General features: G+C 44.9%; 1 protein-coding gene across 3 annotated transcripts; it reads left to right on the top strand.

Moving 5' to 3' along the window:
• Positions 1-9,920: 9,920 nt before the first annotated feature.
• Positions 9,921-19,621, top strand: CCNE1 (cyclin E1). 3 transcript variants are annotated; one of them, XM_068992937.1, is made up of 11 exons: positions 9,921-9,940; positions 10,048-10,135; positions 10,365-10,433; positions 14,168-14,319; positions 14,439-14,574; positions 17,374-17,520; positions 18,066-18,161; positions 18,585-18,719; positions 18,828-18,939; positions 19,033-19,190; positions 19,499-19,621. In XM_068992937.1, the coding sequence occupies exons 1-11, from the start codon at positions 9,921-9,923 to the stop codon at positions 19,619-19,621; spliced, it is 1,236 nt and encodes a 411-aa protein (XP_068849038.1). The 3 variants fall into 3 exon arrangements, with proteins under 3 accessions (XP_068849038.1, XP_068849039.1, XP_068849040.1); XM_068992938.1 differs by lacking the exon at positions 18,585-18,719; XM_068992939.1 differs by lacking the exon at positions 17,374-17,520.
• The last annotated feature ends 52,175 nt before the right edge of the window (positions 19,622-71,796 follow it).

Raw genomic sequence — 71,796 nt, forward strand, 5'->3', positions numbered from 1 at the left:
GTCAATCTCAGCGTCACGAGAAGGGATCGCAGGGCACTATGGGCCTCCAGGGTGATGGCACAGGAAGCCCATGGCATCACCTACAGATGTGAATTTCAGCGGGTTACTTCCACCCTCAGGAAGCACAGGGAAGAGAGGAACATGAAAGATGGCTCCATGGAGAAGCAAACAGACAAAACCAGAACATGGAATGATCCTGCAGGAGGCTGACCTGGCTTCTGAGGCAAACGTGGAAAAGGAGGAGCTAGCTGCTCTGGAGAAAAGAGAGCAAAGGGCACCGGAACCAGATGCGGTGTGTGGATCCTGTTTAGGTTGCGATCCACACCAATGGTTCAAAGACATATTTGAGATAACTGGGAAACTTGATTTTAGACTGAGTACTGAATGACACCAAGAATCATTTTGCTATGTCTGTCACTGGCATTTTGGTTATGTAAGAAAATATCCATATTTTTCAAAGATGCATACTCAAGCATGTAAAACAGAAATGACATAATGTTTCAAATATGCCTTAAAAGACTTGAGGAAAAAAAAAAAAAGCTGCAGGCTTAAAGAAGCAAATATGACAAAGTCTTCTTTTTTTTTTTTTGGTGGGGGCTGTGTTGGCTCTTCCCGGCAGCACGCAGGCTTCTCTTGTTTGGCAGTGCCCTGGCTCTCGAGCGTGTGAGCTCAGCAGCTGCAGCGTGCAGCTTCCGTGGTTGTGGCACTTGGGCTCTGGAGTTGCGGTGCACAGGCTTAGCTGGTCTGTGGCTTGTGGGATATTAGTTCCCTGACCAGGGATCAAACCTGAATCGCCTGCATTGGAAGGTGGATTCTTAACCACTGGACCACCAGGGAAGTCCCAACAAAATCTTAATTGTTAAATCTATAGACCAAGCTTATGAGAGTTCATTGCACTATTATCTCTCTACTTGTGTGTACGTATGAAATTTTTGTAATTAAAAAGAAAAAAAAAAAGGTGCTGAGAGAAAACTGGAGACATTGAGAAAGAAAATACGTGTACTAGGAATTTCCTGACAGGCTAGTGGTTAGGACTGGGCACTTTCACTGCAGGGGCCAGGGATCAATCCCTGGTTGGGGAACTAAGATCCCACAAGCCACACAGCATGGCCCCAAATTTTTTTTAATTAAAAAAATTGAAAATATCTGTCCTGCAATGAAGACAACTGAATTTTGGTGGTGTTAACTAAGCAAGGCCTCCTTGAGGAGGGGATGTTGAAGGAGAAGGAGACTGCCACTGACAGACAGTGGGGAGTGGGTGGAGAACAGGGGCAAACACACCAAAGGAATTGAGCTCTTGGCATAGCAGAGAAAGGCTGTGAGCCTGCCAGGCTGGGGCAGAGGCAGAGCTGGGAAGAGGGCCCAGGGTCCCAGGATGAGAGGGCAGAGGCAGGAGGTGAGTTAGGCAGGTCCCTGTGCTGCGGCAATCACTGGGAAGCTGACAAATGGTTTTCAAAAGAGGCATGTTTGATCAAGTTTATGGAAGTGAATTTGAGAAGACTAGCCATTCTATGCAAGAGGCAGTGATGATGGGAACGTAGTTCAGGAGACATTGCACCTATCCAGGAAGCAGACAGAGGCCTCCCTCCAGCATGGGGTAGAGAAGTAGATGAATTGGAGATATCTGGGGGGCAGAGAGCTATTGGCCTTGGCTGATGCATGCAGTACAGAGGATGAGAGAAAAGGGAAAAATTGAGGCTGAATACCAGGTCTGTGGCTTAAGCAACTGAATGAATGGTGGCACCACTGGAGGGCCTTTGAGGCAGGGAAGAGATAACCAGAGTTCACTTCTGGGCACCTTACACTGAGAGGCTGAGAGACTGACGCGTGCAGTGGTCCAGGGGGCTGGGCAGAGGTATGAGCTGGATGTATGAAGACAGCCCAGGGAGAGAGAACAACCACATCGCCTGAGAAGAGGAGCAAAGGCGGAGAGGAAGAGCACCAGGGAAAGAGGACGGACACCAGGAGGGGGCAGTGGAGTTCTCGGGGGAGGGCAGTGAGCTATCACAGCGACACTTACAAGAGGGCTGAGCCACGGAGCCTGGAAAGTGCCCTCTGGAGTTGGCAAGAGGGAGGGTGTTGGAGACCTTGTCAAAGAAGGTTTTGGTGACTCCACTTTGTGCCCCTTCCCCTCCCTGAGCTGGAGCAGGCCCCCCCTGCTGCCAGATGTGTCCCTCCCTGCATTTTTCTTACTGCTCTGTGGTGACGGGTGGGCTGCTTGTCTCCTCCACTGGGCGTGAGCGTCTTGAGAACAGGACACTTGTTCAACCTTCACGCTCCTAAGACAGAATTCATCCCTGAGATCAGTCAGCGGACACTTAAAGAGACAACAGCAAGATCACGGATTCCTCCCTTGGCCAGCATCATGAAGGACGTGAAAGCAGGGAGTTTGATCAACTAACTGTCCCAGACACTGGAACCAAGTTCATAGATCTCCCCACCAAAACTGACCAGAGAGAACCCAAGGGGGCTTCTTGTGGAAGCCAGGGGACAGAGCCTGCGGAGCGCTCGCCCACATAGCACCCCACTACAACCTCATGTCCACCCTTTCTTCTCCTCTTGGCCAGAGGAGGAAGTTGAGGCAGCAGGAAGTGAAGTGCTTTCCCAAGATCATGCTGAGCTAGGAACCCTGCAGCTGGGACCCGTGTCTCCTCAGCACAGGTTCACAACAGCCCGCAGCAGCTCAGGGCCTCATGGAAGGACACACAGACACCCACACTAGAGAGAGGCTGCCCTCTGCACACCTTCTTAAACTTCTGACTTATCCCTTTTCTTCCTCTGACCACAGTTTTGCATATTGATTTGAAATAATACCACGTCACAGGGTGAGTGAGTCGCTCTCTTTTCAATTCTTCACATGTTCTGATCAATCCAGGAGAAAGTCCCAGTTTGAAAGAGATGGCTTTGACATCTCTCTAATGTCTACTCAACTCCTCTAAAAGATGTGGTAAAATACACATAACAATTAACCACCATAACCATTTTTAAATGTCTAATTCGGTGGCATTAATTACATTCACAATATTGTGTAACCATCACCACAAATCATCCTCATAACTTTTGAATCTTGCAGAACTGAAACTCTGCACCCATTAAATAATAACTTCCATTCCCACTCCCCAGCCCTGGCAAACGCCCTCTTCGTTTCTGCCACTATGAATTTGCCTACCCTACTACCTGGTATAAATGGAATCATACCGTCATCTCCTGTTTTAAACAGAAAGAGACCAGGCCTCAGGCTCGTGGCCTGTCTCACATTGTCCTGTCTGCGGTTATCAACTCTTTGAAGCTTCCCTTCTCTTTGTGGCTGGTGATGTTGGTTTTTCATTTAGGATAGGGACAGTAGATTTCCCTTTTTAAATAAACAAATTTAAGTGGGAAAAATAATTCAGTGAAATGTTGAAGGTAGAGAGGCTCTCAGACAGAGAAGAGAGGGTGGGAGCGTGGGAGGTGGGGAAGCCCCAGCCTTGACTGTGGAGTCTACTTGTGCCTAGCCCTCTGTGACCCTGATACAAGCCCCATGTAGGCTTCAGCAAAGGAATGTGGCCCCCATTCCACGCACCAGGGCTCTTCAGCTTCCTATCACCATCTGGAAAAGGCTCTCTGTACCTCTCACCTTTGCCCCCTATACATTCATCCATGCACTTATTTGGTCAGCAAACCTGGCTGTCCAGACTCTGGGCTGGTCTCTGGGGAATGCTGGTCTGGGTTCCTCCCAGTCTACCCCCTCCTCAATGCCTTCTTCCTTCTCTCCTTCTTGTTTATTTAATCCTGACCTCTCTCATCCAAGACCCTGCTATGCAAGCTCTGGTTCAGCTCTGAATTCCCAGCAGGGTCTCAAGGTCAGACAAGTAGGAAGCCAAGGTTGATACCGAAAGGAGTAGAGACACAGGATGAAGCTGCCCCACCCAAAGAGGTTAGCAGACTGCTGTTGCCCTGCACAGACATGGGCCCAACTTTGCCAAATCATCCTGTTGCTCAACAAGTCGGAAATCCTCATGTGTACAAGGATTCAAGCTTTTGCTAATGCTCTGTAGACCAGGAGCATCAGCTTGTACCCTCTATCTGATCATGTTAGAAGTGAGTCTTGCTCAGGTAGAGTTCACTCGCCTCCAGAAGGTGTAAGGTGCTCTTGGGAGCTCCTGGAGGCCAGAGTCAAGCCAGTCCACCCCAAACCAACCTGCACTTGGGGGTTCTGAGGTTGCCAGGCTGATTAATAAGCAGAGTTCTATGTGACTGGTGGCAGCAAGTAATGAAGGAGGTTGCCATGGAAGTCAGGATTCTGGGGGAACTGAGACCATAGCCAGCCCTGGCACCACCAGAGCCACATGCCAGCCAGCCAGCCATGCCACTGTAGATTTACGGACCTTATAGAGAAGGGCCTGAATGAGTCCAGGAGACCACCAGAGGCTCTTTGATGGGCACAAATGACACCCGTAACTCTCTCGGCAGCAAGTTATGAGAAATCCAAACCCTACTGTCTAAATAAACATGAAAATAATTGGCTCCAGAATCCGGAAAATTCCTAGTAATCTGGTCTTGGGCTTGATTAGATCCAGCAGCTCAACAAATCACAAGGCTGCCTCCCCTCACCTCTGGCTCTGCTTCCCTGCAAACCTCCCCCTTCCCCCCCAAAGGACCTCCCTCAAAGGAAGGTCGCCTTGAGTGGCAAGATGGCCTCCTAGTTCCAGACCTCTTCCCATCAGCTTAGCAACTCCAGAGGATTTTCATTGGCCCAGATTGGGTCACGTGCCTACTCCTGACCCAATCACATAGTCAAGAATGCGGGGTTCTGATTGGCCAAGTCCCCCTCCCCCATTAAGTTCAAGAGCCTGGTGCTGTAAGGAAAATGTGAGTCCCTGACCAAAAGAGAGATTCCAGGGCTTCCTCTCTCCAAGCTCCTGCTCTGTATCTTGCAGCTGTGACTGCTTTCAGAAAACCCAAGATGAGACGATTTAACTGAAAGCTGGGAATATGGTGGTCAGACACAGAACAAAGCTCTCTTGTGTCTTAGCCCATACTAAGGGGGTTGCTTGTTGCTGCATAACTGCCCCTCCTCCCCACAAAACCTGGTCACACACTCCCACTCTGTGAAATGTCTTCAAATTAGTCTCTGTTCCTTGCAACTCTGAGCTTAGGACAGACTCCATAAATGTCAGCTGCCATCATTGTTTTATCGTACACTGAGTTTAAAGGTAAATTTTAGTTTTCACTGGAGTTTTTTAATTAACCAGAACTTCTGTCTAAAGGGTTGACTGGATTTGCTTTCCAGTGTAAGAGAGGGTTAGGCCAGGGCTGGGCCATCCATTGGTTTGCTAGTCTCCCCCCTTGAAATCCACCACAATGTGAGCCTGTTCTGAACAATAAGCAAATCTTGGGGAGCATAACTGGGCCCGGGGCTCTGACTGACCTGGCAGGCCTGTGCAGATAGGTCCCCAGGGCTACAAGAGGACAGGAGCCAAGCCTCTGAGGCCTTCCCACACTCAGTTCCCTGGCACTGAATCCTGCTCATCCTGCCTGCCCCCCACCCCACAGCCCACACCAGTGCAGCCAGTCTGACCCTCTTTCCTCTGGTTTTCCTGTGTGTAGGACCCTCCCACCACCAGCAACCGCCCCCCTCCCCGCCCCACCCCCCACACACACCTTTGGCTCAGCCAGGCAGCCACAGTTGTCCAGCTCTGCCTGAAAGCAAAGCCTGGGCCAGCTCTTCTCCTAGTCACAGCCCACGCCTTCCTCAATCTACCCTCTGCAGCGCTCTTTAACTTTTGTGTGTACCTTTAAGGAGCTGGTAAAAGTTATGTGCCAGCTGCCCAGGAAAGTGGACTTGATGGGTTGGCACTGTCAGTAGGCAGTTTCCTGGTATCCTGAAGGCTGTCTGTGGGCCCTGGATTAAGGAATCCTATCTGGGAAGAACTTGGCCCTTGCAACCTCTGCGGGCTTCCTTCTTAATGCTTGCATACTGGTTCCTTAACCTCTACCATCATCAGGGCCTAAACCACATATGAAGCTAAGCCAATGCCCCAAATTTCTTTATGAATAATAATGATAGTTGTTACATAATGAACATTTACTATATGTTAGATACTATGGCAAATCCATTATACATATTAATACATTTATTCCTCACAGGTTGGGATAATTAAAATCACACCCATTTTACAGATGATGAGGTAGCAAGAGGTTAAGGAAATTTCCCACAGTCTCATGGCAGAAGGAAGGTGCTGTCCTCCCTACACAGCAGCTGTTTTGTCACCTCTAGTGTAATCCTTAGTCTCCCTCAAGGCTGTCAGTGTTTGGACACAAAATGAAACGGACTCAAAGAGCCAAAGGTGAACTGCTCCAGACAAGTGACCATTGGTGACTTCTGAAGACTCCAAGTCTTTGTGCAGGCAGTTTCTGCTGCCTTAGACATATCTTTTATATTGTTCCTGCTGAATTCATTCATCTTTCTGGCCTTGATGCTGCTTCCTCCAAGCAGCTGTGTCCAGGAGTAGATTGAACGCCCTTGCTCCCAACTCGACATGAAATCGTAGCCCCCAGAATTTTCCCATCCAAGTTCTCATCACTCTGTACTGCAACAGCCAGTCTACATGACTGCCTCCTTTTCAGACTGGAAGCTCCCAGTGGCCAAAGAGTATTAAAGTCTTACGTTACTGTTTTTTCAATTATTAAAAAAAAATCAACCATTTTATTTTTTAATGAAGTATTGCATACACTCAGTAAAGTGCACAAATAACAAATATATAGCTCATTGAACTTTTATTTAGGAACATAGCCATGTAACCACTGCTTAGATCAAGATATAAAACATGTGTACAGTAGTACCTAGGACCCCCACCCCAGAGGGGTCTGATTGCTGCCACCATAGTTTTTGTCTTTTCTTTTTTTTTAATAAAATTTTAAATTGTATTTATTTTTGGCTGTGGTAGGTCTTCATTGGTGCTTGTAGGCTTTCTTTAGTTATGGTGCACTGGCTTAGTTGCTCCACAGCTTGTGGGATCTTAGTTTCCCGACCAGGGGCTAAACCCATGTCCCCTGCACTGGCAGGCAGATTATTAACTACTGGGCCACCAGGGAAGTCCTGGTGGTATTCTTTGCTGATAGGAGTATAAATTACTACAATCACTAAGGAAAACTGTCTTGTCTATCATTGTTAACAACTTTCATTTATTGGGTATTTACTGTGTGCCAGACACAGTACTCAGCAATTCATCTGCATTATTTCACTTAATCCTTACAGTGACCCTAAGAAGTAGATAGTGCCATATGTGAAATAAGACAATCATGGTATCAATGTCATAGGATTATTGAGAAGTTTAGTTGAGGTAACACTTTGAAGTATTTAAGACAAAGCTGTTATTTTTGAAATGTTTGTGATATCCGTTATTGTTACTACCTTTGGGCTTCCCTGGTGGCTCATACAGTAAAGCGTCAGCCTGCAATGCGGGAGACCTGGGTTCGATTCCTGGGTCAGGAAGATCCCCTGGAGAAGGAAATGGCAATCCACTCCAGCACTCTTGCCTGGAAAATCCCATCGACGGAGGAGCCTGATAGGCTACAGTCCATGGGGTCGCAAAGAGTTGGACACGACTGAGCGACTTCACTTAAGGGCACAAGTCTGGGAATTTAGGAGCCTGGGTTCCATGCCTACCTAAGCCAATCTGAGGAAGACATTTCAGCAGTCTTGACCTCAGAGTCCCTGGAAGGTCAAGAATCTGCTAGCAGGGACCTCTGAGGATGACACAAACCGTGTCCTCCAGTAAGAGCCAGGCTCTAACTTCAAAAAGACAGTCATGGAGGGAGGAGACTCAAGACTGAGACTGTAAATCAAGAAGGGCCTTGAGAGTGTTTAGGAGCCCTGTGCTATATGTCTTTTCTAGAAGTTTAGTACAGTAGGTACTTTCAAGTGATGATAGTTCAATACTTGTCTCCTTAGCCTGTAAAATCCACAAGGGCTTGGTCACCATGTGTTTCAAGCATTCCTTCACAAGTAAGATTGAAGTGCCTCCCTTCCTCCAGGCACTATGCCAAGAGCTGGGGGATACAGCAGTGAACAAGACAGACAAGGCAGGGAGAAGAGAACCTAACACGGACAAGAGACATATGGCAGCAAGTGCTGTGCAGGAGCCACAGCAGGGCAATGTGGTGGAGAGGAACTCCTGGGGAAGACCTGGAAATTCTCAGGAAAGATGTAGCTGGAAGGGGCCGGAGCTAGGGACAACAAAATCCAAGGTCCCAAGATAAGAAGGGACCGAGGATGGCCAGAGGAGCTCTGATGGGAGGCAGTTGAAGGAAAGTCTGAGAGGGGGTATGGGTAGGTCCACGTGGAGTTCTGTAGGGCATGGAGTGTGGCTTTGATGCTTAAGGTAAAGAGGGCCGCATGGAATCCCAGCATCAAAGAGGTCTTCCGATGCTCAGGGGAAAATCTGTGGCGAAAGGCACACATGGAAGGTAAGGTGCTAGACTATTAGCTGAATGAACACACGCACTCATGGACAGATGGATGGACGCACGTCCAGGAGTAACAGCTGTTCCACAGGCGGCCCCCGATCTGGCGGCCTGAGGCCCTGGTTCTAGGTTCTGTGACCATGCGCTGTGACCTTGGGCACATCCCACCCTGACTCAGGGCCCGGAAACCTGCGTCTCGGGGGCGGGGGAGACGTGCAAGGAGAGACAGTGCACGCGCGCTGCAGGCCTACGGACGTCAGGTCTAGTGGCCCGACCCCTCAGTCGGGGACCGAAGCCTCGCCGCCCGCCGTGTTTACATTCCACCAGCGCCGGCCACGCGGCTTTTTGCCGCTCCAGCGCCGCTCGGCTCCGCCCCCAGAGCCCCGCGACCCGCCCCTCCGCCGCACTCCCGCCAGACCTCCCCCGCGTCCCGGCCTGCGCAGCCCCGCCCCACCGCGCGCGCCGGCCGGCCCCCGCGTCCCGCCCCGCGCGGGCTCCGCAGCTCGGGCGGTGCAGGCCCCGCCACGGCCCCAGGGCCCCTCCCCTCCGGCGCGCAGGCCCTGTCACTTAGCCCCGCCCCGCGCTGGCCCCGCCCCGGGCGGGCCTGAGCGCCTGGGCGGGCCTGCGCCGCGCAGGGCGGTCCTGAGGGCGGTGGCTGGGCGGGGCCGGGCCCTCTGGCTGCCGCTGAGGGGCTCCGAGCCGGCCGGGGCGGAGCGGAGGGTGGCGGGAGGGCGCGAGGGCGGTCCGGGGGCCGGTTCCGCGCGCTGGGATTTTTAAATGTCCCGCTCTTAGCCGGGCGCAGGAGCAGCCGGCTCGGCCGCCAGCGCGGTGTAGGGGGCAGGCGCGGATCCCGCCACCGCCGCGCGCTCGGCCCGCCGCCGTCTCCCGCCTCCTGGCTTCCCGCTCGCCTCTGCCTCCTGCCTCCAGCCTCGGCTCGTGCCGCCTGCCTGCCTGCCTGCCGCGGAGACGGCTTCGGGTGAGGACCCTGCCTCGGGCTGCCGGACTGCGCGGCGGGCGAGAACTCCTGGAGCGCCCGGGTCGGGTCGGGCCGGGCCCGGGTGGGGGTGGGGCGAGGCCGGGTCGCCGGGTCCCCGGAGGCGTCAGCGCGGGGTGCCCCGGTAGGGCGACTCAGAAGCGGGCTCCAGGGAGGTGTTGAGGGGAAGACTGAGGCAGCTGGGGGTCCCCAGGGAGGCAATGGGCCGGCGAGAGTTTCAGGGGGCGTTGAGGCCCCCCCCCCACCTTGGGTTCCGACCCGGCGTCGCGGGCCGCTGGTGGCGCCGCGGGTGACAGGCCACCCCGGGCCCATCGGCCATTTTCCCGACCGGCCCGGGAGGCTCCCGCCGCCGCCGCCCGCGCGGGAGGGGGAGGGGTGCTCGGGACGGGCCGGCGGGCCCTGGACCCCTCTGCTGCCGTCCTCACCCCACTGCCGTTTCGTGCCCCCAGGCTTGAGGTCTGATCCTGCGCCCAGCGCCATGCCGAGGGAAAAGGAGAGGTGAGTGGCCTGGCCGCTGCGGGAAAGGGGAAGGTGTGCGGTGGTGGGGGAGGGGTGGGCCGAGATTTGGGTAGAACTCTTGCCTCTGTGCCATCCTGGTTTTGCAGGGATGCGAAGGAACCGGATACCATGAAAGAGGAAAGTGGCACCGATGTCTCTGTTCGCTCCAGGAAAAGAAAGGCAAATGTAGCCGTTGTGAGTACAAAGGAGACAGGTGGGGGAGGATGCCCCCCCCCTCAATCTTACCTGGGTACCAGAATGGGTTCTGCCCATGTATTTGTTGATAAGGGATCAAGAGTGGGGAGCGTTTGGCAGAAATGGTGATCATAACCTTACTAGCTTTCTTTTTCTTCTCTGTGTCTGTGTTTTTGTCTTTGGGCTGTTTTGTGTATTTCCTTGGGGTATGGGGGTTGTTTTATGTTAGTTTTTGCAGGATCCAGATGAAGAAATTGCCAAAATTGACAAGACTGTGAGAAGCCAGTGTGGCAGTCAGGTAGGTACATTTTCTGATTGGGTCGAAGTTGAGGCTCCCCTTGTTTGGGGTCACATTGAGTTTCATACTTGCTTGCCTCCTGCTGAAGGCTTTTTCTCCAACTATGGCCACAGTTCATATAACTGAGCACTGTGCCTGTCAGTGGGCACTGACCTCTGCCAGTCTTGGGATTCCAGAAAGGACTGTGTTCCTGACTGACATCCCTGAGATTACAAATATGCGCTGATGTCTGGAAGAACCAGAATGAACCTCACATAACTCAGTCCTCTCCTTTTGCCCTTGAGGAAACTGAGATTCAGTTAGAGGAGGAAAGTAACCCAGAGTCCTGTGCAAGCCAGGGGCGGAGTCTGTCCTATAGCCTAGGCTGTAGGCTAGTGAACTGTGGGAGGGCTCCTGACACACAGCTCTTCGGGTAACTGTGATGATGGGGGTTTGTGTGTGTTCATAAGCAACTTCTCCCCATCCACACTTGTGTTTATTTCCTCATGGTGCTTAAGGACTTCCCTTTCCTGCTCCCACCCCCTTTAGGTCATGTTTCAAACTTTTTCCCCCTTTTTGATGGTTCTTCTAGCCTCTTCAGCAATTACTTACAGTGATAACTGCTGCCTGGAGTTTGATCTGACCTCCACCAGAGTTTTATTAAGACATTCTGTGTAATGATATGTGCATCTCAACACATTTTTAAAATGGACTAGTCAGTCCATTTCTCTTGCCCCTCCTTCATGGAGTTCCCGCCATATTTCTTGCATGTTCACGGTACCATCATAATATCAGAAGTCCCTAGCCCAAGAAGCTTGTATTATCTCTCTGCCTCCAGAAATGGCTGGAGACTGTAGTTATGGCCCCAGTAGGGGAAGCAGTCTATCTCCAAACTAACTGATTAGGCTTTCTGACACTATAACAGATAAAAACTGAGCAGGAATAGTATTTGAGCCAAGGAAAGTGGTTCTGATGAGGTTAGCAGTGGCAGCACATCACTTTGTAGGACAGTGAGCAACGGCCATAGCAGCTGGGTCTGGAAGAGTGAAGGTCTTCAAAGCTGTGGGACACATGGTAAAGCTGTTGTTATTGCACACAAGACCCTAGTAATTACCATTTCTGGGGAGATTCTACTTAATATTGAACAACAGCTTGATGGTTTACTTGCTGTATTAGAAGAAGAGACACTTTGTTTTAGGAAAAGAAATAAGACAGTGCATTTCAAGTTCTTTCCCTTTTTTTTTCTTTCTTTCTCCCTGTAAAGACTTCAAACCAAGCAAGTTAATTTTTGTGGGTCTCTACTAAAATGAATCTCAACTTTGTGAAATTCAAGATTGGTTGTCTTCCTAGCTATGTTTTGAATTGGAATTTTTAACTGAGGCTGAAGCAGAGCTGTCCCTGTTGACTTCTTGGGGTTTTAGAGTAGTTTCAGTTCCAGAGATAACTGGAGCAGAGCCTAGGGTGCCTAAGACAGGGCTTTGGCCCTGTCCCTGGACTGCAGAGAGCTGATAGATGTGATATGTGAATAGCCATATTATTTCCCACTAGAAGGCATTTTCATGGTTCAGAGATTAATGACAACAGGTTTCTACACATTGTCTAAAGTAGATAGCTTGAAATTACCCATCATTTATGAAGCAGTCAGTGTCATATGTTATTTCTCTGTAGATTCATGAAGCTAGAATTGTGGGGTAACAACCTTTTTGCCAATTAATTACACAGAATTTTTCTGTGGAGTTATCATAGTTCAGCCCTGTTCAATAGCCCTGAGCTACTTGTAGCCATCATGCTGAACTCTGTGATACTGCTACAAGACCACATGGAACCTTTGATTCTTACCTTGGGTTTTTCCCAATGAAAATAATGCTCTTTTGTCTAAAGTCTATTTAACATATCCATTTTGTTCAATTTTTTGCATGAGACCCAACTTGTTTATTGAAATGGAGTCCTGGAATTTCTATTAGTTACTTCTCAGAACATAATTTTGCATAAGGTGGTTTCATTCTTCATTAAAAGAGGCACAAAGAGTCAGAGGTGGTTAGAAATAATCAAATTGGTCTCTTGCTATTATCCCTTTCCTTCCTAAAGTCAGATTGATCTCACTTTCTTTGAGACATGGTATACATTCAAGTTAAAGAATATAGACTTCATTATTCTGCTTCATACACTGGTCAAAGGCCAACTTTGGGGACCATTTGTCTGCTTGTGGTTCACCTGATTTGTCTGTGTACTGCAGGTTGGGAACTGTTAACATTTTATCTCCAAAAGTCTTCTCTCAACTATTTCAGCCATCTGGCTGTAGAGGGTGACACCCAGCTTCTGCTTTCAAAACTAGAATTCATTCTTGAATGAATACGACTTAAAGCAGTTGTAACATGATCCTTTTGAGTCAAGGAAATGATACCAGCACATGATACTAGAACTGGAAGAGGATGTTGCCCTTCTCCAACAGCTGTTGGCAAGATCTGTCATGGTTAATTTGCATGCCCAATTCTTTGCACATTGGATGGAGGAGAGCTTTATCCTACTTTGCTCTTCTCAGTACCTTGAAAGTGCTCTGGCTTCCTCTGAAAGTGGCCAGTGTGCCGTGATAGCCACCCTGTCCCATATCTTCAAAGCAGCACTTGGAGAGCCCAAGTTTCCATGTTCATTTACAGTCCTCTTGGTTGTCTCTTTTCCAGTCAACACTGATGATCTCTCTGCTTTAAAAAAAATTGCTGAGTCTCAGACCTTTAACAGAGCATCCATGCTGGCAGGATTGTTAACGTGCCATATCTTCAATAAGTTCATTATAATTTTAAAAAACAATCATAGTTGTTTCAAGTAAGATGATAAACAGTAGCTTTACAAAGAAAAAGCTTTAAATGGCAAAATGACATTTTCCAAATATTAAAAATTGAATTAAATATCTGGACTTTTTAAAAGAACCATTGTTTGGGTTTTTAATGATGGTTTAGCATTTATTACTATATAAGACTTTGGGGGTGGGTTTCAAAGGTCTTCAGGAGTATCTAGGCTTTATCTCTATAGACTTCTTAGTAAATCCTGTGACTGTTGCTTGATGTGGTTTTAAGTAGGCAGACACTCCTTTTCTTTTTCCATTTGAATTAAGGAAAACGAAAGGTCCTCATTATGTAATATATTTGGCTTGACCTGCAACCAAAGGAAGATGTCACATTTGGTGGGTTTTTATTAAATGCGGAAACTAAATATAGATGGCAATCAGTTTTATACTTGTGGTTGTGGAGTGCTTATGTAAATACTTTTATTGGAAACTCTGTCTTTCACTTTTAAGACATTTTATTAGGTTAGTTGTACTTGTTAAAAAACCCAAGTCTTTGAATTGTGACCAAATCTCCCAATACCCTTTTGGAGCCATGCTTAGTGTCCTACTGAACTGCGAGTAGATTTTCTTTTTCGGTAACATAAGAGCTGTTTGCATTTTGTCTTACCCTTCCTGTGCCCTCACGCACCTCGTATGAGGATGATGATATGGAGAATAAAATGCTACTGACTAGTTTTCTTAGGTACTTACTGCATAGACTTCTGAGCAAATGAAAGCTTGGAGTCATTACTGTGTCTTCCATGCTATCTCCATCTTAATTTATGCTGGAATATTGATTTAGGCCTAGAGATTGCTCTAGGTGTGTGTAAAGACATTTTGTTTTTTTGTTTTACTGGCTGTTTTACAAATCAATGAATGTAAAAACAGCTGGTTTACATCAAACTTTTTTTAACATGTCTTTATTTTACAGCCTTGGGACAGTAATACAGCCTGTGAAAACCCCTGCTCCCTGATTCCCACACCTGACAAAGAAGAGGATGAACTTCTGTACCCACACGCTGCGTACAAGCCTCAGAGGTGCACGCCATCGTCATCAAGAGCGTCGCCACTGCCTGTACTGAAGTAAGCTGACCACCAAGTGCCTCCTGGGTCTCTTACTCCCTGTGTGCACTTCCACTTCGCTAGCTGGATGCATACTGACGCCTGTCTTTTGTGTTTTGCTTGGTTTTGTTTTTTTGTAGCTGGGCAAATAGAGAGGAAGTATGGAAAATCATGTTAAACAAGGAAAAGACATACTTGAGGGACAAGCACCTTATGCAACGGCACCCTCTTCTGCAGCCTAAAATGCGAGCAATTCTTCTGGATTGGTTAATGGAGGTAGGTTGAGCCTTCTGGTTAACTAGAAGCATTGACCGTTTCTAGATTTTTTTGTGATGTTGTCATCTCTTCACGTGTTTGATTCCATTGACACATTGTGTGTCTCTGAACTGTGGTATATACACTACAGTGGTTTAACTTTTTTGCTTATGTACTTCCTTAAAAGAATTTCTGAAGTCTGTTTATCCCTTAGATGTTTTTAAGTTGGCATCTGAATTTTTTTCTCAAAGTTTAAATAGTTGCAAAGGTTGTATTTTCCAATTAATTATAAATATTGGTATTTGATCTTTGTTAATTAAATTGCTTTTAAGTGTACACAATAGAATGTATAACAGCTATTTGATAGCTTACTACCAAATGTTTTAAAAATATATGAACAAATTTATCTTTAACAGTCAGAAATTTTATATTGTTTCATTTTAACTCCTTGGGACCCATTTCTCTTTCCCCACAGAAGTTTATCCTAACAAAATATATTGTTCAAGTCTTCTATTGATCACACTATCGTACTTCACATTATCATACAAAAATTTATCAAATAACAAGATATAAGTTATAGTAAATAATTGTTAAATACAAGAAGTTAAGATGTATAGGCAGTGCACCCCTTTCTAGGAGAAAGTGTGGGTGTCTCAATAGTGGCTTGATTAAGGGACATTTCTTGGATACCACTTCCCTTGTGGCTCAGATGGTAGAGAATCCTTCTGCATTGCAGGAGATCCAGGTTTGATCCTTGGGTCAGGAAGATCCCCTGGAAAAGGGAATGGGAATCCACTCCAGTGTTCTTGCCTAGACAATCCCATGGACAGAGGAGCCTAGCAGGCTACAGTCCCTGGGGTTGCAGAGTCAGACACAACTGAGTGACTAACAAACATACCTTGGGTGGGTGCAAAATGAGCTTTCCTCTGTGAGTGGAAGGGTATCTTAGGCAGATCCATTTTATGAAAGTATATATGGAAGCTGAGTGGCTATGTATTCCCTAAAAACAAACTGCCGTGTACCCTTCAGAAAGTTTGTATTGACAGGGGTATTTGTTCCCTAGTTGTGCTTATCCTAGAGTCAAATCTGCTGCCACCTAACATCTTTGTGCCTCAGTCAGGCAAGTCACTTAACTTGATTTTCTCATTGTAATGTTTTCTATTAGTATTTTCCTTACATAGTTTGTGTGGATTATAAATAGTGTATATGAAGTACAGCTTACATGTGTGTGCGTGTGTGCTAAGTCATGTCCAACTCTTTGTGACCCCCTTGACTATAGTCTGCCAAGTTCCACCGTCCATGGGATTCCAGGCAAGAATACTGGAATGGGTTGCCATTTCTTCGTCCAGGGGATCTTCCTGATCCAGGGATTGAACCCAAGTCTCCTGCACTGGCAGGCAGATTCTTTACCACTGAGCCACCTGGGAAGCCTCTTGGTAGGGAAGATCCCCTGGAGAAGAAAATGGCAACCTACTCCAGTATACTTGCATGGGAAATCCCATGTATAGAAGAGCCTGGCGGCCTATAGATCTCCTTTTTGGTGTCGCAAAGGAGACAGACTTAGTGACCAAACGATAGCTTACATAGTAGGCCATGTAAGAGTTACATGAAAACATCTTTTTATCATTCTTAATCTCCTTTTCTTTATTGGTCCCTGAAAATGTCAACATAGAAAATGTACAAATGTACAAATTCTTTGGCAGGCTTGCTTAAAACTATAGGTCTTAAGTCATGTAATACTATTGAAAGGATAGAGAAAATGATAACTTTTATGTCTAAAGTGGGTCAAAACGTGAGTCCACAGTTCACAGGCAGTCTTATCTGCAGTGATGTTAAATTTCCCAGCCCCAGCCCAGCCAAGAAGTATGTAGCAAAAAAAGAAGTGCTTACACAGTGTGCCTGATGGTGAGCTGGGTAAAATAGGTCTGAAAGTTTGTTCCATAGAGAACAGAACACTTCTAATCCAATTGTAGTTGAGTTAATAAAGACTGACTCTAAACATGGTTCCAATGGACTTAGAAACCCTTTGGTGATTGATGGAGGTCTCTAGTAATGTTCTGTTTGTTGTTTCCGCTGGTGCCTTTCCTACTTACTATAACCCTGTGAAGTGTACTTATTTGGGATATACTGTTTAGGAATAGCAGTTTTAAATGCATAATCAAACATTTGATGATAGTAATGAATTGAGGTCTAATATTTCTTTGGTCCTTTTCAACTCCATCATGTATACTATTTTTCCATATCTCACAGCAGTCCTGTGAGGTTAACGAAGCAGGACTAATTTATAACGTCTCAATTTTATAATCGGTTTTTCTAAAGGGGAGCCTAGGTTAGAACCTAGGTCTCTGAGTCTTTCATTTAATGCTTTTTAATAAAGCTTTGGCCTCTTGTGATTAGATTAACAGTGTTTTAGTGTTGTGGTCTTTAAATAAACCTATGTTCCAGCTTTCAAACTTTCATACTGACAATGTTCATTGTGAAGAAATATTGTAGTTCTTTCCTCACATCTTAATGAAACTTACAAAGGAGGACATATTTCTTTGAGAAAATTTTGTTTTTCCTTGAAACACTGCTTTTACTGTACTGTGCATGCACCTTCTTTCTGCAGCTGTGAGCTTTTGCTCTTATATTAGATCACAGAACACATCATCCTTATCCTGAGTTCCAGTTTTTCCCAGCTTAGGGATAAACAAGGTAACCATCCTTTACGAAAAGCCAGTTTCTGTCTCTTTGGTTTTATCCTTCACCAAAATCATGGCGAGTTTTTTTGTCTTTCTTTTTTTCCTCAAGTAACTATTCTAAAACTTACTATTTTTTCAGGTATGTGAAGTCTATAAACTTCACAGAGAGACATTTTACTTGGCACAGGATTTCTTTGATCGGTATATGGCAACACAACAAAATGTTGTAAAAACACTTTTACAGCTTATTGGGATTTCATCTTTATTTATTGCTGCCAAACTTGAGGTAAATAATTTTCAAATTTTTTTTATGTAGTACATGCTTTTCTTGAGATCCACTGGAATTAGGGGAAGGGATCAACTATTTGTCTCTATTTGTATTTTTCTAATTTGAAGCCTTCTAAAGTTTAGCCACACATAAAAAAAGGCTAGAAATTAACCAAGAAAAGTATGAGTATTTAAAATGCTTAGGTTAATTTAATTCCTTTAATCAAAAAAATTGAACTTCTCCCTAAGAGGATAAAAATTTTGGTGTGATTAGAAGGGTAGATGGGCCCAACTTTCAAACACATTACTAAAGGTATTGAAAAGGTGAAATTTTCAAAACTCTTCAGTAAGTAAAAGGTTGATTGATGAGGATGAATGTTTCATTTCTTTCACAATTAATGCATTTTGAACCACTAGAGTAGCTCTTATATTTATCCCATCAATGTACCCTCTCTTTCTTTCTATGTTAGCATACTAAAAAATAATTTGAAAGGTACAATATATAAGTTAAAACTATAAGAGATGGGCATTTTGCTAGTAGTATCTTCTTTTATTTCCTTTTAGGAAATCTATCCTCCAAAGTTGCACCAGTTTGCTTATGTTACAGATGGGGCTTGTTCAGGAGATGAAATTCTCACCATGGAATTAATCATTATGAAGGTATGTTACAAGTTAATTTTTCAGTCCTTTTCAAAAATACGTACATAATATCTTTTCTACATTCAGCATGAGCATCTGGCAAGGTGATCTTCAGCTGGACACATTGTGGCGGGGGAAATGGCTGCACTTTGAAACTCCTTTAGAGGAGCTTCCCTGGCGGCTCAGGCAGTAAAGAATCTGCCTGCAGTGCAGGAGACCAGGGTTCAATCCCTGAGTCGGGAAGTTCCCCTGGACAAGGGAATCAAAACCTACTCCAGTATTCCTGGATGAAGAATCCCATGGACAGAGAGGATTCTGGTGGGGTACAGTCTGTGGGGACACTAACAGTCAGACACAACTGAGCAGCTAACACTATAGGGGACAAAGGGAATAGAAATGTCTTTTTCTTTCTTCACCCGTGATCTGTTTTCTGTTTTCCCATAGGCCCTGAAGTGGCATTTAAGTCCCCTGACCATTGTGTCCTGGTTGAATGTATACATGCAGGTTGCATATCTAAATGATTTTTATGAAGTGCTCCTGCCTCAGTATCCTCAGCAAATCTTCATACAGATTGCAGAGGTAAGTGGCTCTACTACCTCTGTGGGGCACCCTAGCCCACCACTAGACTGAGCAGCTCTAGAAGGGCTGTGTGTTGGCTTGTCCCTTAGTGTCTGATCTTCCCCATAGCTTTTAGATCTCTGTGTCCTGGATGTCGGCTGCTTAGAATTCTCTTATGGTGTACTTGCTGCTTCCGCCTTGTATCATTTCTCTTCATCCGAACTGATGCAAAAGGTTTCAGGTATGTTGGCTTTCCAGTCCATTAACAAGATATATGAAACTTACAAACTAGTTGTTCGTCTCAAATCGACCGTAACGTGTATTTTCATTGCAGGGTATCAGTGGTGTGATATAGAGAAATGTGTCAAGTGGATGGTTCCATTTGCCATAGTTATAAGGGAGACAGGAAGTTCAAAACTTAAGCACTTCAGGGGAGTTCCTGCTGAAGATGCACACAACATCCAGACCCATATAAACAGCTTGGATTTGCTGGTCAGTACTGTTCTTGTTTCCCAGACAAAGTCTTAAAACTGCCTGAGCAGCCTCTTCACTTTGCTTCATACAGGCTCCAGATGATCCTAAAAAGACTCCAGTTCTTTTTAATTCCTTGGAAAAGAAAAATTGGGATCAACAGATCCTATCTCTTAAATATCATATAGACCACAGGCTTTTAGATTGTTCTTTTCTATTTTGTTTTCCTTCACTCACCTACATGGGAAAAAGCACAAAGTAAGTGAAGCCCAGAGGATATATTCTTCCATTGTAACATTTCTATTTCTTGCTTTTATTCTTATCAACAGGACAAAGCCCAAGCAAAGAAAGCCATATTATCTGAAGAAAACAGGATTTCTCCTCTCCCCACTGGAGTCCTCACCCCCCCACAGAGCAGTAAGAAGCAGAGCAGTGGGCAGGGATCAGCATGACCACTCCAGCATCCTCACCAAAGACGGCTGTGCAGGAGCGCCCGCTCCAGGCCCTCTCCTGTCGACTGCAGCAGAGACACCCGTTAGCTTTTACAGATATTTAAATGGAAGAGCATGTCTCTTCTGCGACAGAAGGTTTCTGTGGATGGCATTGGACAGGGAGAAGTGTTTTTTATTGAATGCTTAGATTTTTTTAATAAGTGGGTCAAGTACACCAGCCACCTCCAGAACACCAATGAGTGCTCCAGATGCTGCTAAGGAGGGTGATACTTGACTTGATTGACTATTCACACAAATAACAAAGGCTTGAAGTTGAGGAGTGCCAAGTTGCTGTTGGTCTCCCCATGGCTGTTCTGGGCTGAGTTGTATTAAGTGGACAGGTGGTTGTGAGTGTTGTGATGTACAGCCCACCACCAGCTGTGCTGGGGGCCTCCCCTTTCCATACTATCAGTTGACAGTGTACAATGCCTTTTATGAACTATTGTTTTTTGCAAGTGCTGCTATGTTTATCCATTTTTTAATAAAGATAAAACACTGTCTTTGAGACAGCTGGTTTTATGAGCTATGTCTGGTAATTTAAGTTAGGAGTCAACTTTGAATGTGGCTGTATCAAGTTCTCTTTGTTAATTAACTTCATGCTTCTCAAAACTAAAGCCTTTCAAACAAATATATTAAAGAAAACTTTTGAAGTGAGCTTCAGGTGCCAGCCTCACAGGCCTCCCAGGGGCCCCTGAGCTAGAATGAGGCTCTGATTGGCATCTTCCAACAATGCCCTGTGCAGTGGTGACTCCGGGTGGGCTCACTGGCCGGTTATGGTGATAGTAGTGAAGTCACATCTGCATCCAAGAGGATTCTTAAGTGTGATTTCTTCCCGAGCACAGGACAAAGGTCATAAAGTATCTGTGATTAGTGTTATTTAATACTCTTTGCGTCCTTATCCAAAGCTTAACCTAAAGAGTCTTTATTTGGAGAACTTGTTAATGTCGTAGCCTAAACTGCTTTGAAGAAGAAAATGCAAAGTAAAATTACATGTAACTCAAGGCCGTGATCGTAAAGTCTGTTCCCTGATCATTGATGGAATCACCAAGTGCCTTGCTAACAGAAGAGGTCATTGTCCACTTTCAGGCCCGATGTGCACAGTTCACATCACATTTTGTGGGACATTCTCGAAGTGGTGGCCTTGTCAAGTCTTATGTCTCATTTTCTCACAGTGTTTTGGTCTATGTATGAGTTCATTACGGGAGGATGAATGAGCAAATAAATATCATTTATTTCAACTTGGTGTTTGTTGTTTCGCAAAAATCTATCTGAAGTAGAAAAGCCACGTTTAATCTACCACATTTATATGAAATTTGAGAGAGGTCCTACTTTTTCACATTGTGATGCTATAGTTCTGTCATTTTAATGCAGTTTCTTAATAAATGCATTATAAATATACATGTAATGGCATTTAGCAAATGATACTCTTAGTTAATTATTCATCTCAGAGATACTCTTGCCTTTAAAGTAGTGGCTTTTTAATGGTGATCATTTCTGACTTGAAAATTCCTAAAAGGGGTTAATTTACATATGATATTTTCTGTGCAAAAATATGGCACTAAATACATTTCTGTTTTGTAAGTTTGAGAGCTTGGCAGATGTGAGGAAACTGGCTCAAAAGCGTGTTCGAGGTGAATACTTCATGGACTGGCGAGCCATTGTACTGCAAAGAGTGGTAGTTACTGAGTATGCTGAGATGAGGCTGCCTCACTTGTAAACTGTCAGAGTGCTGTATTTCTGGAGATGAGTATTCTTTTAAATAGCAGTGTTGCCACAGGCAGCTCTTGATAATCTGTGCTAATTAAGGGTAAATCCCAGATGGGTAACTGAAATCCATAGTATCCAATATTTTCTGTGACTCTGCCAGAAATTCTCTAAGCCACTAGTAAGTGAAATCAAATTTCCCCTCTTGAGGGAGCTTGGAAGTTCCAGTACAAACTTTGACTTCTCATTGGTTGGCTCTATACCCATTTGCCAGATCAGATTTATTCTGCAATTTATCTGAAACCAACTGAGGCAGCGTGATATCAAACAGATAGCAGGGGTGGAAGTGGCAGCTCTAGTCAACCCTGGTGAACAAATGCTATGAGGCAAAGATGTATCAGCAGGAAGGACCCAGAGAAGGGAGGGGTAATTCGTCAACCAATCATGAAGACTGATTCAATTGTGGTAGAGCACACCACATCCTCATGTCGCACCCCAGCTCACAGAATTTACACAGCAGCCCTCATCACAGCTGCTGTCAGGCCTGTGGCCCCTGTGCCCAAGAAAGAAGACAGTTCTTCAAGTGGTGGGTGTTGAAGGTTTTCCAAGGCCATCCCCCATGTGTGGAACCTGGACAGCCTGTTTCACAGAGGTCATTTTATACCAGTGGGAGAATAAGAGATGCTGAACTTCACCTTGACTTGTTCTTGAGACCAAGAACCAGTAAGCAGAGTTGTGGGTCCATTAAGACTTGGAGCTTAGTGTGTAGATGCACTTCTATTCTCCAACTCAGGCACAAGAGAGATTGAAGTTTATCTGGGCAAAATTAGGCTCTACCTCAGAGCAGGGATGGAAAGAGAAATCAAATCTGATAATGTCTAGTCATATTTATCCAACCGTGCATTTTCCTACCACATGTTTAGCATTTTGAAATTCAAATCACATTTATACCTTGGACATTGTTAGAAGACTATTTTTATCCCTGCTGTAATCATCTAATTTGCTGATTACAGGTCTCAAATTGCCACAGAGAACTCAATTTTTGAAAGAATTGTCCTGTTTGATCAAATATGTTATTCAAGCAATGCATTCATTTGTTCCACAAGGTTACCTGCCAGGCAGAGCTAACCAGGAGTAATAGCATTAGAAGCCTATACTTAAAATCAAGCATTAGCTAATCTGCCTGTGACAATAGAGTCTTAAATATAATTTGTGGCAGATACTTTAGTTCCTGCAATGACAGACAATTGCATTTTATATTCAGTGAGCATAGATTTTTCCTACCTCATCCCAATTTCAAATTTAACTTCAGAAGACTCTAATGTGCTCAGTTTCACAAGCTAACAGGTACTATTTCCCAAAAGCCTCAGACAAGACGGCACTGCTGTCCTTTATTCAATAAACACTGTCTCTGCCCCCTCAAATAATTTTCCTGATCAATGCCAATTCCAAAAATTTGTATGGCATCTGAGTGTCTAATGCTGGCTTCCCTGGCATGACACAGTGAGCCAGCCTCCCATGGGAGCCCTTGCTGTGTGCTAGGCTGTACTAGCTCTGGAGAGGAAAGCAATGGGAAGAGTCCAAGAGCTCAGGAGAGCCTGGGAGACAGAAGAACAGCTGGAACCCGGAGGGCAGCGGTATGAAACGCGAGCATGAAGTGGAAGCTGCGCTTGTGCTTGGGAAGGAGGCTGTTGAGTCCTTCCAAGCAGCCCTGGAAAAGTGGGGTGGAAGGAGACAAAGGCAGATGAGGTGACAGAGGCTACATCACAAAGGGCTTCTGCACATTAAGCTCGAGACGGGGCTGATACCCCTGGCGGAAGAGCTCGTGTGAGAGGAGGGGAGTGAGGGTTCAGAGCAATGTGTGGACACAGGTTGAGGAAACAAGCCAAGTCATGCTTCTGTACCACAGGAAAGTAACTGTGCAGGAAGGCAATGGGGCATCGAGGAAAGGAGCTTCCAGCTGGCCCTGCGTGGGGACTGCCCTGCAGCACTCCCAGACAACAGTGATTTTGGCCTGTGCACCTCTGCAACCTCAGCCAGCTGAAACCTCATCTCCTGCAGTAAGAGGACCCTTTCTGAACCCACACTGATGTCACTTCGTCATTGGGCTCTGGAGGCAGTTACCTGGAGCTGGGACCTTTCTCTGCCATTTCACAATGTGGTTTTGGGCACCATGCTTAAGTTCTCCAAGCCTAGTAATCCTCAGATGTGAAATGGGGATGATAATAAGTCTTTGTTCCATAAGGGATGTTAAATTGGAGAATGCATAAAAAGTCTTAGCCTAGCATCTAGAACATTAAAAAGAAACAGTAATAGATGGTTGCTCTTGCTATTATTGCTGCTGGTGGTGGTGGTAATACAAAGGTAGGCAGTCAGACTGAGGCCTGAGCCAGGAGTAGCCCTGCAGTGGGGACTCCAAGAACATGTGGCACTTGCTCTGAGGTGCTCTTAGCCTCCAGAGGCTCCTCCCTGCAAGCCTGCTCCCTGGCCCTCCCCAGGCTTCAGCTCCATCTCACTCTTGCCCTTCCTGGGCAGCCTCCTGGACAGTATCATATACACCTGCTGTCCCTCCTCCTTCAAGCTCTTCCAGTGGGGCTTCTGCCCCACTCACCACACACTACCCTGCCAGGGCCACCTAAGATGGCCACGTGGCAAAGCTAATGACCATGTGGTACCCTTTAGCCTTCATCTCATGGGGCATCTTTGCCATACTTAGCATGGCTGACCTCACCTTCCTTCCAGAAACCTTTTGCCCTCCCTTGAGTTCTCACACAGCTGGCCCCCTGGTAATACCCTCCCTAATTCCACAGTGTTTCTTTCCTCCTCAAAGGAAACCACCATCCTGAAGTCCAGGTGGATGATTTCCACACGTATATTTAGAATTCTATCATTTATATCTGGATTCATAAGCAATAGATTTACAGAAACACTGCTTTGGTTGTTTTTAAAATTCACATAAGTGTAATAGAACTTCACACATCAGGACTTTCCTGGTGGTCAGTGGTTAAGAATCTGCCTTCCAACACAAGGGATGTGGGTTCGATCCATGGTCTGGGAAGATTCCATCTGCCTTGGAGCAACTAACCCTTTGGGCCACAACTACTGAGTCCATGCTCTAGAGTCTATGAGCCACAACTAGAGATAGACCCCACACGCCACATTGAAGAGCTCGTGCGGCCAAAACAAAAACCAAACAAACAAAAAACCCCTTACACGTCACAATACCACTTGCTGTCTTTTTCAACATTATTTTCAACATTTATCCATGTTGATACCTGTAGGATAGGGTTTACTCATTTTCAACTGTGATAAGAGTTTTCTCTTCAGTGAGTATGCCACAATGTATACCTTCTACATGTATACGTGTAGGTTTCCAATTTTTTTCACCATCACAGACAGTGCTGCTGTCCACATCTTGTGCACACGTGTGCCATGTGTGTTAACTCCCTAGGGCACATTCCTAGATGGGGAATTGCCATGTCAAAGGGCATGTGCTGTTGCAACTTGCTAGATGTGATCAGTTACTTCCCCAGGTTGTGCCAATTTATTCTCCCAAGTGAGGAGTGTGAGAGTTCCTGCCTTCCCATATCTGCTCCAGCTTTTTGGTAATGTCATCTTCTCTTCCCAGTAAAATTGCTATTATTTAACTTTATCGGTTTTCCTATCATTACAAATAGTGCAGCATATTTGTTATAATGTTAGAATACTACAAACACATACAACATCAAAAGTGAAAACTCCCCAGGAATGCCATTCTGTTTTGGTGTTAACAAAGTATACATTGCTCCAGAATTTTTTCTGTTCATACAACTAACATATGAATAAATGAAAATATTTGCTGTTTCCTTCAACTATATAATCTCTAAGTAGTTTAAAATGCACATAAAAACTTGCTCTTTGGTTTTTATTTTTCAGTGGTGGCTTGCCACTTTATTTCATTGCTTAGCACATAATTTCAGGGTCTGGCACATTAAATATTTTCTCCATGTGTACATGGATTGATCCTTACATGTATAATCACTTTCATTAAGTTTCTTCTCTTCCATGCTAGGAGAATATATGCTACCATCATTAAGATTGAAAAGCTAAACATCAACAGGAAAGAGTCAGGCCTCTGTTACAGTCCTTCTCTGAGCAAAGGAGCCACACAGTTCCTGGGAGGGTTGCAAGAGTGGGATGACAAGCAAGTGCCCAGGTTCCAGTGCATCGTCAGACAGACATCATCCATTCAGCCTAGCGGTGCCTTCCTTAATAGAAAAAAAAAAAAAAAAGTGCAAAGTTAACATATCCTAACAGTCACAGCCTAGGTCATCCAGAAGGTTCTCTGTGTCTCCCTTGCTAAGCACCTAACTGAGCTATCTCGTGTTAAGAGAGGAGCAGTGAACATTCGATCTGTGTGAGGTAATGACTTGGTCTGAAGTGAGTCCCTTGGAGTTCTGCGTACTCCATCCCAGAGGCTGTAGGGGTCCCTGCAGCAGACAGGACGGATCTAGAGGCGCCACCTCAGGGCTGCATGTCCTGTGCTGGTGTGCCGGGTTTGTTGTGTCTGGGCTGCAAAAGGGGTTTGAAAACATTTGAGCCAACATTTGAAACTTGGGAGAGTTCACATACAGACATGGCTCCCAGATCTGGGCAGCACCATCAGTCTGCAGAGAACCAGCGTTCCCACTACACTTCCTGCTGCCTCACAGGACCTGCTGCTTTGATCTTTACTTAGGTGACCCATGACTCTATCAAAAGTGAGAAAACTGTATAGATCAAGAAAGTGGAATGTCTCAAGAAAAGTGGCAGAGACGGCAAATTTCTCTCTGAAGCACAGAATATTTGAACATGTTTAATTTTCAGGACAAAATGTCTTGGTGTCCAAAGGTATGTTCTTTATCTGCCTGGCTCCCACAGAAAAGTTTCAGACTTCTGGATTTTACAGGAAAATCTCAGCTGGCCATCACTCAAAGGCAAATAGGGCTTTTAGCTCATCATTTGCCTGCCCTGGGCCTCTGGTTCCTCACCCACCCAGCAGGCAGTGTGGCCACAGCACGTGCCTCTGAGGGGTTGCATTGCTTTCTGTTTCTCTTCAGACTCTAGTCTTCCAGGTGGTGATAAGAGATGGGTTTAGGGCATTTTCAGGTTCGCAATCACACTTTAGGGAGCCACCCCCTACTTCCTGTCATGCAAAGGAGTTTCGTTTCTCTAGATGTCAGGAAGGCAAGAGCATGTGGCAGACGTCAGACTGGCAAGCAGGTGGCGGGAAGCCTCCTGGGGGCTAAGAGCTGCCTCACCTCCTCCTGGGCCTCCAGGTTTCCTGGTGACCCTGAGTGACCTTTGACCTTCAGCCCAGCTAGGGCCCATCAAGGCCAGAGTTTGGGCAGGTGTGATTCCAGGGCTGCTGCCAGAAAATTGACCTCTACCCAAAGGCTGGTGCCTGAAAAGTTCCTGGTCCTGCCAGGTGGCCTGAACATGGTCTTGAGTGGGAGGGACCTTGGGCCTCCCTCAGAAGCCTCGACCTTAGGGTGGGCTTTGTTCTTCCCTGAATGGAATTCTGCCCTGTGCTACTGGAAAATGCTCTAAATCTGCCTCTGTGATGGAGAAAACTGAGGCTTGAGAAGACAAATTACCATGGAAAAAGATGAGTTTCCAGATCTCAGGAGTGATTTTCTGCACTATTCATTTTAGCAGTGTCCAGGGCAGCGGAAAGAGAGGGCTTGTCTGTGGACGAGATAGATGCAGAAGCCAATAAAGAATTTATGGGAAGCACAAACGGCTGTCTGAATGGGTTTTATTAATTATATTTCTTTTATCCTCACAACAATGGCACGTCAGTAATCTACACTGAATGTGCTCAATTGATGCTAATGATTTCATCCTTTTGTTTCTGTTAAAAAAAAAAGAGAAAAGGTCTGTCTGCCCAGTTAGTCAGGCCCAGCATGAGCCTGGAGCCCAGCAAGGCCGTGGAAGCCCTCCTCTGGGCCCCTCCCCCATCATCTGCGCACCCTGGCTCTCCCTGGCAATGCCAACAGCAGTCCTGCCTGGCGAGGGTCCTTTGCTGTGTCCCCAACCAGGCCCTGCCCCCATCCTCCTCCACCCTGCTTCTCCATAACTCCATGTACAGGTACTCTTATGTGGGTAATGAGTCCTCTGGGTGGAGTGACAGGCAGGGAGGGTGTGTGTGTGTGTGTGTGTGTGTGTGTGTGTGTGTGTGTGTGTGTGTGTGTGTGTGTGTGTGTGTGTGTGCAAGCATGCATAGCAGTATTTTGTTGTTCAGTCACTCAGTTGTGTCTCACTCTTTGCAACCCCAAAGACTGCAACATGTCGGGCTTTCCTGTCCTTCACCATCTCTCAGAGCTTGCTCAAACTCAAGTCCCTTGAGTCATTGATGCCATCTAACCATCTTGTCCTCTGTTGTCCCCTTCTCCTTCTGCCTTCAACCTTTCCCAGCATCAGGGTCTTTTCCAATGAGTCAGCTCTTCGCATCAGGTAGCTAAAGTATTGGAGTTTCAGCATCCGCATCAGTCCTTCCAATGAATATTCAGGACTGACTTCCTTAAGGATGGACTGGTTGGATCTCCTTGCAGTCCAAGGGACTCTCACGAGTCTTCTCCAACACTATAGTTCAAAAGCATCAATTGTTCGGTGCTCAGCCTTCTTTATGGTCCAATTCTCACATCCACACATGACCACTGGAAAAACCATAGTTTTGACTAGACGGACTTTTGTCAACAAAGTAATGTCTCTGCTTTTTAATATGTTGCCTAGGTTGGTCATAGCTTTTCTTCCAAGGAGCAAGTGTCTTTTAATTTTGTGGCTGCAGTCATGATCTGCAGTGATTTTGGAGCCCAAGAAAATAAAGTCTGTCACTGTTTCTCCATCTATTTGCCATGAAGTGATGGGACCAGATACCACAATCTTTGTTTTTTGAATGTTGAGTTTTAAACCAGCTTTTTCACTCTCCTCTTTCACCTTCATCAAGAGGCTCTTGAGCTCCTCTTCACTTTCTGCCATAAGGGTGGTGTCATCTGCATATCTAAGGTTATTGGTATTTCTCCCAGCAATCTTGATTCCAGCTCCTGCTTCATTCAGCCTGTCATTTTGCATGGTGTCTTCTGCATATAAATTAAATAAGCAGGGTGACAATATACAGCCTTGACATACTCCTTTTCCAATTTGGAACCAGTCCGTTGTTCCATGTCCAGTTCTTACTGTTGCTTCTTGACCTCTGTACAGATTTCTCAGGAGGTAGGTAAGGTGGTCTGATATTCCCATCTCTTTAAGAATGTTCCACAGTTTGTTATGATCCACAAATTCAAAGGCTTTAGCATAGTCAGTAAAGCAGATGTTTTTCTGGAATTCTCTTGCTTTATTTGGTATACCTTAAATCACATCTCTCACCTGAGTTCTTTTTGAAGAAAGAAGAAGGGAGGTTGAGTTGCATTCCTCCCACAGTCCTTATCTCTTATTACTAAATTTTGTTGTTTTAGCATAAGTTAGAAAGGGTATATGTGCTGGGGGCATGGCAGTGACTGAAGTTGTCATGTATCATTTATTTGCCCACGTCTGCTGTCATTCCGGAACCCAGGAGGAGTTGTCAGCAATGGCCTCGAAGAGTTTCCACACTCCAGTGTGATAAACCTCAGTGTCTTTTTCCCCTTCTTCTTCTTATGCTACCCCTTAATGTGCTGCTGCACCTCTGGCCCAGGAGAGAAGCCCAAGGAAAGCGTGTAGGTGATAAGCAATGTTTCCTGCTACAAACGAATGAGACAAATGTGCACGCCTGACACCTCTGCCATTATCTGAACACCAGCTTCATTAGCCCAGGATGCATGGGGTGGTGTGCAAGCTGCAGAGCCCTGTACCAGACCCTCACCTGGAACACCCCTCAGAGGGCTTTCAGGTTTGGATGGCTCTCCTGCACATTTCACATTGGCATGTGCCCTCATCCCCATGCCAGGTAGCCCTGGTTTGTGGGAAGATCCTAGTAGGGATACCAATGTGGTCATATCCACCTGTAGCTCAGGCAGGGCAGTTGTGGAATTTCTAAGCACGAGGCTTAAGAGTGCCCTGCAGCTGAAGGTAGGGGCTGTGGTATATCCTGAGGATGCATCTGCAACTTAGTGTTTATTGAGGTTGTTTGGGAGGAACTGATGGCGACGATGGAGGGGGTCAGGGCTGCTTTGGCTCCCACTCTCCAGCACTGCCAACCTCCTTCCTGCAGCACCCACCTTTCTACCCTCCAGGCCCCCTCTTCTCAGGCAGTGGGGGCCAATCTGCATAGCTGGTGACCCAGGCTGGCACCCTTCATGGAGCCCATGCTGAGAGAAGACCAGTGCTGAGAGGTTGCTGGAGGGCCCCATGTGCTCACTTACCCCGAGCAGCTGCTGGCCTCTGGCACACTCTGCTGCTATAAAAATATCAGCACTCCGCCCCAGCTCCTGGAGAAAGTCTCAGCGTGACAGCCTGCAAAGTAATCCTACATTTGAATTTCATCTACAAATCCTGGTTTCCTCCAGACAAGCTCAAACCTGCACAGATGGCCCCTCACACCAAAAAGTAAAAATAACAAAAGCTTGCAATTCTGGGCCTCCCTTTTTCTCTGGGCAGATGTGCTGCTGCACATTTCAGGAGATGCACAGCCTGCTTATGGGCAGCAAGCCCTCACCTCTTGAACAATTCTACTCACCCCTTCTGGTGTGCTGGTGGGGAGCAGTCATGGCCTATCAGGGTGTTTCTGTGGTGCCTGGGCCTTTGGAGTTGGGCAGGGAGATCCAAGGTGGGGAGGAAGAGTGAAAACTCATTCCTCACTCAGCTACCCAAGACTGGCCACATGGCCATACATGAGATGGTGCAGGGAAATTGTTGAGTGTTTTGAGTGAAAGTCGCTTAGTTGTGTCCGACTCTTTGCAAACCCATGGACTCTTTCAACCCCATGGACTGTATATGGCCATGGAATTTTCCAGGCCAGAATACTGGAGTAGGTAGCCATTCCCTTCTCCAGGGGATCTTCACAACCCAGGGGTAGAACTCAGGTCTCCCACATTGCAGGCAGATTCTTTACCAGTTGAGCCACCAGGGAGGGTTTTGAGGTAGTCAGTAAAAGTGGGGGCATGAGGTTGCCATGCATGTCAAGAGCAGGTGTCAGGGTGGGAGAGAGGAAGCTCTGGGGGTTCCTGATTTTCTGAAATCCCTACCTTCAAATCCCAGCAGGCCACAGGAATTACAATTCCCATTAATTCTCTCCACCAGTATTTGCCAAGAGCATCTATGCTGGGCCCTGAAGATACAGTTATAGACAAGACAGACCTAGAGGGCACAAGCCCAGCAAACACAGAGTCTAGGTCACCTGGGAGCTGGGTGGCCACAGACCCACTGGTCAGGAAGGCCGTAGAAGGAGGCCAGAGCAGGGGGTCTAGAGAGAGGCCAGAGGACACAGAAGCCCCTGCTAGAGACACCAGGAGAGACACTTCTAGGCTGGGTCCACCTCTGATGAGCCATGTGACCCTGAGTACCCAAGGCTCACATTTCTTTCTCATCCAGAAATGGTGGCTGTGGTCTTGGCTCCAGTGGAGGGTCATATGACAGAAGAGACAGTCAGTGGCAAGTGAAACACAATTCAAACAGCCAGGAGAAAAAAAGAAATTCTTGGATACAGACCTCTGGATAGCCCAGGGACGTATTTAGCCTCAGGCATGGCATGGCTGGATCTGGGTGTTTGCATGCTGTCCTCTGGAATCTAATGCCCTTGCTCAGCTTAGCTTTGTTCTATGCCGATCTCCTCTTCCATGTGATATCCGCCAGTATCTCCAAGCTGATATTTCTACCAGCAAGCCCTTCCTCAATCTCTAGCTAAAGTCCTGGGGATGATTCTCATGGGTCCAGTGAGTTACATGCCTATCTCTTCTCTAATCACTGTGGCCAGCAGGATGTAGTGCTCTGATTAGCCAGGCAGGAGCCAGCCGGGATGGAATTAGTGCCATGTGAACTGCCTGGTCTCACAGACAGGGTGAAGGGATGCTAGAGTGGAGAAAACGGCAGCAAACATGGAAACAAATAAAACTCTCCCAAACAATGGTTGACAGCCAAGACGTGAGCATGCTCTGAGATAGGTGCAAAAATCCTGCTTCCAACAATGTTCATCTTACTGTAGGTGTGTGGCCACTGTCATTCAACCCTTCAGCACCCTTGACTCCACAGTGCTGGTCTCTGTGCCAGGTCCAAGATGCAGGGAAGGTTCTAGACACTCCTGTGGGAAAGCCTGCCCCACACCTGGTCTCAGGGTAGGAGCAGCCTAACACTGAAGTCTGCTTCACCCTCAAGCCCTGCAATTTTCCTCTCTGGTGTCTGCTAGGTTTCCCTGTGTTTTACTTCCATCTTCCTCTTCCTTAGACCAGCACCCAAGACCCCCAATCTGGCCTGGAGGAAAAAAGACAGATCAGGAGGGTCCTCGCTAGCCAAAGCACCTAGCCTGTGCTTCTCATCCACAAAGCGTTTGTTTCCCACCCAGAAGACCACTCCGCATAGACTTGCCCTCCTTAGTAGAATAAAGGTATGGATCCAACATTCCACTACAGTTCAGGGAGGCACTATCAAAACAGGGGCAGCCAAACACGTGTGGCCCTTGGTCCTGGGGTGGGGGTGGGGAAAAGGAGGTAGCATTGTCAGAGACAGACAAGCTGACGCTGGTTAGTAGGTAAGCGAGCTGGGAGGGGGCAAATAGAAGGCTTCAGTTTCTGGGCCACCACACAGGCTTGCGTGACCCCTGACATGTCTCAGGGACTGCATCAGGGCAAGTGGCTGTTCAATGGTGCATTCACAGTACCTTCCATGAAAAAGATCTTTAGAGAAGAACTGACCTCAAGGGTTGGGTTTCGATTCAGACAGCAAGAAAGTCAAGTTCTTAGTCCTGGCCTGAATGCTCCCAACAGTGTGCACGGCACTGTTGTTAAGGCTCTGGATTAGTCATTTAATTCTCCCACAACCCCGTTTCAGACAAAAGGGTACATATAGAAGGAGATTCAGCAACTTGTCCAAGGTCATGGGGTTGGGGAGGGGGCACGACAGACGCTGGTTTCAGGGTCCGTGGCTGCACTTCATGAAAAGCCGGGGCCTGGTTATTCCATTAACCAGTTTACATGAACCCAAAACCAAAGCGAAGGTTGGGGCCCAAGTATTTGCTTTCTGGTACCTTGGGCCCTATGGTGGCTCCTAGGGTGCCCCGGCTGCATGGCCCTGGGAATAGCGCTTGTGACCCCCCTGGAGCCGTGCAGCTCAGCTCCTGTGCCCAGAACACTCTCTTTAAAGAAACCTGCGCACTCTGCCCGCCCCTCCCAGGCCACCCTGGCCCCCTGGCGGCCACCGACTCTGCAGCTGTGCTCCAGGTCACGCGGCGCGGACGGAGGAGGAGGAAGAGAGATGGAGGAAGCGGAGGAGGAAGAGGAGGAGAAAGGAGGGAGGAGGGCCTGAGGGGAAGTCGGCTCTGGGAAGGAGCGCTGACTGCTCCCGAGTGCCCAGCGCGCCGCTGCAGGGGGCGCTGACGACCCCCGGCTCAGGCAAGAGAAGGGTGGGCCAGAAGGAGCCAGAGGTCCCCGCCAGCTCCATCCCCTCAACTCCGACACCCTGGCGGAAGCTATCGTGACGATTCGTTGAGCGCCGCCTCTGAGCCTCCTCTGGAGGCGGGCACCACTGCTACCTCATTGTACAAACTGGGAATCTTAGGCTTCACGAGGTGCCCTAGACCAGGCCCAGCCCCAAGGGGCGGCAGCAGGACGCCAGGAGCAGGATCTCGGCCCCTGCACAAAAGAGCCAGGGTGCCTGCATCGGGATCTGGGATGCGTCACTTTCTGGCCACACGGCTTTGGAAAAGATCCTAGCCGCTGAGGGCTCCGCTTTCCTCATCTGGGAAATGGGATAGTGCCTACCTATCCCTGGGAATGGGATAGTGAGGTTAGGCACTATCTAAAGGTTTATTACCGTCCTTTAGACCAGGGCCTGACGCTGCTGAGCCGACCTCAGTGCCTGCCATTGCTAGCAGGGGTTTAGCTGAATGGAAGGAACTGAGCCTCAGTGGGGCGCACGCGGGCTTGGGCCTGGCTTCTGCCTCCCAGCCTACCGGCCGCGCGCCGCAGCAGCCTGCCCGACTCCCTCTGCGAGCAGCTAGCTGACACCACCTTCAGGGCTCAGGCTGCGCTCCACGTGCGGCGTGTTTACCCACGTGATGCCGACCCACCCACCGCGCCCGGGCTCCGCCCCCGCTCCCGCCCCTCTGAGGCTACTGGCTCCCGGCTGAAAGCTGTCGGCTACGACTGCTTCGCGCTGGAGACACCGAGCGCGACCTCACGCCGCCCCGATGCCTGCCCAGGAGACTAAGCAGGCTGCTCACTCTTTAGGCACGCCGGGCGCGGGTGCTGCGCTGGATCCGCACCGAAACCGGATGAGCCATGGGTCCAGTCCAGCTCAGAGACTCTACCGAGCGCGCCCCAAGGAAGGGGCGGGATCGGAGCTACTGGGGGCGGGCCCATGGGCGAGGGGGGGGCTCTTCAGAGCGCGCCCTGCGGAAGGGGCGGGTCCGGGGCGGGTGGGGGCGGGCCCGCGGGCGGGGCCCTTCCTGCGCACGCGCTCCTTCAGGTCGGGCCCGGGGGCGCTGCCGTTCCGGGGGCGTGGCGGGCCTTGTCAGTGCCGCGGCGCAACAGCTCGGGCTCTAGCGCCCGTCGCAGTTGGCTAGATCCTTCCAGGAGAGGTGGAACTCGTTGAAGGCCGGTTATTAGCGGAAGTGTACATTCAGTCCCAGATTCCTCTGCAATCTCAGTAGAGCCACTCCTGGCTCCTTGGTTTTGTCCCCTTGACTTCCTCAGCCGGCCTTCCTCCTGTCTCCTTGTCCTCTGCCGCTCCACAGCTGATGTAGCACAGGTCTCCGGCCTCAGAACCGCAGGCTTCTAGGCTGACTCTGGGAGACTTGGTCCATTCTCTGGTTTAACTTCCACTTCTGTGCGGGGAGTCCGATACACACGTGCTAGGCACTTTTATAAGTGCTTTTGACTTATTCACCAATAACCGCTTGGACGCGTTACACCTAAATCTGTCTCACATCCGAGACCACTGCCTTCAGCTCCATATCCTTCCATCCAGATGCCCACTCGACCCCTCACTGGATGTTCCACAAGCCTCTCTGAATAAACACATCTGAAGAGGAACCTCAGTTCAGTTCAGTCGCTCAGTCGTGTCCGACTCTTTGCGACCCCGTGAACCACAGCACACCAGGCCTCCCTGTCCATCACCAACTCCCGGAGTTCACCCAAACCCATGTCCATCGAGTCGGTGATGCCATCCAACCATCTCATCCTCTGTCGTTCCCTTCTCCTCCTGCCCTCAGTCTTTCCCAGCATCAGGGTCTTTTCCAATGAGTCAGTTCTTCGCATCAGGTTTCTCCCCAGATCTCCTGCTCAGTGATTAACATCGCCATTCCCCTAGTCACTGAACAGGGCTTGCGTTTGTTTTTTCCTTTTTTAAAACTTAGATTTCACATATAAGGGCTCTCCTGTTTGTCATTCTCTGCCTGACTTGCCTCACTTAGTCGAATGTCCTCAAAGTTCATCCATTCTGTCAAATATTACTGTCACACCATCATCAACATAAAAACAAGAGAACCAACAGGCTGCTGCTACTGCTGCTAAGTCGCTTCAGTCGTGTCCTACTCTGTGCAACCCCATAGATGGCAGCCCACAAGGCTCCCCCATCCCTGGGATTCTACAGGCATAACACTGGAGTAGGTTGCCATTTCCTTCTCCAATGCATGAAAGTGAAAAGTGAAACTGAAGTCACTCAGTCGTGTCCGACTCCCAGTCCCATGGACTGCAGCCCACCAGGCTCCTCCGTCCATGAGATTTTCCAGGCAAGAGTACTGGAGTGGGGTGCCATTGCCTTCTCTCGACAATAATATATTTCTTGAAACTGTAATAAAAACAACTTGCATGATGCTGAACTATTTAGGAATTCACCTAACAAGAAATGCACAAGATATTTAGGACTCTAACTCTAAAATTCAAATATACATATATATAAAAGAAACTTGAATGCATAGATAACTAATGGGATATCTTAACGTTGGAAGGATGATCTATATATTCAACGCAATTCCAGTAAAAAAAATTCTAGCCTGATTGTGTTGGAACTTGGGAAACTGATTTTACAATGTATATGGAAGAATAAAGGTCCATGGTAGGCTAAGAGCAAATTTGAAAAAGAAGAACAAAGGGAAGGTCTTGCTCTATAGGCATTAAAACAGATTACAAGACCAAGTAATTAAAATATTGTGATATTGGTATAGAAACAAATAGATGAATGGAATAGTTCGAAATGCCCAAAATGAATTCATTTATATAACTTGGTATGTGATAGAGAAAAGAATTACAAATGATTAGAGAAGATCTAAATTATTCAGTAAATGGTTCTGAGAATATTGATTTTTTTTCCATAATGCAGAAAAAATAAAATTGGATCCCTACCTCAGACCTTATACATAAACTCTAAATCAATTAAATACCTTATTGTAAAGGTAAGGATATAATGCTAATAAACTAGAACATAGGATAAAGTCTCTGTGATAGCAAAGGATTTATCATTACCTCAGAAGCTTAATCCATGAGGAGGAAAGTGATGGATTTGATGACACCAAAATGGGAAATGTTGCTACACTGTAGACAAAATCAACATATATGTGATGAGATAGGAGAAAATATTCTTCATGTCTTAAACTAACATTTATATTCCAAGCTATAACTAGAATAATCAAAGAACTCCTAAAAATCAGTCAATGAAAAGGAAACATAATTTTTAAACAATGGGCGAAGGATATGAATAAGTCATTCCTAGAATAAATCAGATTGGCTAAGGAGTTCAAGAGGCTTACCCTCATTGGTGATCAGAGAAAGGCAAAGTAAAGGAAAGAGGTGCCACATTACCCCAGCCAACTGACACGTCTCAGCAGGTCATATGGTATAAAGTGCTGTCGTGGAGGGATGGGAGAAGCATGTGGCAGATGTAGTGTAATTCATTATGCAGGTACCTTTGCAGGGCTCAGACCAGGGTGAGAAAAGTAAGGCCCTCACTGTGCCAGCCGACCCTCCACCTGCCTGGCCTTCTTACGCGTGCACTCTGGGTGCCTCACTGCCTCCGTCTGGTTTCAGCCTTGCACCTGTGGACTCGACAGTTTCAATCTTGATATGTACCTAGAGAAACTTCCTTAGGAAATGTATTCCAGTTCACTTAGGCAGTAGTTATGTAGGATCCCCCGGGAGGAAACTGAACAAACAGTATTTGGTAAGTGAAGATAATAACAGGGTCTTCCATGGGGAGGAGGACCTGGCGAGTAAAAATGAGAACAAGGAAAAGGGCCTCCATCCACCTTCTCACAAGTGAGGCAAGATCACTTTCTGTCTGGGAGGGTTTGTAGGTTTCTGGGCCTTTGTCACTGATCCCCCTGCCCCTTCCACCAAGCGGTGCATTTGGTCTTGGCAGGGGAGAGAGAAAGTTGGATGTTGCCCTGAGGTTACCTGAGAAGGATTAGGCATATTTTCACTGTCACATAAAGAAAGAGAGGCCAGAAATTTCAAGATCTGGTTCCTGTGTTAGGGCAGAAAAGATCTAGAGGGTAAAGCTTGGACTTTGGAGTTTATATATATAGGTTCTAATCCCTTTTTTACTTTCTATGGATGTGAACTTGGGCAGAAAGCACAGCGTAGTGAACTTCAGGTTTGTTCCCAGTGAGAGGGGAGTAAAAATAAGGCTTAGCATAGGAGTCAAAGGAGAGAAGATATCAGAAACCTATCTGCTTCTCAAACAGCATGGACAAGTGAGGATTCTCTAGGGATCTTTACCACACTTTTCTATTCTCTGGATAGCAGTCTGGAGGCCTTTCAGAAGCCAGGGCCAGGGAGGGTACTTCAGTGGGTGACAAATGGAATCATCCATCACATTCGGATATTTCCATCTCAACCCCTCCAGACTTTAAGCATGAGGTTGGGACCAGCACTATTTTGGATAGCTCTGGAAGCTTTGGAGCAGCCCCCATGTAGGAGCTCGATTCCTTACCCCAGTTCACCTCTCTGACAACTCTCACTTCTAAGAGAGGAACTGGATTTTCTTTTGTGTGTTTAAATGAGAAATAGAGACACATTGCAAAGTAATGATATCAATAAAAATTGTAATAATCAGCACTACCCTAGCCCAACTGTTGTCAGCATCTGTGGTGAATGTCTGCTGTTTCTCTATTTAGCCTCCCTTCCTCCTGGTAACAGTGTCCTATTTTCTACCGGGGAACCAATCCTCTTGTTCTCAGACTGTGGGATTTGAGTTGGGTTCAGTCCAGACCAGCTTTGCAAGGCCCAGTACAAAATGAAAGTGCAGTGTCTCTCATTCAAAAATTCTTAAGAATTTCAAGATGCCACAGCAGAGCATTAAACCAGACTAAGGGTCCTAAGAGGCTGCACCCCTGAAACCAGCCCTGGAATGGGTGCATGACTCACGTTTTGCCAATGAAATTCGAAACTTCTGCCAGAAAGAGGCTCTTACTTTATGCTTATATTACTAGATCAATAAAAAGATAAACCTGGAGCTGTTGACTGCCATCCTTGTCTCCCAGGAGGAGAGCCCTTGCTGGGAAAACAGTCCAGAAAGAAATGGACTTCGGGTCACATAATGTGAGGTCCTTCAGCTTCAGCTCTCAGAAGCACAAGTCATTTCATTCTGTCTTAGGCTTCAACTAGTTTGAGATACAGCAAAGAAACAAAATTCCTGGAACATTTCATTCTTTCTATGCATATTCACCAAGTCGTAGTCATAAGGCACATATAGTGTTATATGCTTTCTAAAAGTGACATTTAAAAAAAATACTTCCCCCGCTGGTCCAGTGACTAAGACTCCACACTCCCCAATGCAGGGGGCACAGGTTTGATCCTGGTTGGGAAACTAAGATCCTGCATGCCGCATGGCTTGGCCAAAAAAAAAGAAAAAGTTTCATCATACCATAAACTTTTGTGGTATTATGGTCTTTATAGGCTGTATATTCCATTCCCAGTTGATGGCCATTTGATTGTTTATAGTTTGGTGCTTTTAAAAATACTCTCGTGATAAAGATGTCAATGAATATAGTTTGGGGAGAACATTTTTGATGTGACATGATATGCCTTTCATGTGGACCCTGCCTAAATATGGAGTTTCACTAGGATTTGGAATTTCTGCAACAACCCAGATGGGAAGGATGACGTAGGATAGAAATAGCCAGCTATTTACAGCCTTGGACATAAACTCCCTGTGGAATTGATCTGGGAGGGTGGTGTGTGTGAAGTAAGCACAGCCCTTGAGCTTTGAGTGAAGGGGCAGACATTCCCTGGAAATGTTCAATGTCGTAGTGTCATAGCTGCAGGAAGCTTTCATCCAGTCCAACCTCCCCACATCAAAAATTGAGAAACTGAAGGCCGGACAAGGGAAATCAGCAAGGTAGTGCAGAACGGGGTTTGGAACCCTGACTTCAACATTTGGATGCTCATTGAGGGCAAGCGCTTGTGAGTCTTCTTGACACCAAATCAATGACAATCCTGATTCATGATGGGATTGCAAACTCCCAGTTACTCTGTGTGTGCTAAGACACTTTAGTCGTGTCTGACTTTTTACAACCCCATGGGCTGTAGCCCGCCTGGCTCCTCTGTCCATGGAGTTCTCCAGGCAAGTATGCTGGAGTGGGTTGCCATGCCCTTTTCCAGGGGATCTTCCCAACCCAGGGACTGAACCCACAGCTCTTATGTATCCTGCATTGGCAGGTGGGTTCTCTACCCCTACCGTCACCTGGACACACACTGTGACTCTGGACACTACGTAAACTGAGAAGCCTTCAGATGTTCTTTGAGCTCAGCTGGTGTTAATAACTCAACTCCACACCCCCCTCAAGCCCATCTTTCTGCCCGCTTTGTAGCCAGTCCTAAAGGAAAGCTGTAAGTACAAGGACCTCCCTTCCTTATGCTGCTGCTGCTGCTGCTGCTAGGTTGCTTCAGTCGTGTCCAACTCTGTGCGACCCCATAGACGGCAGCCCACCAGGCTTCCCCGTCCCTGGAATTCTCCACGCAAGAACACTGGAGTGGGTTGCCGTTTCTTTCTCCAATGCATGAAAGGGAAAAGTGAAAGTGAAGTCGCTCAGTCGTGTCCGACTCTTCGCAACCCCATGGACTGCAGCCTACCAGGCTCCTCCGCCCATGGGATTTTCCAGGCAAGAGTACTGGAGTGGGGTGCCATTGCCTTCTCCGCTTCCTTATGCAGAGGTGAGCTTTCAGTTTGCTTTAACTGTTACATGGTGCTCCATGCTATACATGTGCAGAATATTGATTTGATTTACCCAAGAATGGGCCTTTAGGTTGTTGTTTTTCTATTTTTTTTTCAGGTCTGTTTATTTGAAAAATAAGAAGTAACATACACCATGTTTTTGTTTTTTTCACAGCATCATGCTGCATGTGGGATCTTAGTTCCCCAACCAGAAATTGAACCTGTGCCCTTGCAGTGGAAGCGCAGATTCTTAACCACTGAACGGCCAGGGAAGTCCCAACATATATATGTTTTAAAATCAAATTTATTGATGTATATTTTATAACAAAATTTACCCATTTTAAGTTTTTTTTAGAGGGTTGCATCAGTGAAACCATTACCACAATTAAGATACAGAATGCTTCCATTACCACAAAAGTTTTCTTCTTATTCCTTTGCAGTCAGAGTCTCCAACCATGCCCTCATTCCTGGCAACCACTGATTAATTTTGCATCCCTGTAGGTCAGCTTTGTCTTTTTTAGTTTTATATGAATCACTTACATTACCTACTTGTGTCTGGTTTCTTTCACTCAGCAAAAATATCTGTGAGACTCATGTGTGCTGTTGCACAGTAATAATTTCCTCTGTCTTGTTGAGTGTTACACCCTTGTATAACAACTTGTTTATCTGCTCATCCTTTGATGGACATTTGGTTATTTTCAGTTTGGGGCTGTTGTGAATAAAACTGTTATGGGCATTTATGTAGAAGTCTGTGTTTTCATTTCTCTTGGAAATTTCTGGAATGGGATTGGTGGGTTTTATCATAAGTATATATTTGATCTTATGTTTAACTGATATCATATTTTCCAAAGTAGTTCTACCATTTTGAACTCCCACCAGCAGTATATGAGTTGTGGCTCCTCCATATCCTCTCTAACATTTGGTGTTGGCAGTCTTTTTAATTTTAGCCATTCTAGTGAGTGTGTCAGTTCAGTTCAGTTCATTTCAGTTCAGTCGCTGTTGTGTCTGACTCTTTGCGACCCCATGAACTGCAGCACGCCAGGCCTCCCTGTCCATCACCAACTCCCAGAGTCCACCCAAACAGATGTCCATTGAGTCGGTGATGCCATCCAACCATCTCATCCTCTGTCATCCGCTTATCCTCCTGCCCTCAATCTTTCCCAGCATCAGGATCTTTTCCAGTGAGTTAGCTCTTCCCATCAGGTGGCCAAAATATTGGAGTTTCAGCTTCAATGTCAGTCCTTCCAATGAACACCCAGAACTGATCTCTTTTAGGATGGACTGGTTGGATCTCCTTGCAGTCCAAGGGACTCTCAAGAGTCTTCTCCAACACCACAGTTCAAAAGCATCAATTCTTCAGTGCTCAGCTTTCTTTGTAGTCCAGCTCTCACATCCGTACATGACCACTGGAAAAACCATAGCCTTAACTAGATGGACCTTTGTTGGAAAAGTAATGTCTCTGCTTTTCAATATGCTGTCTAGGTTGGTCATAACTTTCCTTCCAAGGAGTAAGCGTATTTTAATTTCATGGCTGCGGTCACTATCTGCAGTGATTTTGGAGCCCTGAAAAATAAAGTCAGCCACTGTTTCCACTGTTTCCCCATCTATTTGCCATGAAGTGATGGGACCAGATGCCATGATCTAGTTTTTTGAATGTTGAGTGTGTAGTAGTTTGCTATTATGGATTTAATTTGTATTTCCTTCATAAGCAGAATATATTTTTCATGTAATTTGTGGCCATGGCTATTTGTATATCTTCTTTTGTGAACTGGCTATTTAAACTTTCCCTAGTTAATTAATTAATTGAAATATAAGTGACTTATATTAATTTCAGGTGTACAACATGGTGAATCAATGTTTTAGTACATTACACCATGATAAATTTAGTTGCCATCTATCAGCATCAAAGTTATTACAATATTATTGACTATATTTCCTGTGCTACACATTACATCCCCACGCCTAGTTTTAAATTGGGTGATTTGTTCTCTTATTACTGAATTGGAAAAGTTCTTATGTATTTGGGATCAAGTCCTACACTGACAATATATTCTGTCAGTCTGTGGCCTGCCTTTTTATTTTCTTGACAATAAATTTTGAAGAGTAGGTTTTGATTTTGGTGAAGTATAAACTTACTATTTTTTTCTTTCATGGTTCAAGCTCTTTTTGTGACATTATAAATGTTTTTGCCTGCTGCCAAGTCACAAATAGTTTATTCTGTATTTTCTTCTAGAGGTTTTATGGTTCCATCTTTAGATCTGTGAACTGTTAACACTTTGATTTAATTTTGTGCGACGCAAAGCAAGAATCAAGGGTTCTTTGTTTTCTATGTGAATCTCCTATTGTTCTAACATCATTTGTTGAAGTTGAAGAGACTATCTTTTACCGAATGAATCACCTTGGAATATTTGTGAAAAGTCAAATGGCTATGAATGTGTGAGTTTATTTCTGAACTCAATTCTATTCTATTAATCTTATATGTTTATTCATATACCAATACTATCTTGACCACTGCAACTTCATAATAAATCTTGAAATCACATAGTAAAATTTCTCCAACTATATCTTTTATGTTTAATTGCTTTAGCCATTTTAAGTCTTTCACATTCCTTTATAAACTTAAAAATCAGATTTCCATTAACTACAAAAAAAAAAAAAAAGCCTGCTGAGATATAGGTTGGGATTGTATTGAATCTACAGACTGGTTTTGAAAGAATTGATATCTTGACAGTATTGAGTCCTTCAATCTATGAACATGATGTATCTCTCCATTTACTTAGGTCTTTTCAAGTTTTTCTAAAAATTTTTTTAGCATTTAAGCATATTGTTGTTGCTGTTCAGTCCCTAAGTTGTGTTTGACTCTTTGTGACCCCATGGACTACACCAGGCCAGGCTTCCCTGTCCTTCACCATCTCCCAGAGTTTACTCAAACTCATGTGCATTGAGTCAGTGATGCCATTCAACCATCTATCCTCTGTCATCCCCTTCTCTTCCTGCCCTCAATTTTTACTGGCATCAGGGTCTTTTCCAATGAGTTGGCTTTTTGCATCAGGTGGCCTAAGTATTGGAGCTTCAGCTTCAGCATCAGTCCTTCCAAAGAATATTCAGGGTTGATTTCCTTCGGGATTGACTGGTTTGATTTCCTTGCTGTCCAAGGGACTCTTAAGAGTCTTCTCCAGCACTACAGTTCAAAAGCATCAGTTCTTTAGTGCTTAGTCTTCTTTATGGTCCAACTTTTACACCCATACACGACTGCTGGATAAACCATAGCTTTGACTATACAGACCTTTGTTGGCAAAGTGATATCTCTGCTTTTGAATACAGTGCCTAGGTTTGTCATAGCTTTTCTTCCAAGGACCAAACATCTTTTAATTCTGTGGCTGCAATCACCATCTGCAGTGAGTTTGAAGCCCAGGAAAATAAAGTCTGTCACTGTTTCCATTTTTTCCTCATCCATTTGCCATGAAGTGATGGGACCAGATGTCATGATCTTAGTTTTCTGAACATTGAGTTTTAAGCCAGCTTTTTCACCTTCATCAAGAGGCTCTTCAGTTCCTCTTCACTTTCTACCATTAGAGTGGTATCATCTGCATATCTGAGGTTGCTGATATTTCTCCCAGCAATCTTGATTCCAGCTTGTGAATCATCCAGCCTAGTATTTCTCATGATGTGCTCTGCATATAAGTTAAATAAGTTAAATAAGCTGTACACAGCTTTGACATAGTCCTTTGCCAGTTTGGAACCAGTCCATTGTTCCATGTCTGGTTCTAACTGTTGCTTCTTGAGCTGCATACAGGTTTCTCAGGAGGCGGGTAAGGTGGTCTGGTGTGCCCATCTCTTGAAGAATTTTCCGCAGTTTATTGTGATCCACACAGTCAAAGGCTTTAGAATAGTCAATGAAGCATAGTACTGTTGAAGCTTAGCTTGAAGGATTTTGAGCATTACCTTGCTAGCATATGAAAGGAACTCAACTGTATGGTAGTTCGAATATTCTTTGGCATTGCCTTTCTTTGAGATTGGAACAAAAATTGACCTTTTCCAGTCCCGTGGCCACTGCTGAGTTTTCCAAACCTTGTAAGCATTTTGTTAGATTCATTTCAAAGTAGTTCTTCTCCTAAATTCTATTTTAAATGTATTGATTACAACAGTTTCTTCAGTTTCTTTTCTTTTCTTTTTATTCTTAGGTGTTTTCTACATAGACGATGGACTTCCCTGGTGGCTCAGTGGTAAAGAATCTGCCTGCCAATGCAAGAGACTCGGATTTGATCACTGGGTCGGGAGGATCCCTTGCAGAAGTAAATGGGAAGCCACTCCAGTATTCTTTCCTGGGAAATGCCATGGAAAGACGAGCCCAGTGGGCTACATACAGTCCATGAAGTCACAAAAGAGTCAGACACAAATTAGTACTAAACAACAACAAGATGGACAGTTATGTCCTCTGTGAATAAAGCTCGTTTTAGATTTTCCTTTACAATTTGTATGTCCTTTATTTTTTTTCTTTGTCTCATTTCATTGGCCAGATTTCTAGTACTGTGTTGAATTGGAATAGTAAGAGAGAAATTCTCTGCTTTCTTCCTGATCATTTCAGTCACTGTTTCAGAGTTTATGATTTTACATTATCACAATAATCTACATTTAAAGAATATTTTATTACTTCACAAATAATGTAGAAACTTCACAGTTGTATACTCTTCCTTCCCCTAAATCCTTTTGACATGTTTCTGTCTTATTTCTACATATGTTATAAACCCTATAATATATTCCTAACATTTTAGGCTTAGTCAGTCAATTCTCTTTTTTTTAATTTTTAAGTGAAAACAAAGCCTCTTAAATTTATCCACATGTTGCCCATTTCTGCTTTATTCACGTTCCAGTTGGTATTGTTTTCCTTCTTCTGAATAACTTCTTTGAATAGTTCTTGTAGTGCAGGTCTGATGGTAGTAAATCCCCTCAGCTTTCGTTTGTCTCAAAAGAAATCTTTATTTCATCTTCAACTTTGAAGGATCATTTTGCTACAAAATTCTGTGTTGCAGTGTTCCGCTGCCCATTTTAGACATGTCATTTCATTTTCTTCTAAAATATTTGTTTCTGGCAAGAAGTCAATATTTATTCCTATTTTTGTTCTCTGTATGCATGGTGCCTTTTTTTTTCCTCCTGGTTGCTTTAAAGATTTTCTGTTTATTTACTCTGGCTGGTCATAATTAAATTTTCTCCTCATCCTCTACGAGCTCTGGAAATTGTTCAGTTTTCAGCTTCCAGTAACCTAGGCATTCTTTACCTGGAATAGGGTTCACTCTATTCAACCATAGCTTAGTATTCAACCATGGACTGAGAATGGAATGCTAGCAGATTTTTAAAGTTCTTTCTCTATGAAGTTCCTATTCTGTGGTTCTCTGTCTTGCAAATTCCAGCTGCTTCACTTTTCTTGAACTCTAATGCTTTTCTCCTCAGTAGGACTGCCATGCTCTTCTTTGGATCCCTATACTTATTGTCTACAAAATGCAAAAGCCAGGGGTTCATATGACAGGCTTATATAGTTTCCGTTCTCTCAGGGATGGGTTCTTTGATGCCTGTCGTCTAACACATGAAAAGAGTTGTTTCACATGTTTAAGTCCGATTTTCTAATTGTTAATTGTAGAAGAGCACATTCATTCTCCATGACTCCATTATGGGTAGAAATAAAAAGTCTTTAAATAAAGTTTTCAATTAAAAATGTATAGAAATTAAGCCAAACAGAATTCTAACAAAGCTCCAGGGTAAGACCTACCTTTTTCTAGAAACTTGTGCTGTGTAATGCTCAGAGATCTAATCCAGAGAAAGTTTCTCCTGTCCCAGGGCATGGTTGCAGTAGAGTACACTACCCTACTCGACTATAAATGTGGAGGGTGCCAAGGGTAAAAGCTTGGAGAGCTATTTTGACCCCATGTTTTGTGGGCTTCAGTCACATTTTCCCATTCCCCAAAGAGGAGGAAGATATTTCTCAAAAGAGGACTCGTAGGTTGATTGGGGCTCTTATCCTGCAAAATGGGGGTGAAGAGGGCCTAATATGGTTTGATAACTGTGGATCAAATGGAGAGATGGCCTTCTCAGCTGATGCCAGGAAATATAAATACCTCAGTTATAGCCAGTGGGTTTCCCTCCACTGGGAAGGAGATATCAATTTTTGGTTTATTTCTGATAGTTTTTATTACTCTCCTGAGAAAATTTATTTTTTTATATATCATGATCAGACTTTCCCTTATGCTCATATGCATACTTAAAATAGCTGCTTCGAAGTAATTATCTAATTCCAACACCTTTTGGACTTCTCTAGTGGCCCAGGCTGTAAAGAATCTGCCTGTATTGCAGGCAACCTGGGTTCAGTCCCTGGGTCAAAAAGATTCCCTGGAAAAGGGAATAGCTACTCACTCCAGTATTCTTGCCTGGAGAAATCCATGGGCAGAGGAGCCTGGTGAGCTACAGTCCATGGGGTCACAGTCAGATACAACTGTGACTATCACTTTCACTTTTCATTTTCAAGGTCACTTATGTTTGGTATCCATTGGTTATCTTTACTCTAGAGTTTGGGTGAAATTTTCCTGTGTCTTCATATACCAGATAACTTTGATTTTATCTCGGACATTGTGGAGATACATTACAGAGACTCTGGGTGGTCTATAATCCTTTGAAGAATGTTGATTTTTTATTTAAGCAGGCAATTAACTTGGATGAATTCAAACTGTAAACTCTCTCTTCCCTGCAGAGAATAGCAGCTGAAATCTCAATTAAGTTCTTTTAGTCTTACTCCAGATGATGGGGACTGCCTCACTCCTGCGTAGTTCTGGGATTGCTGGCTCTGGGCATTTTATATGTTGAGTTGGGACTCTACTTTCATGACCCTCTCTTCTTTTGGATTTGTCCAGGCACTTTTTATTTCCCATAATTGTCTCAACCCTTGGTTCTTCAAACCAGTAGGACTTTTCTATCCCAAGTTTTCTAAGTTTTAGTTGTTCTATGTGGGGCAGACTGGAGCCTGCCATCAGGATTAAGCCCATAGAGATGGGAAACTTTTCCAGTGCTCTTTTCTTCCTCTAAGTATTTTCTCTCCCCCAGCATCTGCCTTACAGTCACTCTCCTGTTAGTGTCAGACTTTGTGGTTGTTATCTACAGAAGGTTTGGTCAGACAGGAGCTATTTGCCCCTGAGCAGAGCAGAACTTCCAAGGAATGATACTGGATGGCCAAGAAGAACTCTCTTTCTGCCCATGTCCCCATTGCTATGATTCTTCTACCCATGAAACTCACATAGAGAAATGGGTAGGGAGGAAAATCTAAACTAACTTTAATCTGAAATGGCTAAACAAAGCACCAAGTATCTGAGAATATCTGAAACTAACTAGATTAGCTTTTCTGTCATCATGTAAAGTGGAGGTTCAATTCTCACTTACAGAATATTAGAGAAAATTGCATTTTTCCATTTATATCTTACAGTCTGAAAATATCTTTTCTCCTATGTATATGAAGATGGTAAATATGCAGTTGGGGGGAGCCTGGGGGGAAAGTAATTGTTATCTTTGTGTTATTCAGTCTTTTCATTAGTAGAATGGTGAGGGGACTAGATATGGAAGATTTCAAAGGCTATTCGTGTTTTAACACGTGTGCTATTTATGAAATTTTTAGGCCATAAACTGTCCTTGGCAGAGTGTCATCTTGTGGAAGAGTGCTGTGCATCAGAGAGTGGAAGGTGCCACTCCCTCAGCCTCTCCTGATCCTGGAGTGTGAGTCAAATGGTTCCTTAGGAAGCAGTCCTGCAAACAGAGTTAGTGAGGGGATGGGAGTCCAGTTGAGCTGAATCAATCCTAAAAGATGCTGCTGCTAAATTGCTGCACTCAATATGTCAGCAAATTGGAAAACTCAGCAGTGGCCACAGGATTGGCAAAGGTTAGTTTTCCTTCCAATCCCAAAGAAGGACAATGCCGAAGAATATTCAGACTACCATAGTATTTCACTCATTTCACATGCTAACAAGGTAATGTTCAAAATCTTTCATGCTAGGCTTCAACAGTACATGAATTGAGAATTTCCAGATGTACAAACTGGATTGAGAAAATGCAGAGGAACTAGAGATCAAATTGCCAACATCGATTGGATCATAGGAAAAGCAAGGGGGTTTCAGAAAAAAACATCTGCTTCACTGATTTTCTAAAGGTTTTGACTGTGTGGATCACAATAAACTGTGGAAAATTCTTCAAGAGATGGGCATATCAGGCCACCTTACCTGCCTCCTGAGAAACCTGTATGCAGGTCAAGAAGCAACAGATAGAACTAGACCTGAAAAAATGGACTGGTTCCAAATTGGGAAAGGAGTATGTCAAGGCTGTATATTGTCATCCTGCTTATCTAACTTATCTGCAGAGTACATTATGTGAAATGCTGGACTGGGTGAATCACAAGCTGGAATCAAGATTGCTGGGAGAAATATCAGCAACCTCAGATATGTGGATGATACCTCTCTAATGGCAGAAAGTGAAGAGGAACTAAAGAGCTTCTTGATGAAGGTGAAAGAAGAGAGTGAAAAGGGTAGCTTAAAACTCAACACTTAAAAAACGAAGATCATGGCATCTGGTCCCTTCACTTCATGGCAAATAAAAGGGGAAAAAGTGGAAACAGTGACAGATTTAATTTTCTTGAGCTCCAAAATCACTGAGGACTGTGACTGTAGCAATGAAATTAAAAGATGCTTGCTTGGAAGAAAAGCTATGACAAACCTAGACACTGCAATCAAAAGCAGAGACATCACTTTGCTGACAAAGGTCTGTATAGTCAAAGCTATGGTTTTTCCAGTAGATGCAGATACAGATTTCACATACAGATTTGAGAGTTGGATCATAAAGAAGGTTGAGTGCTGAAGAACTGATGCTTTCAAACTTGGTGCTGGAGAAGACTCTTGAAAGTCCCTTGGACAACAAGGAGATCAAACCAGTCACTCCTAAAGGAATTCAACCATGAATATTCCTTGGGAAGACTGATGCTGAAACTCCAATACTTTGGCCATCTGATGTGAAGAGTGGGAAAAAGACCCTGATGCTGGGAAAGAGCGAGGGCAGGAGGAGTAGAAGGTGACATAGGATGGCATCACCAACTCAATGCACATGAGTTTGAGCAAACTCTGGGAGATAGTGAAGGACAGGGAAGCCTGGAGTGCTGCAGTCCCTGGTGTTACGGCGAGTCAGAAACAACTTAGCGACTGAAGAAACAGGACTATTTGAGATGTCATTTCTCTCAGGTGACAGATTCCCATTGACTCAGTACTGCTTCCAGCAGGGGAGATTTGGAAATGTAGGAAAAGCCTGAGTGGTTTGAAGGGAGGAGCAGCATGGCATTTTCTAGAGATCTTTCTAGATTGATTCTCAGTAGGCACTAGCGGTAAAGAATCCACCTGCCATTTCAGGTAGATGCAGGCAGGAGACCTGGGTTTGATCCCTGAGAAAGGAAGATCCCCTATAGAAGGAAATGGCAACCAACTGCCGTATTCTTGCCTGAGAAATCCCACGGACAGAGGAGCCTGGCAGACCACAGCCCATGGGGTCGCAGAGTCGGACATGGCTGAGCAGCAGCAGGGCTCACACAGGGCTTCAAGGGCTTATGGCTTTGTCAAGAGAAGACAGCCTGTGCAGCTGAACCTGACCAGCTTGCCAACTCTATCTCATTTCTTTCCTTAACAATGCTATTAATTTATTTTGAGAATTTTAATTTCTGCCTTGTTCAGGAGTGACAAGCGGTCCTTTGGGCAGAGCCTTCGTCTGCCCTAGACTCTCCTTTTGCTTTGGTTTTGCCCGAGACTAGGTTGGCACTGAACTGCCAGCTCCCAGTCTAGCAAGTCTTTTGGGAAAAGAGAGCCTGTTTCCTGGTAATTCCAGCAAAAGTCTTAGGACTGAGCCTCATCCATCTGTCTTGGGCAACACGACCACCCCTGTCGGTGAGGTCAGGGAAATGCAGGACTCTGATTGGCCATCCTTGGCCAGTAGCAACCCTTAAGGTCAGGGGTGAGGTTAATTCCAACCTAGCCGCCTGGACTGGGAGACAGACAGGGGCCACCTCAAGAAAAATGGTGGGGCTGCCCCCAAGAGTAGGGAGATGTAAAATAATCAACAGAAGACTTCTACAATAAATTATCCTCAAAATTCCAGGTCTAAGACCCTTCAAGGCAGGACTGCTATTTGCCCTGTATACATATTTCTCATTTTATTCACACACCAGCCCTGTGAGAGCAGTGTGGTTTGAGATAAGGAAACAGGTTTAGGGAGCTTTAAGTACCTGGGGCAGAAGTGGGGCAGCCCTGTTTTGAACTTCCTGCCTTCTGAAGGCAGGACCTGGGGTGTGAGTTGGCCCCCTTTATTGTCTTAGACCTGACTCCCCTCTCTCTGCCTCCAGTCCTGACACCAAGGAGTCTGATCTTGTTTCAAAAAAGACAGGAAAAATTGGCAATGGCCGTGAGTTGAGAAGATGTGATAAAATATTTCTTGTTTTCTCAAGTTTACATAGACCAAGTTTTCACTGTTGCTATGGGGTGGGTTGGCAGAGAGATGAAAATAAATCTGTGTAATTTATTTTTTCTATGCGTCAAGTATATTTCCGCTTGCTTAGCACATGTACACACACACAGACGCGCGCACACACGTACAGACGTGCACACACATGTCCACACATATAGACTTTAATAAAATACTTAAACCCCTTTAATGCTCTCTGTGGAAGGAATAAATATGTACTGTACTTTCAGCTTCTGTTCTTTGAAATACCATATGGTCTGCACTGTGAGCTTAAAATACTCTGGTGAGCGGAAGCTTTCATGCAGCAGATAGCCAGGTGGAGCTTTCCCCGCCAATCTCACAAGGTTAATTAATCCTTTAAAATACAGCATGGAGGGGTCCCTGCGTCAGGAACGGGCGCTGTCAGAGGGAGGCGGCCCATTGGCCTGCACGGGGCTGAGAAGAGCGTACAAAGGCGGCCGGCAAGGTGGGCTGGGCTGCTGCCCTGATGGTGCCTTTGATGAGCAAGCTCAGTCACTCAGATCCTCACAGTTTGCGTCCTGCATAATCAGGGATAACAGGCTGATGGTTTGCATGAATAACTAAGTTTGTCATTGTGGTTAATTTTCCCTCAAAAAGAGCCCCACCCCCTATCTCTCTGGCTCACTGCATATTTATAAAGGGCAGGGATACAAGGGAAAGGCGGCTGGGTGGCCTGGCACCCCAGGGAGACAGGAGAGGTGGCTGCACCCAAGAAACCTGGAAGGCAGGTTCAGGCCAGGCCTGGCACCTGGAGGAGGGCGCAGAGTTCTGTGGAGCGCAGAGGACAGGAGCTGCACGGGGTGGGATGGGGTGGGTAGCTTGGTTTGCCAGGCCCAGTGTGGGATGTCTTCTTCCCTGCTCTGAGCCTCAGATTTCCAACCATACAAGGAGCATGTGAGCCACTTGACCCAGGTGTCAGGGGCTGTCATTTCCAAATGGGGTTATGTGTAGAGTCAGAGGAGGGAGAGAAGCTGACATCCATCCAACACCTGTTGTGCTTTGTGAGCAAATATTTTTTTGGTAAATTTAATTATCGCTGCATTTTATATGCCTTGGTGTTAAAAATTGTTAGACTGCTCATTGTAAATACTTTAAATGGGCAATGACTCTTGAAACCTCATTGTAGCATTCTTTTTAAATGTTTAAACAATTTTTATTTTATATTGGGATATAGCTGACTTACAATGTTGTGTTAGATGAATTCTTCAATTATCATTGCATTGTATATATTTTGGTGTTTAAAAGTTTTATATTGTCCACTGTAAATATTTTAAACAGACTATGGCTCCTGAAACCTCATTGTGGCATTTATTTCTTTTTAAATATTTATTTTTATAATTTAATTTGTATTTTATTTTGGGGTATAGTTGATTTCCCTGAAGGAGGGCAATGGCAACCCACTCCAGTATTCTTGCCTGGAGAATCCCCATGGAGAGAGGAACCTGGCAGGCTACAGTCCATGGGGCTGCAAAGAGTCGGATATGATTGAGCAACTGAGCACAGCACATAGCTGATTTACAATAGTGTTAGTTTCAGGTGTACAGCAAAGCGGTTCAGTTATATTTATGCATATATCCATTATTTTTCACATTCTTTTCCCATAGCATTTCTTTTTGACTCTTCAGAGAACATTTTGGCAGTCTGAGTAGTCCGGCTTCCCCTTTCCATGAATTTCAGGGAAGCCCAGATAGGGGTTAGAAGAGGAAAGGAGGGGCTCAAGGACCCTTTGCACTTCCCTGGCAGCCCTCTTAGGCCAGTAGGTGGCAGTTCTGAGCCTCCCTTCTGGACCCCAGCCTTCCTCCAGTCTGGGGTCCCTAAGCTTTCCAGTCCACATAGCAGGGATCAGGGATGAGCAGGGAATCCAGAGGGCAGCTGAATGGCCGTCTAGCTGCCCCTGCCTGGGACTGCCCTCCCTGGCCTCCATCCCTGGGTCCTGCTCAAGGCAAGTGGACTTCCTGGAGGAGTTGACATCTTAGGTAAAACCTGAAAGGCAGTAAAGGATTTCAGGCAGAGGGAAGAGAGTTTGCCAAGACCCAAAGAACACAAACCCTGGTGCTTCCAGGAACTGACAGAAAGCTGGTTTGGCTGGGACGCAGAATATTGGGATGGGGGCTGGGGGGTTGGAGATGATGGTTGACACTGGTGGGGAAGCAGGATCAGGGCATTTAGAGTGAAGAGTTTAGACTTTATCTTGAGGGCAGTGGGAAATTCCTCAGCCCACTCAAACCATCAGATCTGTCCTTTGGAGAGATCACTGTGGTTGCAGCTGCCTGACACCTCATTATACCTCCCCTCTCCCCATCCAGGGCACTGACAGACCTGAGCCTCCTGCCCTGCCTGGGCACAACTTCAACCCCAAGGATAGCTAGGAGCTGACCTGCCTTGCAGACACTGTAAGGTGGGCTAGAAGAGGCTGTCTTCAGGATGCCCTCTTAGCTGATGGAAGTGGGTGCATCAGAGGCTCCTTGAGCACTATCCAAAGGGGAGCTGAAGGTCACCACATCTCATGCTGGGCCATTTGGAGGAAGCACTTTTCCTTTTAAAGGCTGTCAAGGAGCTCCTAAACCCTAGGATAATGGCAAGTCAAGGGGACAGGACACGGCCTGAAACCAAGGAAGTAATCTCTAACGATGGAATTTGGGGCATTGGAACTATTTTTGGATGGAGGAGGTGTCAGGTGTATGTAGGTGTGTGTGAGCCCTGGAACTGGGCTCCTGGCTATTTCACTTCCTTATAAGATGGCCCTGCGACCCAACAGAAGAGACCCCCCACCTAAGTGAGCATGACATTCTAAAACAGCAAATCTCACTACAGCCTTAATCATTAATTAATTACTGATGCTCCCCAAGTGTCTCCTGGAGGCTTCTCTTTTGCAGGGGAGGGGAAGCTGAGGCTGCAGAGGTTCCATTCTGTTGAATGGTTAATGGCTATTGAGATATAATATCCACTAAGTCACATCTGATTCCCTATTTAATGTTTAAATATTTAATTAATTAAATGTGGCAAATATTTAATTAGATGCTATGAAAGCCACCCTGACACTGTAGTCTGCATAACAAAGGCGGCTAGCTGCTTCTCCAGGTTCTCCACCCCCTTCTAACAGTGCTCACCTCCCCCTCCCTCCACAAAACCCAGTTCTGAGGCTCGGGGCACCCATGCCCTGAGCATTATTGTTTGATTAGACTTCAGGCTGGTTGTGCTGTAAACAGTCTCCCTACCTCCCTCCTCCTCTCCTCTCCTCTCCTCTCCTCTCCTCTCCCCTCCTCCCCAGTGACACATGATTAATACTGGCTCTTGGGCTCACCTCTGTGATAACAGATTCTGACCTTTGCCACACGATGGATGAGTAACCCAGGCTGGCCTAATCAGAATCCTTCCCCAGGATTTTTCTAACAGGAATTAGAGGAGAAATATTTTTGTTCTCTCTAGCTATAGGGCTCTGAGACAGTAAACTGGGGACTGCCTAAGGCCATGTTCCTGACTTTCAGAGAAAGAACAATCTGACATGAAAAGAGGATACCTAAAACAGTCTCAACAGTGTTCTATTCTCTGGATCCAGCTCTCCCGAAGATAGAATCACCCCTGTTCTTTCTGTGGCAGGATAGGTGATCAGTAAGTGCCTTGCTTGTTTAAGTCAACTGAAATCAATTTTCTCTCTTTTGTTGTAATCAAAAGAGGCTTGACCAAAACCAGTCCCCTCCCTCATCGTCATATCACTTGTGTACAGATAAAATGGCTTTATTAGTTCTTGTAAATGATGGATGTTAATAGTGCATATATCCGCCAGAAAAGTATGCTGGGTTTCCTTGAATATGTCCTGTGCTCTTAAAAATGGAGGCATCTAAGTATGAAAGGATGAATCCCTCAGGCTCCTGTTGCTACTGCTGGTGCGATCAGAACTTTTCCAGAACAGCTGGATGCAGGGGCTCAAACACTGTCAGCACCTCCTTCCCTGCCTCTCTGCCATCTCTCTGCCTCTGTCTATCCCCCTGTGCATCCTGTCATGCTGGTCTCATCCTCCAGCAACCTTTCTTCCTGTTGTAGCCCAGCAGGTCCAGATTTACGTTATCCTTACAAAGAGGAATCCTGACCCAGTTACTGAGACCACGGTTAGAATACACCGACTGGCTTGGCTTAGTAATGTGCCGGCCACAGAGCGGGGGATAGAGTCCGATGGACCCAGTCTCTGGGAGAGTGGGTCCCCAAGAAATGCCGCAGAGCTGCTACTACAAAGAGAGCAAGTGAATATGGGCCGAAAAGAGGAACAGGAGGCTGTTAGACTAGAGTTAGAGGAGAAAGGGTGGCACGCTGCTTGGCGGCCTTCCTGCCTTGAGCCCCTACCCTGCTGTGCGCCTGCCAGAGCAGAGCAAGGAGGCAGGCCTGGCACAGGAGGCAAGAAGCATGAGCAAACTGTGCCCACAGTTTGCAGAAATGCTGGGGTTGTCATCTCTTACTCCTCCCCCTGGTGGAGAGACGGGGTAGGTATAGTCTGGGCTGGAGTTGATGAGGGCTTTCTGACACAGCCAGCCTAAAGCACTGAGAAAGCATCTACGATGTACAAGACACCTGGAGAGACTGGGCCAGGTCTGGGGGCTCTGCTTCTGGGAGACTGTTCAGCCACCTGAGCAAGCCCGGAAGAAGAAGATCTGGGCAGGGAAGGTTCTGAGTATGGGGATGTTCATCCCCAAGAGATGAGAAGGGAGATATTCAGGCACCTACAGCAGAAGCTGGAGTCACTGATAACTGAAAATAAGTAATACAATTGCGAATAAGTGATATTTACTTTGCTTACTGTTTATTGTTTTCCCTCATGCTTTAGTTATCTATTGGTACAACTGCCCCACCGATTAGTGGCTTAAAGCAACAGCAGTTATAATTTTAGTGACCACATGGGTGACTGGGCTCAGTGGGCAGTTCTTCTGTCCCAGGTGACATTGGCTGGGGTTGTTCAGATGTCTGCATTCAGCTTGGAGCTTGGCTGGAGGGGGGAATGTCAAGATGACATTGATCACACCTGGTGCCTCAGCTGGTGTGGCTAGGATGGCAAAGAGCTGGCTCAGCTCCTTTCTGGGCAGGTTAGCTGGGCTTTGTATGTTATATTCTGGGCTTCAAGAGACCCAAATCAGAAGCTGCCAGTTCTCTTAACGGCTAGGCCAAAGCTGGCACAGCCTCACTTCTGCTCTATTCTATTGTCAAAGCAAGGCCAGCCCCGATTCGAGAGGAGAATTAGACTCTTCCTGATGGAAGGAGGGGCGTGTGTATGCAGGCACAGTGGAACTGTTGGCTGCCATCTTTGGAGACCACGTACCGCATCCCAAACATGGACCCTGGAACAGTTCTGGAACAAAGTACATGTTCAATAAATGTTTGATGATTGAATTGGACTCAAGTTGCCCATATTCAGCGTATATCCACACCTGTCCTGTTCCTAGATCACAAGAGAGGACTGGGGTGCAGTGACCTTACCTCACTGCTTATAGCATGACAATCTGTGTGTGGCATATGTACAGTTTATAAGGGATATAAAAGAGATCAAAGATAAGGCAAGCAGAATGATGGGGAGATGGGCTTCATGGCCGTGGCAGCCTTCTAGCCCAGTTTCTAGGCTGGGAGAGAGTCTGGGAGTCCGTGTTCCACTCAGGCCAGCCCTTGTTTCTCCACCCGTAAAGTGTGTGCATGGGGCCTGTTGACTAAACGGGCTTGAGGGGAATTTTTAGTGCTATAGTTTTCTGGTCAAGTTAAAAAACAGATTCATTCACTTATCGATTGATTGATGTGTCAGGCACTGTGCACACAGAAAAGATACGATACAGTTGGTGACTTCTTAGACGTGTAAATAGACAGGGAAATGTGACCAGTAAGGTCTAGGTAAGATTGGGTCAGATGATATTCTTAGGCCAGTGCTTCTGTTCCTAGCTGACCAGCAGCATCCACCTGAGTAGTTTTTAAATGCTGATGCTGATGCCCCCATTCCTAGAGATTTGATTTACTGGTCTGACGTACAGCCCGGGGTTTAACCTAAATTAGAAGATCCCCAGGCAATTCTAAGATACCCAGGTCCTTAGGTCATATTTCCAGCCTGGATTCCTGGTTACCTCTTGGCTACATCCCAGGACACACTCAGACGCAGGGCCCTGCCCTGTCTACTTCACCTCCCCCTCCCAACCAACCCCTACCCCCAAATCTCTGAGAGTGGCCAGCCTGCAGTGGAGCGTGAGGGAGCAGGCTGACACTGCTGGCCCTCCCTGCCCTGAGTCCCTCCCAACTCCCCTAAATGGGACACTGGCAGTCGGGGTATCTTTGCTGTCCTCCAGAAACCGAGTGGGCTGGGTATCTGCGAGGCCTGGGAGGACATGGCCAGCACTGACAGAGGATAACAAGGTACCAGTTCACACAAAGCTGCCCACCGGGGCTGAAACTGCAGGGCAGGCTCATCACTGCCCAGAAGATGTCAGCAGCCTGCCCTGCCGAGATGTTGTTAAAGAGAAAATTAATGCATGTGCTTATTGAAGATGATAAGGCAGATTTTACTCAAGGCGTGGGTGAGCATTGAGGTAGATGCAGGGACGACTGTACTGGGCTCTTGAACTGGAGGAGACAGACGGACCTCTACTCTGAATGCAATGAGAAAACTTGGGAATTGATAGCCACGGAGCAGGCTGAGGAGGTCAGTGGATGGAAAATTACTAAGCAAACATCAAGGATGAGGGGGATTTGGGCTAAACCGACCCAACAGGATTCTTGCTGAAGGCAGGCCAGGATGACTAGACATCACCTGGCGGGTGACGGAGGATGAGGAACCAGATTTCGAGGGTGATCAGATAGCAAAGGTGGGGTTTCTGGCTAAACTGACTCAGCAGGATTCTTGCTAAAACAGGACAATGCAGAGATGAACACCAAAGTCCAAAAGCCGAAGTCTAGTTAAGAAAGAGTTCAGGGGAGCCTGAGTTGAGCCTGGTTGAGGAGATAATCTCTGTCAGTGCCCAGGGAACCCCCAGCCCTGAAGAGACAGGAAAGTGAGCACCCCATCTGGGAGAGGCTTCCCTGATAGCTCAGTTGGTAGAGAATCCCCTGGCAATGCAGGAGACCCTGGTTCGATTCCTGGGTTGGGAAGATCCCTGAAGAAGGGAAAGGCTACCCACTCCAGTATTCTGGCCTGGAAAATTCCATGGACTGTATAGTCCATGGGGTCATTGAAGGGTCAGACATGACTGAGTGACTTTCACATCTGTGAGAAGGCAGGGACCTCAGGGACAATGTCCACACTGAGAAACCAGGGTAGCAGTCCTATTGAGAGGGAAAGAGAATGTCAACAAAAAAGTGATAATCCTGAAGAAGATGAACTGGGATAGCTAGGACATGGAAGCAATCCAGATGTCCATCAGCAGGCAAATGAATAAGGAAGTTGTGCTACATATACACAATGGAATATTCAGTTCAGTTCAGTTGCTCAGTTGTATCCAACTCTTTGCGATTCCATGGATTGCAGCACTCCAGGCCTCCCTGTCCATCACCAACTCCCAGAGTCCACCCAAACAGATGTCCACTGAGTCAGTGGTACCATCCAATCATCTTATCCTCTGTTGTCCCTTTCTCCTCCTGCCTTCAATCTTTCTAAGCATCACGGTCTTTTCAAACGAGTCAACTTTTCGCATCAGGTGGACAATGTATTGGAGTTCCGGCTTCAACATCAGTCCTTCCAGTGAATATTCAGGACTGATCTCCTTTAGGATGGACTGATTGGATCTCCTTGCAGTCCAAGGGACTCTCAAGAATCTTCTCCAACACCACAGTTCAAAAGCATCAATTCTTCTGTGCTCAGCTTTCTTTATAGTCCAACTCTCATATCCATACATGACTACTGGAAAAACCAAAGCCTTGACTAGACAGACGTTTGTTGGCAAAGTAATGTCTCTGCTTTTTACTATGCTATCTAGGTTGGTCATAACTTTCCTTCCAAGGAGTAAGAGTCTTTTAATTTCATGGCTGCAGTCACAATCTGGAATATTACTCAGCTATAAAAAAGAATGCATTTGAGTCAGTTCTAATGGGGTGGAATGAAACTGGAGCCTACTATACAGAGTGAACGACCAATGAGATGGCTGGATGGCATCACTGACTCGATGGACGCGAGTCTGAGTGAACTCCGGGAGTTGGTGATGGACAGGGAAGCCTGGCATGCTGCGATTCTTGGGGTCACAAAGAGTCGGACATGACTGAGCAACTGAACTGAACTGAACTGAACTGAAGTCAGAGAGAGAAATACCTATACAGTATATTAACACATATATATGGAATTTAGAAAGATGGCAACAACAACCCTGTGTGCAAGACAGCAAGAGAGACACGGATGTAAAGAATAGACTTTTTGATTATGTGGGAGGAGGCAAGGGTGGGATGATTTTAGAGAACAGCACTGAACCATGTATATTACCATATGTAAAATATATCACCAGTGCAAATTCAACGCATGATGCAGGGCACTCAAAGCCGGTGTTCTGGGACAATCCAGAGGGATAGGGTGAGAAATGTGGGAGGGGAGTTCAGGATGGGGGGACACATGTGCATCTGAGGCTGATTCACGTCAATGTGTGGCAAAAACTACAACAATATTGTAAAGTGATTAGCCTCCAGTTAAAATAAATAAATTTAGAAAAATGAACTGGGGGTGGCATGGGGGTAGGAAAGGACTATCCATAACTACAGATAAAATGGCTTCTCAGTTTAAATATTCAACTGATGAGCTCAGAAAAAGGGTGATCACTGCTGAAAAATAAGTATCTTGGAGTTCAAGTGGAAGTAAAGTTCGTCTCAGTGCACAAGAAAGAGATTTGAAGAACAAATCCAGGCAATCTAACGTTTGAAGGAGAGGGGTTTCAGAAAAAGAAAAAAAGAGAAAAGAACATATAAAAGAAAAACAATAGCTGAACAATTAACTAAAGAACTCTTTCTGAGCTGAAGAAAAGCCTTGATTAAAAGGGCTTATAAAGATCCAGGAAAGATTAATTAAAAAGATATATACTTAGACTCTGATGTAATTCCTGAATAATAAACTTCCAGACAAAAAGGATGAAAATGAAATGGCAACCCACTCCAGTATTCTTGCCTGGAGAACCCTGTGGACAGAGGAGGTTGGAGGGCTGCTGTCCATAGGGTCGCACAGAGTCGGACATGACTGAAGCGACTTAGCATGCATGCATGCATTGGAGAAGAAAATGGCAACCCACTCCAGTATTCTTGCCTGGAGAATCCCAGGGACGGATGAGCCTGATGGGCTGCCGTCTATGGGGTCACACAGGGTTGGACATGACTGAAGCGACTTGGCGGCAGCAGCAGCAGCAGACAAAAAGGAGGGTTACTCACAAAGGAAAGAAAAAGTAAGGCAGTATTGGCTTTCTTATTGATGCTCTGCCACCCAATCACATCGTTGGTTTCAGACTCTTGAGGGCAAGGACAATAACCCAAGAAGCCTATGTCCACACAAAGTGTGACTGTATCAGGGCGATGGCACAAGGCTCCAGTGTACACTGTAAACCGTATCACATCTGAGGAAGCTGATGAACAGAAGGACTGGGGCACAGCAAGGAAAACCAAGTGATGACTTGGAATTTAATTCAGAATAAAATCAGCAAAATCCAGACATTGGAAGTGGAAGAGGAATGGAGAACAATGAGAGGAAGAAAGAAGGAGGGATGACCAAGGGCTTTCATCGGCTTTCTGAGAAATGATGAGTCAGGACCACCCAGCTAAGTTGCCCCTGGACTCTTGACCTTCAGAACTGTGAGATAATCAATGTTTATTGTTTTAAACTGCTAGGTTTTGTGGTAATTTGTTACACAGCAATAGATATCTATTACAATCTGTAAAGAAATATCACTTTCTATGATTATTAGGGACGGGAAGCAAACAATCAGTCAGAGTGAAAAATATCATGGAATTCCCAAATTAGTAGGAGAAAGGAATGATGAGGAATCTGAACAAGCAGCAAAGTGACAATAATGCAGTGAACACAAGAAAAATGAATAAAACCAATAAATACATTATAGAAATGAAGAAAATACAATTAGACCTCTAAATTACATGATACTTAAAGGTAAGTTCTTATTTAAATTTTTAATTGGAGGATAACTGCTTTACAATGTTGTGTTTGTTTCTGCCATACAACGTGAAACAGCCGTAAGTGTATACATGTCCCCTCCCCCTTGAACCTCCCTCCCATCCCCCATCCCATCTTACAGATGGGTTGTCACAGAGCACTAGGTTGAGCTCCCGTGTTATACAGCAACTTCCCACTAGCCATCTAACATATTAAAATTCAGTTCTTGATGGTGCAAAGAATTCGTGTGCAATCTAGGGTAAAATTAGGCATACTTTACCATACTTTGTCAACCAAAACCATACAAAAAGATAATCATATTTCATTACATAAAAGTTATTTTGTCTAGGAAAAAATATTAAGTAGATTTATAGAAAAATAATAATCAAAGGTTATATATACAGAGATCTTTACTTCAATAGAGGATTGCCCCCTTACTATACAGGTCCCTGTCTAACTCATTTCACTCAGCATGCCTTCAATGTCCATCCATGTTACAAATGCACAAATAGCAGAATATCCTTGTTCTTTATCAATTCATCCATCGATGGACACGTTTCCATATCTTGGCTACTGTAAAGAGCTGCAGTGATCATGGAGCACAGGTATCTTTTTGAGTTAATAGTTTCATTTTCTTTGGATAAATGCTCAGATATGGAATTGTGAGTATTTAAAAACAGTGTCCAGTTTTCCCAGTACCACTTATTGAAGAGAATGTCTTCCCATTGTATATCCTTGGCTCCTTGGTTGTAGGCTAATTGATCATATATATGTGTCAGTTTATTTCTGGGTTTTCTATTCTTTAATGCTGATACCATACTGCTTTGATTACTGTCACTTTGTCATATAGTTTGAAAGGTCACATTTGATTTCTTTCTGACAGAGATACAGAAACAGAAGCACCATTAAATATTTCATTCTATTACAATGACTCGAACACCAATTTTATTATATATTAGATTATCATATATATTAGGATCTATTTCTGGTTTATCTTCCTTTTTTCACTTTTTAAAAATATTCCTTTTCACAGCAGTTTATCACAGGGTGTTTAATATAGCTGTGCAGAAGGACCTTGTTTTCTATCCGTCCTGTATATAACAGTTTACATCAGCTAATCTCACATTTCCAGTCCTTCCCTCTCTCCCCCTCTCCCCCTTGGCAACCAAAAGTCTGTTCTCTGTGTCTGTGAGTCTATTTTTGCTTTGTGGATAGGTTCCTTTGTGCCGTATTTTAGGTTGCACATATAACTGAATGTCATATGGTATTTGTTTTTCTCTTTCTGACTTACTTCACTTAGTAAGACAATCCCTAGTTGCATTCATGTTGCTTCAGATGAGAGTCTTTTATTCTTCTGATGACTGAGTGGTATTCCATTGTATGTATGTACCACATCTTTGTGCATTTATCTGTCAATGGACATTTAGGTTGCTTCTGTGACTGGGCTATTGTGAATAAAGCTGCTATGGACATAGGGGTGCATGCACCCTTTTGAATTATAATTTTGTCTGTACATATATCCAGGAATGGGATTGTTGGATCATATGGCAACTCTATTTTTAGTCTTTTGAGGAAACTCCATATTGTTTTCCATAGCAGCTGTACCAATTTACATTCCCACCAACAATGGAGGAGATTTCCTTTTTCTCCGCACTCTCTCTAGCATTGGTTATCTGTAGACTTCTTACTGATGGCCATTCTGACCAATGTGATGTGATACCTCATTGTAGTTTTGATTTACATTTCTCTAATGATTAGGGATGTTGAGCATCTTTTCATGTGCCTCCTGGCCATTTGTTTTCTTTGGAGAAATGTCTATTGAGGTCTGCTCAATTTTCAATTGGATGGTATGTATTTTGTTGGTGAGCTGCAGGAACTGTTTGAAGATTAAGCCCTTGTCTGTTGCATCGTTTGTGAATATTTTCTTCCATTCTCTACATTGTCTTTCCATTATTTTGGTGGTTTCCTTTGCTTTTCAAAAGTTTGTAAGTTTGATGAGGTCCCAATTGTTTATTTTTGTTTTTATTTCTATTACTTTGGGAGACTGACCTAAGAAAATGTTGGTGAGATTTATGTCAGAGAATGTTTTGTATGCTCTCTTCTAGGAGTTTTATGGTGTCATGTCTTATGTTTCAGCCTTTAAGCCATTTTCTGGTTTATCTTCTTTGTTGTATAAATCTGTCTATTCCTATGTAAACTATATTAGTGTGACACAATAGTTTTTTTAGCTACTAAGACAACTTCATGGTTCCAGTCCCTCAACAGTGTTCTATTTCACGTTTTATAGGTTTTTCTCAGATTTCTGTTTTCCATTAATGTCTAGAGTATTTTGTTTTAAATTAAAAATCATATAAACAGAAAGCTCTGGAATGATTTTGAATTTCATGAAATTCATTTATTAATTTGGGACATTTTATGTTTCATGTTAGATATATTCATTCAAAAACATGGTATATCTTTCTACTCAGTATGTATATTACATTCTAAAAACAACAACAATGAGAGAATTGAATTCAAATATATGATGACTTCTGTAACTTGCACCTTTGGGGGCTATGAGAGGGAGAATCTACAAGGATATTGAACATATTGAGAACTGACCTCCCTGCTTTACAATGGAGCAGCTACATTTGATTGTTGGAAGGTGAGATGAGTTTCTTGGCTAGAACTCTCTCTCAGGACTTCTAATATCAATGGAATGAAAGCATAGCACTGGCCAGTATCCTGCTGGAAAGGGCAGGTTTTGGAGTTAGATCAGCCTCAGCTTTTATTCATCTCTACTACCTAATGGTTATGTGCCCTTGAGTTGAGTGTCCTTAAATTCCTCAAGCCTCCGTTCTCTTTTCTGTAAGATAACCATAATATTCATCTCATTGTTGTACGGGTTACACGATCAAAGATCTGCAAAGCACTTAGTGCCTATAAGAGGACAGTTTCTTGGAGATAAAGGATGTTGCCTATGTGTTGCCCATTATTAGTGTATGATAAAGAAGATCAGGCCAGGCCACCATTGCCCCCATGCAAGTACCGGTGGCTGGAGCCTTGCAGATCTATATTACAAGATACACCTTATTGACTCCAGCTGGTAGTTTACCAGGAGGACTGACTTTTTGAGCCTGCAGTTTGAATTCGTCACCTGAAAAGCACTCACATCTTCATAGGTCAGGTCGGGGAAAGAATCCAAGCCTGCCTTTCTGTTTCTACCACTCTTCAGGAACTTGCAGAGTGTAATGATGACCTCCATGTCCAATCCCAGGGTACCCTCTGAGTCCTCTAGGCACTTTCTGGATCTCTCCTACAGCAGATTAAGCTGAGCATTTCCTCCTTAAAGGCCTGAGCTTCCCTCCTCACTTTCTGATGACCTTTTTCTGGTTGACGTCCTTCACCCAGTCTTTACCCATCAGCATTCCCCAGGATCCTGTCCTTGGTCCCCCACCCTTCTCCTTTAAGCTCTTCTTAAGTGATTTCATCCATGGTCATTGTGTATGAGTCCCTGAAGACTTATACTGGCCTTTTTATCTCTGACTGTCAGTTTCATATTTCAACTCTTATTTGGGCATTCACTTATGGGGTGTCCGTATGAATTTAAAAACTGATATGTCCAACATTAAATAAATCTCCTATATCTTTTGGCTTCATATACATACCCCCAAATGACTTTATCTTCCTTCTTATTGCTAATTCAGTTAATGAGATCACCATCTAGTCAATTCCCAAACCAGAAATCAATCCAGCTACCATCCCTGCTTTTTTTCCACCATATAAAATTTTTTCCCAAGCCTTACTGGTTTCATCTCTCAGACATGCTCCCATCTACAACCCTCATTCAGGACTTCAGCATCTTTACTTGAACCACTGTGATACAATTTAAACTTCTTGGGTTTAAAGTCTGTCCTTCAAGACTGCCTCTCCACTCATTTTCTACCACATTCCTCCTCACAATTCATGATCTAGTAAGAGTGTATTGTGGCTTCCCCAGATCAGAAAGCTGTGTCATGCCTTTGTGCCAGTCTCTTTACTGAGAGCATTCTTCCCATCTGTCTTTGCTTGGCTATCTCTTACTCATTGTAGTGGGTTGAATGGTCTCGCCCCTAAAACATAGACCCTTTTGGAGCCTGAGAATGTGGTCTTATTGGAAAAAGGGTCTTTGCACATACAATTAATTTAGGATCTTGAGATGAGATCCACCTGGATTTTCCAGGTAGGCCCTAGAGTTGATAACAAGTGTCTTTTTCAACGAGGAGCAGAGAACAAGGACAGCCCTGTGAAGACGGAGGTGAAGGTTGGAGCTGTGCTGCCACAAACCAAGGAATGCCTGGGGCCACCAAAAGGTAGAAGAGACTGGGAAAAAATATCTCCAAAAGCCGTTAGGGCACACCTGGTCTTGCTTGATTTTTGGACTTCTAGCCTCTAAAACTTGAAAAGTGAATTTCCATTGTTTTAAGCTGCTACATTTGTGATAATCTGTTATGCCAGCCCTAGAAAACTAATATACTCACACTTTAGAATTCAGTTAACTCTCTCCTCCAGGAAGTCCTCCCTGAATTCCTCCTACCATCACTCCCCTCCTGCAAGTGTGTGTGTGCGTATGTGAATGATCGTTGCTCAGTCATGCCTGACTCTTTGCAATCCCATGGACAGAGTAGCCTGGCAGGCTACAGTCCATGGAATTCTCCAAGCAAGATTATTATAGTGGGTTGCCATTTCCTTCTCCAGGTTGTGTGTGTGTGTGCATGTGTGTATATATATATATATACACACATACATACATACATATATATACACATTACATATATAATATTTGAAGAAGTTAATATATATATACATACATATATTTGAAGAATTTAAACCAAATTTATGTCTATCACAATAGATTGTGAATTTTCCTGTCAAGTTTGGAAGAAAAAAATCCAAGTAGATATTATTTATATAAGACATATAAAACTCAATACCAAAACTACTACTATGACTAAAAAGCAACAGACATTGAGCACTGACTATAGGTCAGCTAAGGGTCTAAGTATTTTGCATGTATTAACCCTTCCCATAAACTATATGCTTAGTCACTCCATTGTGTCCACTGACTATTTGTTACCCCATGGACTATAGCCCGCCAGGCTCCTCTGTCCGTGAGATTTCCCAGGCAAGAATACTGGAGTCGGTTGCCATTTCCTCCTCTAGGGAATCTCCTGGACCCAGGAATCAAATGCATGTCAACCTGTGTCTCCTGCATTGACAGGCACGTTCTTTACCACTGAGCCACCTGGGAATGTCCTGATTATTGCTATCTGTTTGTCACGATGGCTATAGTAATCCTTCCCATGCTGTACACACAACCCTTGAAATATGGGTCTACTATTCTGCCTTTTAAGAGGTAGAGTCTATTTCTATTCACTGAATCTGGTCTGGCAAATCTGCTTTGCCTATAGAATGTTGCAGAAGCTTTGTGTGTGTGTGTGTGTGTGTGTGTGTGTGTGTGTGTGTGTGTGTGGTTTCTGAGCTGTGTGTCAAAAGACTTTGCAGTGCAGTTTCTACTCTTTCTCTTTTGGAAAACTTCCACTATCATGTAGACGTAGACTAGTCTGTCAAGGACTTGTGGCCAAGCGCTAATCACCAGACGTGTGAGCGAGTCCATCTTATAACAAACAGACCCAGTTGAATTACCAGGTGACTGTAGCTGCATGAGTAACCCCATGGAAGTACAGCAGACGAAACACCCAGCTAAGCCCAGCCCAAATTGCTGACTGAAAGAATCATGAGAAAAGGAAATGGTTGTTGTTTACAAATTTTTTGGAGTGGTTTCTTTAAAAAAAAAAAAAAAAGATACCTGATAAATAATCTCCATGTTGCAAATAAAAACACAGAGGCACAGAATGGTTGAATAATTTGCCCAAAATTTCACACATAACATGAGATTAAGCCATGATTTGAATCTAGGTACCAATGAACCAAGCTTTTATAAAATTAATCTCCATTCAAACCTTCCTTTCAGTTTGCAGTTAGTATCTATCCTAGACAAATGCATCAGCATCTTTGTGGCCATAACAATGTCCTTTAATAGAATATAATGCAAATCAATTGCAAGGTGAAACTATAAACCTTTTTTTCAAGTGGACTTTATGAAATGGGATAAATATGTATAATTTTAATTGGCTTTTAAAAATAATGTATTTGGATTTTGCTTCTAAAAGTGATATTGGGGAATTGCTAGAATCACATACAGAACCACTGACTGAGTGTGAGCAATAAGCAACAGAGACCTTTTGCCAAAAATTTTATAAGTATTTCAGAAGAAGATGGTTTACTTATTGTGACAGAACTGTTCATTGTCAGCCAATATTTATTCCCTTCTCACTGACAGCACCTAATTCTGTTCAAGATGATGATGTGTTCAGTTTAAAAAGTTTCACATCTCAGACTCCTTTGCAGCTAGGAGTAGCCATGTGATGACATTTTGGACAAGGAGATATAAAAGTCTGCCTGTGGGGTGTCTGTGGAAAGTTATTGTTTTCCTGATAAGTAAGGAATAGACTAACCTGGTGTGAACATTTTTGCTGAGTCTCACCCCTTTTTTTGAGTTGGGACATGGATATGATGCACAGAGGTGCTCTAGCCACTTGAGCAGGAACAAGAAGCCAGAGAAGTCACGTCTGTGATGTTCCATTGCTCAGTGGGGCCCCAGCCTCACTATTTGCCTTCTGTCATATGAGAAAAATAAACTCTTAGCTTGTTTAAATTGCTAAATTGGGTTTCTGTCAAGCGCAATTCTTACTGATACAAATAGCAACACATTAAGGAAAGCCCTTCGGATGATAGCTCAAGCCACCTTTTCTAAAACAGCAGTACTGCAAAAGTCAAACATGAAGCGTGTTCTGTCATGCTATCACACAATTTTATTGGAAACTTCATACTTCCAAAGCTATGACAAACCTGGACAGTGTATTAAAAAGCAGAGACATCACTTTGCCCACAAAGGTCTATAGTCAAAGCTATGGTTTTACCAGTAGTCACATATGGATGTGAAAGTTGGACTACAAAGAAGGCTGAGCACTGAAGAACTGATGCTTTCAAATTGTGGTGCTGGAGAAGACTCTTGAGAGTCCCTTGGACAGCAAGGAGATCAAACCAGTTAATGCTAATGGAAATCAACCCTCAATATTCATTGGAAAGACTGATGCTGAAGCTGAAGTTCCAGTACTTTGGCCGCCTGATGCGAACAGCCAACTCATTGGAAGAGATCCTGATGCTGAGAGAGATTGAGGGCAGGAGGAGAAGGAAGCAACAGAGCATGAGATGGTTGGATGGCATCACTGACTCAATGGACATGAGTTTGAGCAGACTCCAGGAGATAGTGAAGGACAAGGAAGCATGGCATGCTGCAGTCCATGGAGTTGCAAAGAGTCAGATACTACTTAGCAACTGAACAATACTTCCAAAAAGTCAACAATAGATTTACTGTTTTTAAGCAAACTTTTCATTTAAGCATAATACACATATAATACACATATGGAAAAGTACACTAGATTTATATTTGTTTGTTCTCAAATATAATTACATCCTTGCAACTATAACCTTCCTAGGCTTCCTTGGTGACTCAGCGGTAAACAATCTGCCTGAAATTCAGATCTGGCAGAAGCCCCGGATTCGATCCCTGGGTCAGGAAGATCCCCTGGAGGAGGAAATAGCAACCCACTCCAGTATCCTTGCCTGGAGAATTCCAGGGACAGAGAAGCCTCTCAGGCTTCCATGGGGTCTCAAAGCATCAGACATGACTGAGGGACTGAGCACAATTATAACCTAAATTTTAGTCAATATTGGATAAATTTTTTTCAGGATATTTTGCTTCATTTCTCACCATATAGTTCCAAAAAAACTCTTTTTTTACTTTTGGCATGAAATTTTGCCTTTCCTTAAGTGGATTCACTTCAAAATGTTTTTTTCTTTTTCCCCTTGTTCACTTGTTCTTGAATAATGATATCGTGTTTCTCTTCCAGAAAGTGATAGATCTGAGTAGATAAAGACATAGAATATTTGAATAATATAGTTAATTGTTGTAGATTTTACTCTATCAATGGAGACTGTACACTGTCCTCTTATGTCTCCTGGATAGTCCCAAACATAAAGCATGTTCTTGCCCACAAGCAAAACCTTAGGCAATCTCAATGAAATTTGGAATGAAATCCAGATTTTACACATCACATTCTCTGATCATATCCCAGTGAATACAGAAAGGAATAATATTTTTTTTAACCCTTCAAAAAAAAAATCACTGAGGAAAACAAACCTGTACTATTTGGAAATTAAACAATCTCTCTTGAATTATCTGGATCAAAAAAAGGAATTGAGGAGAACATTTCATATTGAAACTTAAGGACAGGGAAAAATCAGAGGAAATTTTATAGTAAATAAAATATTTTAATATTAAAAATAAAGTGAAAAAACTCATTTAAGTATTCAGTTTATGAATTAGAAAAAGGCTACGCCACACACATGTGCATCGCAGGAAGGAATTAATAAAGTAAAAGTTGCAAATAATGAGATAGAAAACTGAAAATAATATAAAGATAAACCCAAAAGTGAGTCTTAAAAACACCCAAATAAATAGACTCCCTTCAAATCTGATTTTGAAAAAAAAAAAAAAAGCAAAAATATTAGAAAGGAAAAAGTAGTTACAAGCACAGACCCCATGCTATATACATTTATGGCAGTAAACTTTATAATCTAGAGGAAAATTGGTAACTTCTAGAAAAAGATAGACTACCAAATATAGAAAAAAACCTAAACCAACTAAGAATCAGGGAAGAGTTGCAGCAACAAAAGCACTGCCCTTAGGAGGTGGTTTATTTTCCACACTGTTTCTGAGGAGAAAATGAAACAAATGGCACACATAAAAGACAACAGTTGTTACTGTTGTTCAGTCGCTAAATTGTATCAGACTCTTTGCAACCCCATGAAACTGCAGCTTCCCTGTCCTTCACTATCTCCTGGAGTTTGCTCAGACTCATGTCCATTGAGTTAGTGATGCCATCCAACCATCTCATCCTCTGTAGCCTCCTTCTCCTCTTGCCCACAATCTTTCCCAGTATCAAGGTATTTTCCAGTGAGTCGGTTCTTTGCATCAGGTGGCCAAAGTATTGGAGCTTCAGCTTCAGCACCAGTGCTTCCAAAGAGTATTCAGGGTTGACTTCCTTTAGGATTGACTGGTTTGATCTTGCTGTCCAAGGGACTCTCAAGAGTCTTCTCCAATACCACGGTTCGAAAGCCTCAATTCTTCACTGCTCAGCCTTCTTTATAGTCCAGCTGTCACATCCATACACGACTACTGAAAAAACCATAGCTTTGACTATATGGATCTTTGTCAGTGAAGTAATGTCTCTGCTTTTTAATACACTGTCTAGGTTTGTCAAAGCTTTTCTTCCAAGGAGCAAGCGTCTTTTAATTTCATGGCCGCAGTCAACCATCTGCAGTGATTTTGGAGCCCAAGAAAATAAAGTCTGACACTGTTTCCATGTTTCCTCATCTATATGGCATGAAGTGATGGGACCAGATGCCATGATCTTTGTTTTTTGAATGTTGGGTTTTAAGCCAGCTTTTTAACTTTCCTCTTTCACCTTCATCAAGAGGCTCTTTAGTTCCTCTTCAGTTTCTGCCTTTACAGCAAGGATATATATATATATATATATTTTAATCTACTTTTGCTTCACTAACTACATTAAAGCCTTTGACTGTGTAGATCACAACAAACTGTGAAATATTTTTGAAGAGATGGGAATACTAGACCACCTTACCCGTTTCCTGAGAAACCTGTATCAGGGCAAGAAGCAACAATTAGAATTGGACATGAAACAATAGACTGGCTCAAAACTGGGAAAAGAACACATCAAGGTTGTATATTGTCATCTTGCTTATTTAACGTATGTCCAGAGCACATCATAGGAAATGCTGGGTTGGATGACTCACAAGCTGGAATCAAGATCGCCTGGAGAAATATCAGCAACCTCAGATATGAAGATGATACCACTTTAATGGCAGAAAAGACAGAAGAGACCAGTGTAATTCCAATTACTGTGAAATACAATTCTGGGAAGAATTAATGTTTTATTATATTAAATCTTCTATGTAGAAACATGGTATGTCTAACAGATAATTCCTTTACTTTTTTTAAAATAATATCTAAGAGTTGTCTTGTTATAAATGCTGAACTTTCCTTGTTAAATTTATTCTCGTTTTCTTGATCTCGTGAGCATGGTCCATGTCCCTTTTCTATTTCTAATCACTTATAGTAGGCATAAAGAAAACCATTGATTTTAGTATATTTATTTGGAATCTTAAGACCCTAACAAAATCTCTTAGATTTGATTTACTTTTTAGCACCCCCAGCCCCTCCGCGTGCAGGTCTAAGGCTGGGACACAAGTGTGCGCGACCAGGTGGGCTTTTTATGGCTCGGTCCGAGGTCTTTCTTATGAGTGGCTTTTGCAGCTTTCCCTGTGAGACACTATTTTCAACTTCTTTAAAAGGCTTCAGCAAGTGCCAGCCTCCTGGCTTTCAGCTCGGAGTGCGGCGGCCCCGGCTGATTTCTCATCTGAGCGGTTCAGGGTCCGCCTAGAGGGCCAGGCGCCCCTAATCGGAACCCCTCTCTGGCGCAGAGGATAACTCCTACTGCTCTCCAGGCCCTCCCTCCGTTTGCCGCCACTCCACCCCGCTGCACGCGGCCTCGGGCGGGCTCAGAAAGTGCCTGTGGCTTGCCCCAGGGGGCCTGCACCCATCCTTGACCAAACGGCTCCATGCATCATTTCTAGTTCATCTCCAGGCTCTGGGCGCCGTCGATGTGGAGACCAGCTTGGGCCTTAGAGCGGAGATCGGTGCAGGGTTCCACTCTGCCAACAACCACCAGTGCGCCCTCAGCCAGGCGCCAGTCTTGTCCCAGCCACAGTTTCCTCGGGGTCAAGCGGGGTGACGGCTCCCCTCCCACAGGGTCCGGGCTGCAGCAGAGCAAGCGGTGTGAATCGGCGGGCCGAGGGAAGGCTGCGAGCCGGGCCTGTCCTCCAGCCTTCTGTCCACCGCCCACCCTGGCGCCCTCCCCATAGGAGTTGCTCGTCCGGCTTCCCCGGTCCGGACCAAGCCAACCAGCACGCCAGCGCCTGAACCACGGGAGACGGCTGCCCGGGGACCGGGCAGGGGTCGGGGCCAACTCCTGAGCTACGGGTCACGGACGGCGCAGGCCTGGCGGGCGGCGGGAAGAGACAGCCCTGCTCCCCGGGGGCGCACCGCAGGTGGCCTCCACGGGCCTGCGCCCTGGCCCGGCCTTGCGCTCCCTCCCGGCGGCGCGATCGCAAAGCGTCTGCTGCCATCTGGTGGCGGCGTCCGGGCAGCTGCGGCGCGGAGCGGGGAGGCAGGGTCAGGGGAGGCAGGCCCCTATCCGGAGCCCCTCGAAACCCAAGCCGCGAAACACATCTAGGAAGCCCCAAGCCTCTGCCCCCTGGC

This window comes from Capricornis sumatraensis, chromosome 20 (genome assembly GCF_032405125.1).
Source record: "Capricornis sumatraensis isolate serow.1 chromosome 20, serow.2, whole genome shotgun sequence".
Lineage (NCBI taxonomy): Eukaryota > Metazoa > Chordata > Mammalia > Artiodactyla > Bovidae > Capricornis > Capricornis sumatraensis.

What these genes read in the sequence shown, in the direction of transcription:
- CCNE1 (XM_068992937.1), top strand. Translation starts at nt 9,921, where the DNA reads ATGCCGAGGGAAAAGGAGAG. An exon ending in TTATTGCTGCCAAACTTGAG is followed by an intron (nt 17,521 to 18,065) that starts GTAAATAATTTT and finishes ATTTCCTTTTAG; the next exon opens with GAAATCTATCCTCCAAAGTT. An exon ending in ACTGATGCAAAAGGTTTCAG is followed by an intron (nt 18,940 to 19,032) that starts GTATGTTGGCTT and finishes TTTTCATTGCAG; the next exon opens with GGTATCAGTGGTGTGATATA.